Source organism: Bos indicus x Bos taurus, chromosome 14, assembly GCF_003369695.1.
Source record: "Bos indicus x Bos taurus breed Angus x Brahman F1 hybrid chromosome 14, Bos_hybrid_MaternalHap_v2.0, whole genome shotgun sequence".
Taxonomy (NCBI): domain Eukaryota; kingdom Metazoa; phylum Chordata; class Mammalia; order Artiodactyla; family Bovidae; genus Bos; species Bos indicus x Bos taurus.
The window spans coordinates 69,462,222-69,534,310 of NC_040089.1; the positions used below are offsets into that span (position 1 = coordinate 69,462,222).

At 42.0% G+C, this 72,089-nt stretch overlaps 1 protein-coding gene across 2 annotated transcripts; it reads right to left on the minus strand.

Annotated features, from left to right (window-relative positions):
* Nucleotides 1–3,880: 3,880 nt before the first annotated feature.
* Nucleotides 3,881–24,430, minus strand: PLEKHF2 (pleckstrin homology and FYVE domain containing 2). 2 transcript variants are annotated; one of them, XM_027561502.1, is made up of 3 exons: nucleotides 24,169–24,398; nucleotides 23,266–23,398; nucleotides 3,881–6,437 (listed from the first exon to the last, which is right to left on the minus strand). In XM_027561502.1, the coding sequence occupies exon 3, from the start codon at nucleotides 6,421–6,423 to the stop codon at nucleotides 5,674–5,676; it is 750 nt and encodes a 249-aa protein (XP_027417303.1). In that variant the 5' UTR covers nucleotides 6,424–6,437; nucleotides 23,266–23,398; nucleotides 24,169–24,398; the 3' UTR covers nucleotides 3,881–5,673. The 2 variants fall into 2 exon arrangements, with proteins under 2 accessions (XP_027417303.1, XP_027417302.1); XM_027561501.1 differs by lacking the exon at nucleotides 23,266–23,398 and having other exon boundaries at nucleotides 24,169–24,430.
* Between the last annotated feature and the right edge of the window lie 47,659 nt (nucleotides 24,431–72,089).

Consider the following 72,089-nt stretch of genomic DNA (forward strand, 5'->3'; position numbering starts at 1 on the left):
GGATGGCTAAGAATGGGATGGCTAGGCAGGGTGAGGAGGGCATCCTCACAGGTCCCCTGAAAAAAAGCAGGTCACCAAAGACCACATAATGTATGACCTGATTTGTGAAATGCCCACGCAAGGCAAATCTATACACAGAAAAGTAGGTTAGTGGTTGTCTCGGGCTGGGGAGATTGAGGAGTAAAAGGGGAGTGATCGCTAATGTGTGCAGGGCAACTTTTGAAGTGATGAAAATGTTCTGGAAATGGTGGTGATGGTTTTAAGATTATGACAAAAACCACTGAACAGTATAACTTCAGCTTAATTTTTTAATTGTATGCTTTAAATGGATGAACTCTATGGTAAGTGAATTATATCTCAATAAAGCTAAAATTAGAGTAAAGCACATTATTTCCTCAAAACATTAAGCTGACTGGAGTGAGGCTGATTAAAGCGATACTGACTACAGTACTCATTTTTCCTTGGTAAACTGTTAGCTAATACCATCAAAGCTTTACAGCAATCATTTCAACTAATGTGAATAATCAAATGTAACAATGGTTTGGATGGTGAAGACAACATAGCATTAGCAATGTCATCAACCAACTTCCACTACCTTTTCTATTACTACTCAATTAAAAGGATAACATTATCAAGCCAAGCAATTCTGTTGCCAACTTATTTTTGACAAACACTACATTTAGAGTGGATGCAAAGTGCAATACCGTTGGTTAAAAGGCTTAAAAATTCTACTTTCTAGGGTTGAAATTTGGTAGAAGGATATTGTTGCAAAAAAATTTTCTTACTTCAGATGCCAAAGTAATTTTTAAGAAATTTTATATTTTTAAGAGAATGCCATTAAAAATAACCATTATAGAAATGACCCTTAAGTTTAAAGTATAACAGATACTTAATAAATATTGTTGTTCAGTCACAAAGTCACATCAGACTCTACAGCTCCATGGACTGCAGCACACCAGGCTTCTCTGTCCTTCACCATTTTTAGGAGTTTGCTCAAACTCATGCCCCTTGAGTCGGTGATGCCATCCAACCATCTCATCCTCTGCCGTCCCCTTCTCCTCCTGCCTTCAATCTTTCCCAGCATCAGGGTCTTTTCCAATGAGTTGGTTCTTTGCATCAGGTGGCCAAAGTACTGGAGCTTCAGCTTCAACATCAGTCCTTCCAATGAATAGTCAGGGTTGATTTCCTTTAGGATTGACTGGTTTGATCTCCTTGCAGTCCAAGGGACTCTCAAGAGTCTTCTCCAGCATCACAGTTCAAAAGCATCAATTCTTGGGTGCTCAGCCTTCTTTATGATCCAACTCACATCCATACATGACTGCTGGAAAAACCACAGCTTTGACTATATACACCTTTGTTGGTAAAGTGATGTCTCTGCTTTTTAAATGCTGTTTAGGTTTGTCATAGCTTTTCTTCCAAGGAGCAAGTATCTTTTAATTTCATGACTGCAGTCACCACCTGCAGTCATTTTGGAGCCCCAGAAAATAAAATCTATCACTGTTTCCACTGTTTCCCCATCTACTTGCCACGAAGTGATGAGACCGGATGCTGTGATCTTAGTTTTTTGAATGCTGAGTTTCAAGTCAGAGTTTTCACTCTTTTTTCACCCTCATCAAGAAGCTCTTCACTTTCTATTAGAGTGGTGACATCTGCTTATCTGAGGTTGTTGATATTTCTCCCAACAATCTTGATTCAACCTTGAGCTTCATCCAGCCCAGCATTTCACATGATGTACTCTGTATATAAGTTAAATAAGCAGAGTGACAATATAGTCTTGACGTACTCTTTTCCCAATTTTGAACCAGTCCGTTGTTCCAGGTCCAGTTCTAACTGTTGCTTCTTGACCTGCACACAGATTTCTCAGGAGGCAAGTAAGGTGGTCTGGTATTCCCATCTCTTTAAGAATTTCCCACAATTTGGTTGTGACCCACAGAGTCAAAGGCTTCAGCGTAGTCAATGAAGCAGAAGTAGACATTTTTCTCGAATTCCCTTTTTCTATGATCCCACAGATGTTGGAAACTCGATCCCTGGTTCTACTGCCTTTTCTAAATCCAGCTTGTACATCTGGAAGTTCTAGGTTCACGTACTGCCTAGGCCTAGCTTGAAGGACTTTGAGCATTACCTTGCTAGCATGTGAAATGAGTACAACTGTTTGGCATTGCCCTTCCTTGGACTGGAATGAAAACTGAACTTTTACAGTCCAGTGGCCACTGTTGAGTTTTCCAAATTTGCCGGCATATCGAGTGCAGCACTCTAACAATGTCACCTGTTAGGATTTGAAATAGCTCAGTTGGAATTCCATTACCTCCACTAGTTTTGTTCATAGTAATGCTTCTTAAGGCCCACTTGATTTCAGACTCCAGGATGTTTGGCTCTAGGTGAGTGACCACACCTTCGTGGTCACCTGGGTCATTTAAGATCTTTTTTTGTGTAGTTCTGTGCATTTTAGGCACCTCTTCTTAATCTCTTCTGCTTCTATTAGGTCCTTGCTGGTTTTGTCTTTTATTGTACCCATCTTTGCATGAAATGTTCCCTTAGTATCTCCAGCTCTTTTGAAGAGATATCTAGTCTTTCCCATTCTATTATTTTTCCTCTATTTCTTTGCATTGTTCACTTAAGACTTTCTTATCTCTTCTTGCTATTTTCTGGAATTCTGCATTCAGTTGGGTATTTCCTTTCTCCTTTGCCTTTCGCATCTCTTCTTTCCTCAGTTTTTTTTTTGTTTTTTTTTTTTTGAGATGGTTTTGGCCACTGCCTCCTGTACAATGTTACAAACTTGTATCCATAGTTCTTCAGGTACCCTACCAGATCTAATCCCTTGAATCTATTCATCACCTCCACTGTATAACCATAAGGGATTTGATTTAGCTCGTATCTCAGTGGTATTTATTTAACATTTAATACATGTTGAATGATTCTAATTTAGCTTTTAAATAAAAACTTTGGTCACTACCAATAAACACAATTTCATGTACTTTCATCCTAGTCATTACTATTCATCTTCTACAATGTACAGCAATCTAGTGTATTTGTAGATAACTAATACTTTACTGTATAAGGCAAAAACATGTATTTAAGAACAAGTTAGAGAAAGAAGACTGCAGCTCAACTACTGGAATCGTTCAGGAATAATGGTATAGTTCAAAACTACCTGTTTATAAGAATTTCAGCATAAAAGACATATATAAACATTTGATTTTGTACAAAACTGGCCATTTTATGTACCTGACCCAAAGGCATGAACTCCTGTATTAAGGTGTATTGAATTTAACGTTTTTCTTTGGCATCTATGGGATTTTGTTTCCTTTATGCCAACAGTTATCAATTTCATTAATGTACTGGGGATCCAGTACAGTCCAAGTAAGTTTCATTAAAAAGAACAGGATGAGAAATTGGGACCAAAATGATTTCAGGTTTATAAGTAAAATTCTTAAGTTTTACAAAAAACACAGAAAAATGTCTGGAAGAAAACAGTCTGGATTCTACTTGCAGGTAAATTCCATGAAAAAGAGGCAATTTCTGTTCACTGCTTTACTCCTAGTGCCTAGAATAATGCCTGAACCACAGAACAGCGGGCCCCACCCTTTCTGGCACCAGGGACGGACCAGTGTCATGAAGACCATTTTTCCACAGATCAGGGTACAAGGTGGGGTGGGGACATGGTTTCTGTATGATTCAAAAGTATTACACTGACTGTGCACTTTATTTCTATTACATCAGTTGCACCTTAGATCATCAGGTATTAGATCCCGGAGGCTGGAGACCCCTGACATTGAAGACACTCACAGCTCTTGAAATGAGGTAAAATATGCATAACGTCTCCGTTAACCTTAGCAAGGGATAAAAAATCTTCAAGTTACAACATGCACAGAACAGAAGATAAAGTTGTAAAATACTTTTTATTGTAAAAACAGAGTCAATAGAGGTTGCCAACATAAATGTTATCTCAGAACATTTCCCCTTGGTTCTTGAATTTGCTAGGTTCCTATGTACCACCAACTCTCCATCAGCACATGTCAGGTTTTATGGTTCTTTTCAGATACGTTTATTGATTATGTGTAAATATTGCTTAGAAACAAAAGTCCAAATGACATTAAAACAAACAAAATGCCTGCTGTGCCTTTCTTTCACATTTCCTACAGGGAGACCTATCTCAGGCACTTTCACAATTTAAAAGTTAAGTTAGTGCCTTAACCAAACCAAAGAATCCCCTGTCACAAATTATTAAATCAAACCTCTCATGACATTTGCCATACATCCAGATTTAAAGATTTTAAAACAAAAGAATTTAGAATTTAAAACAAACTTCAGGCTGATTTTTCGTATTTGAAAGATTATTTGCAGCATACAAATGGAGAGAGTAGTGCAAAACGCATCAAGTTTTATATGATAAATATACTTTCAACCTAATGGCTGCCTCAAAAGCAAAGAGTGAAAAATTACCCCTTCTCAAAAGCAATCTAGACGGACTCAATAAAGTTCACAATTTAGAAAGATCAACTGCTGCTCTACTCCCATAGATTGCAAAATGATTTCAGAAACATATTAAAACATACAATTGTTTTACAAAAATAGAAATATTGTTTGGGACTTTACAAAATTTTATAAAATATAACACTATATTTGTAAATTCGAGATAGTTTCACACTGAAATAGAAAATACTTCCACAGATATGAAGTCTATCAAACTTAACTGGTCTGTACTGACCATCCTCCTACATTATTTCTTCCAAATCTTTATCTGTGCTCTAGCATGAGATTTTTTTAAAGAGATTGTTTATATTTTGAGAAATTGTATAAGATTTTTCATTCTAGAAACAATGTTAAAGCAGATGAATTTATACCTTAAAAATATGTCAGTGGATAAAATGCAATAACCATTTGTCCTTGGTAAATTTCAAACCAAACTCCTAAGAATGACAATTATAATTTGGTACCTATAAAAAGTAAAAATATAATCACAATAATGTTTTATGAAAAAATATTCATACAGAATGAAGGACCTCAAAATTTAGTTACCTGTAGCTGTCAAATGAGAAGTATTTCCTAATTACACCCATCTATAACATTCACTTTATTACCTCAGAAAGCACCAGTGTAGTTTTAAAACAAACTAGAAAGTGAGAAGGTAGGGGCTTATTTCATGCAACAGTGCTATTATGATAAGGCACCACCTGGTATATGAAAAAGTATTTCCAAAACATGTATTTCTGTTACTGATATCTTAACCTTTAGATAGGATGGTTAGAAAAAAGCTAATAACATAATTCACTAACCATATCTTACTCCTTTCTCCATCCTTTGCTTTTAGTTTTTCCATATAACAGAACATATAATAAACAACAATGCAGCACATGATATGTTAAATATCTCTTCCCAACCATCCAAGATAGTAGTCTAGGATTAAAACAAGAAACCAAACATTTGTCTGATATATTTGCAATAGTCTGTCCCTGTAGAAGAATAGGGAGCTGGGGGAGGTGAGGGGAGGTGGCGGGGGGAGGGCGATGATAACAGGACCTATTTTCTATAGAGTATACTGAGGCACATAGGTTGAAAGTTTCTCAGGCAAATTCATGGCAAGAGCAAAACTGAGAGAAAGCTCAGAATTTTACATTCCCCCAGAGCTGATTTCTCAGATAGTCACACCCAATTAAATATTTATATATGCCCTTAGTCACTGCTATCATCATCGTCGTCATCATCAGATACATCATTTAAAGGAGGCTTCAACGACTGACTGTAAGAGTCCGATCTAGCAGGCTGGCACGTGGCCATGTCCCCAGTAGAAAGCAGGTCATAGCAGAAGTCACAAATCCGCACAGGCTTAGAGGACTGGCTGGGAAGAAGAAATCTCTTTTCAGAGCAGGGCCCACAGACAACAAAACCACATTTGCGGCAATGGTGACGACGATTAACAGGTGTGAATTTTGCTTTCTGACAACGCATACATACAGTTGCCTCAGAGTCAGGAACCCAGACGGCAGCATGTTCATTACTGGGTGTCTTCCCACTTTTGGAGAGTAAATCAGTGACACACTTATTTATATGATTCATCCATTCTGACTTCTCAGTGGCAGTGGCAGCATAAACTGCAAATGATTTCGTTGGTGTCTTGATCAGCCATCCATTCCTCAAGTCTCCCTCATCTTTGATGGAATCAATTGTGACATTTTCCAGGGGAATAATATGTTGTTTGTTATATTTTTTCTTCTGGATGACAATATTGCCATATACAAGAATATCATTAAATAAGAAAAACTGCCTTGCTTTGGGCTTTTTTCTGCACAACTTAGTCAATACGCCTTCGCCAATAAGAACACGTCCAGGTATAGTTAAGGGTTGGCCAGCTGCTCCAAAACAGTTTTCTACTATATTTATACGTCTAGTATTTGCTTCACTGTTTGCCAAGCGATCCACCATCTTTTGCTAATAGCCTTAAAAAAGAGAGAGAGAGGAATCAGCACATACAAATTATAAATGCATATAAGTTTTTAAAAGTGACACCATCTAAATTTAATCTTACAAATCATTGCTTTTATCCCAAAGCAAAGTTCTCCAATTGTTTCTAAAATAATCACTAAGCACACCAAAAGAGGTAATCTCTCTCAATTTTCATAATCATCAAAAGCACTTATTAACCATCTCTATATAGTACCATACTAGTTAAGAGGATATTTATGAAAGAATAAACTTCTTACAGATGTAAAACAATAAATAATTAGAAAATTAATAAGTCATCAGTTCCATAAAATTTAATCTCAGAGGTATTCTGAACAAGAGGGTCAAATATTATATTAATATAAACTAAGAGAAATGACTAATTTTTCCAGTAAGCTCTTACCACTGAGCTGAAGCCTCAGTTCTCTCACCTGGATTACCAGAATGGTTTCCCAACACATCTCACTGCCTGAGGTCTTGCCCCTTAATCAATCTTCAGGCAATAATTTCACAAATGCAAATCTGATCATGCCATTACTCAAAATTACTTCCCTTACCCTATAAAATGCAGATCTTTAGTATGGCATTTAAAGCCCTTCATTATCTGGTTCTTGGTTATCTTCCCAGACTCATCCTAAGTCACTCTTTACCTCAAATCCTATGTTCTAAGAAAACCCTATCGGTGCAGTCCACTTCAACCACCCATATCTTCTCTCACGCTGCTGCATCCTTTACCATTCACTACCCCCAGCTAACTCTTATTGTCCTTCCAAACTCAGGTTAGGTTTCATACCTACTCCAGGAAGCCTTCCTTAAACTCAGTTAGACTGAACACCTGCCTCTGTGCTCTTCATATTCCCTGTACCTTCTGGACTCACTCTTGTGGAAGGACTGAAATCTGTCTTCTCCACAGGCTGCAATGGAAACTAAAGGGCAGAGATCATCCGATATCTACCTTTGAAACTCACATCACCTGTCACAGCAAAAGTGCTTAAAAATGCTGACAAGAACATCTTAGCAATATGCAAAACCCATATTAATTTAATTTTAAATGAGCATAGATTTAAGCTCTAGATCTAATTTTTCCCCCAATCTTGGGTCCTTATAAAGACTTCTTGCCTTCCACAAGAATGGACTCTGCCCCCGAAAGTTATTCCCAAGAATTAATGACAATGCATGGCTCCAAATTGTGATGGCCTCTCTTTCTAATTAGGGCAAATCTGCCAGCCAATTAACACAAGTGCATCACATAAATAAAAAACAGTAAACATACAAAGAGGCTTGATTCCATTTATAATTAAGTCAGCAAATAAAACATTAGGATATATTTTCATTCAGCAGATTAACACAATTATTTAAATTTCTTAGGAAGCAGTTCTATTACGGATATAGGGACAGTTACCCTCATATACTACAGAAAACATGTGCACCTGTAGGCCCAGGTGCTTAAAAGAAAACTGACTTGAGGGCATAAAGATATGTACAAGGGTATTCAATGCAGCACTGTAACAGAAAAAAGGAAAAGCTCCAATGTTTTAAAAAAGGAACTGGTTGAACAATTAATATGCTAAATATCTGTTAAGAATATGACAGATCTAAATACAGTGATATGGGAAAATGTTCAAGATATTTAGGTGGGGAAAGCTGAACATAATGATCTCATTTTTGTTTCAAATATATACCAAATTTCATCAAATCTAAGATCCTATTGATTTTTAAGATAACAGTCTCATTTTATGTGCTATTGAGAATGAAAAATGCTGCCAATTAAATCACAGTAAACTCCTGATTATAAGAATCCCAATATTAAAGACACAAAATATAGTAAAACCTGTTCATCTTTAGACTCAATGAAATATGATATAAGCGCATAATCATAGACACTAGTTAAGTATGTAAAATTAGAAAACTATATACTATAATATCCACAATGGTTATTTAGCTCTGGGAAGTATAATTATGGATAATTTTTCATAATTTACATTATAGTCAAACACTCAACAAGTGTTTGTTAGGCACGGCTTTAGGTACAGGAAAAAAAAAAATCTAAATAACACAGGCAAGGTCCCCACTTTTCAAGGCTTACCTCCTAGTTGGGGAGGAGGTAAACAGGAAAAAAAAAAAACAAAAATCAAGAAAATTTGTGCAGTGGTTTTCACATTTATTATTTTCCTATTTTAACTGTCTCAAACTCCTGTGAAATACCTAGAGAAGTTTTTCTCTCCCAAAGAAGCATCTAGTAATATTAGCTGAAATGTGAGCTGAAGGCATGAAGAGAGAGATTCAGGCAAACAGTCTGGAATAACTACTCACTGGGAGCCCAAGCAAGAGCTGAGCACTTCACATGCGTTGCTATACTTCCTACCCAGAACAACTTTATAATAGAATATGCACTATTAGCTCCATTTTACAGATGAGCAAATGGACACAAAGGAGTTAAGTACCATGCTCATGGCTGTCACAGAACCGGGGCTCAAAGCTGATTCCCCCGTGCTGTAACTAATATATTACGGCACACTAATTATTCCTTAAGGCTCCACTGACTCTACAAGAACTAAAAAAGTTACTGCTAGCCTCTGGATCCTCACAGTAAACCCTAAACCTACTGAGGATAAAAGAATACTAATTTGAGAAAATAACCTGAAAGGATAGGTCATCATTATTTATTTGGCCAGTCTTCTGATTTTGCAATGTATGAAGCCTGAATCTCTGTTCATAAACCTCTTCCCCTGTTTAAAAATTATGCAATGAAAGTGCAGTTTAGGGCATTAACTGTTACTTGGCTAGAACAAATAGCTTTCAAAGTTTGACAGTGACACTGATATGAAATGTATTTCATATTGCAGTGTTACAAACATATATAATTCAACTATGTATGATGCATTCTGCTGCTGCTGCTAAGTCGCTTCAGTCGTGTCCGACTCTGTGCGACCCCATAGACGGCAGCCCACCAGGCTCTGCCCTCCCTGGGATTCTCCAGGCAAGAACACTGGAGTGGGTCGCCATTTCTTTCTCCAATGCATGAAAGTGAAAAGTGAAAGTGAAGTCGCTCAGTCGTGTGCAACTCTTTGCGACCCCATGGACTGCAGCCTACCAGGCTCCTTTGTCCATGGGATTTTCCAGGCAAGAGTACTGGAGTGGGGTGCCAATGCTTTCTTCGGATGTATTCTAGCATCTTCATTTATTTCAATGACAGCTGTAGCCCATTTGATTGACTTCCGTAATGGACTGTAACCTATTAATATATTTGAAAAACAATGAGCACAAAGAACTTAAGACCTTTGGCCTCCCTTCCCTTATCCCTGTCAGTCCTGAAATATTTTCTGACAAGGGGAAGCACTGAGCTTGAAAACCCCGGAATATACAAATGCCACACACACACACACACACACACACACACACACACACACACACACAGAAAAGAAGGTTGGCCGGGCACAACAGGGAGGGACTGAGAGGATGAGAGACTATCAAACGGGAAATCAAAATACCACCTTTAACTGGACAATTGCTAGATACCCCAAAGCAGATTCTCAATAAACTGGATTTGTAAGGCATTACCCTTTGGCCTAGGCTGAAAGAGGACCTCTACCTTCTCCCAGAGTCCAAATTCAAGTCTACCACCTGAGGTGCCCCAAACAGTAAGAACTCTCAAAGAGCTTTGTGAGGGTATCAGAATACAAGAATACTGAGGCTAGCCAAAGAGCGAGCCCCTTGCATACCTGCAGGAAAAGAAGACAACTATTAATATAAAATGTGGCCCAACTGAATTTCTGTCTACTTTTCTTAGGCAGGAATACCAGTGAATACAGTAAGAGCTAGGAAGAATAAATCTTCTGGCAGAGAAGGCTTATTTAGGATAGATTCCAAGAAGAAAAATTACTGGGTCAAAAGGCACCAACGCTCAGAGCACAGGCTGCCTTTTACAGGGTTTCCATTCTGAAAGGCAATACCAACTTACCACGCAGCACAATGACTGTACCGACCCATCTTGTCTCACACTGAATATTTTCCTTTAAAAATTTCAGCAGCGTAGATTTTTTTAAATGCAGATTTTTTATTCATTTCTTTTACTTCTATTTATTATGTCTATCCATTCAAAAACTGTTTACTGAATACTTTCTAAATGCTGGATATTATCCTTTTCCTCTCAGAGCTCAGAGTCTAGTAGAGAATAAAGACAGTAAGTAAGTAAATGAACAGGTGATTCTAAAAGGTGAAGTGCAATGAAGGAAATCAGCAGTGTGCCAAGATATAGGGAAAAAACTCATTTATTCAATAATTCAAAGACTTCACTGAGGTGGTGCTACACAATGGGTCTTAAAGGATGAGGAGTCAGCTTTACAAAGGAACTAATACTATGAACAAAGGTCCTAAAACAGGAAAGAAGAGTACTTTCAATTTAACTGAATGTTTTATTTTATAGCTACCTAGTGAGGCCAGCCATTTTCTAATATGTTTACTAATCTGTATTCCTATGTTCATCTATTTAATTATTAATCTGTATATTATACAAAAAGGCTATTAACCCATTTACCTCAGTGATTTTCCTAGTACATTATTCTGCAATTTTGTTTACGGTGTTTGACACAGAGGGAGTTTTTCGTAAGTAGTTATACTTACATATATTTTCCTTTGTGATTTTTTTCCCATGACTGCTAAACTTTTCTTACCCAGATATCAGGTGTTCCTATTTAGTATTCTGTCTTATTAGATGAATTTTACATTTAATGCTTTTATACACCTGAAATTTATTCTGGCATAGGTGAAAAACCCTTTTTTCTTTTCAAATATTCACACTCTAAAGATGTTAACTGCTCTATAATCATCAAATACTGTGTGACCTCAGGTTTCCATACTTATAAATGGAAATAATAATAGCTACGTCAGGAGAGGATTAAAGGAGATAATGTATAAATAATGTTCAAAGCAAGTAGTCAACATGTGGTAGCTATTATTTATTGGTATTAATAATCTAATCTACTGATTTATGATGTTCTCTCATATTAAACTTTTATGCAGTATTGTAACACTACTTCTGGGCTGTCTGGTCTAATCCTTTACTCTGTTTTTAATTCTTTTGTCAGTAACATGCACCTGGTAAAACCAGCCTAGAGTAGTTCCCATTATTTAACATTTTACATGTTTTAGCTAATCTCCTCTGTTTATTCGTCCAGATGACATCTTCTCAGAACAGTGGTTCCCAACTTAGCTACCTGAAACCACAGGGGAGCTCTAACCTTTAGAACACCAGAAAGAACAGTCATCTCAATGTACCATCTGGATCCAAAATATTCTTTTCATTTACTTTTACTACATTAAGTCATTTTACAACCAACTTACAGCAATACGAATAAAGGGATAGTAAAAAGTAACTTCAAGAACAATCTTTATAACAATTTAAACATAGCAAATTTCTTATTCCATGTTTCTGTTATTGACTGCATACAGATGCAAAACAATCTGTATGTTTGCAAATGATAAAAGATGTATCCCTTATATCCAACTAACTGCTCGTAAGTTATTAAGCATGAATCTATAATATTTCCATTGGCTTTTAGGAACATTGTTTACTAATCAATTCTGAGTCTTGAGAAATCGTCGAGAAAATCATCAGTTGAAGACTTGCAGGCTGAGATTTCACTAATAATGCTTTACCATCATCATTAAGTCTAAGTGTAGCCTTTTCTTTCCACTTATCTTCTGACTTGTCTAATTGCTCTGAAATGTATAGTTTTGCCCTTTTATTGTCATTATATGGAAAAGATAAAATTAAAAAAAATCTATATTAGCAAATATGTTAAAAGAAAGCTTAAAATAAACAGAAAAGACTAAGAAGGGTATCTCCAAACTGCTCTTGTATCTTTTTGAAAAATGATGCAATCCTTTGGTTAATGCAATAATAAAACTGAAAAATGGTGCAATGGTGGTATTTTATCACTGTATCATCCTTCTAGGCAATTACTTCTATGTTTTTTTTTGGTGTGTGTGTGTGGGGGGGGGGGGGGAAGCTGTTAATAATTCCTAATAGTAAAATGCTTCAAGACATAGGAAAAATAAGATCACTAAAATCCTGTACTGTATCTTAGATTTATACATGTCTAATAAGCGCATATGGTAATCACAAGCTATGTTATTTAGTAAGTAAAATTTCCTTTTTGTTTTGAAAATCTCTAAGAAATAATAAAATATATAAATATCATTCATTACAAATATTTAGAACCGATTAAAACAGAAATTCAAAAACCAAAATTGAAACCAACAAACTGTGATGATGAATATAAAAGGTTAAGAAACATGGTTATCTAGATCTCTCCCCAATATGTTCTGATTTTATTAGTCTGAGGTATGTGGGGTATGGCCTACACTGCTGCTGCTGCTGCTAAGTCGCTTCAGTCGTGTCCGACTCTGTGCGACCCCATAGACGGCAGCCCACCAGGCTCCCCCGTCCCTGGGATTCTCCAGGCAAGAACACTGGAGTGGGTTGCCATTTCCTTCTCCAATGCATGAAAATGAAAATGAAAAGTGAAAGTGAAGTCGCTCAGTCGTGCGACTCTTAGCGACCCCATGGACTGGAGCCTACCAAGCTCCTCCGTCCATGGGACTCTCCAGGCAAGAATACTGGAGTGGGGTGCCATTGCCTTCTCTGTGGCCTACACTGATATCCTTTAAAATTCCCCAGGTAATTCTACTGTGCAGCTCAGGTTTAGAACCATGTTAAATTACAATAAATAAATGAAAAAAAATAAACAGACCAAATCCACTGAAATTTTGATGAATTCATATTATAGTCATAAATTAACTTGGATTAAATTAACATCTTTATAACTTCAGATGTTCCTAACAGGTTGATACTATCTCTTCTCAAGGTTTTAACCGTTGGGTTAATGGGCCCAGTAACTCTGTAGGTTTTGTATCACAGGATTATTACGTTACTTACATAGATTCCCAGGTACTTCATACTTTGGTTGCTATTTTGAATCTCTTTTCCACATTATATTTTCTAATTCATTATATGAAAAGTACTAATATTTCTGTTAGTTTCTTCCCATATCCAGCCACTTCAGGGACCTCTACATTCTAGCCCACTCCGGTATCCTGGCCTGGAGAATCCCATGGACAGAGGAGCCTGGCGGGCTGCAGTCCCCGGGCCGCAGAGGAGGACACGCCTGAGCGCGGCACAGCACACATTCTAACAGTTCTCCACATGACTTCCCTTGTCTTCTTTTTCAGCAAATGGTGTCTGGCAGCCTTAATTCATAGTTTAAAACAGCAAAAGCATACCGAAAATAAAACAAAGAAATCCTCTTAACCTTTAAGAAGTCAGCTTTATAAACCAATTGTAAAAAATTAAACCATCCAAAGTTTGAAAAAAAGTTTTCCTGTAGACAAGAACTGTATTTGAATTGTCCAAGTTCCACTCTAGTCTTTTGCTAGCCTTGTTTCTAAAGTTAATATGTTCTTCAATGGAGTGTCTACCATCTGTTAAAAATGTAATCCTAGATGAGGCGGCAAAACTCTCTTAAAAAGAAGAATACTAGTTACAATTGAGAAGCAGTCCAACTGTCACAGAATACTATGGCCCAGTTCTTCTTACTGAAAACCAATACTTCGTTATCTCATCCTTGCAGGTGACTTTAAAACAAAAAATCATCTAATTTCTTACTTGAATCCAAGACATCTGATATCAGTGAGAATGAGTATTCATTCAACTGTGCACTGTACCAGAAAAAACAATAAACTATGAACCAAAAGACCTGGATTCTCATCTCAGCTCAGGCACTAAGTAAGAGATTTCATACAAACTACCTAACCGCTCTACACCCACCCACAGCAGCCACCACCTTGGATAAAATAATCTGCAAAGCCCTTTCTGTCTTTAAAATAATGGACTCTGATAATAAATAAGTCATACTTCTGGTTTACTACAAGACTTTGTTGTTTTTGTTTTTTTGTTTTTAGTCACTAAGTCGTGCCCAACTCTTCTGCGACCCTATGAACTGTTGCCCACCAGGCTCTCTGTCCATGGGATTTCCCAGGCAAGAATACTGGAGTGGGTCGCCATTTCCTTCTCCAGGAGATCTTCCCAACCCAGGGACTGAACCCGCGACTCCTGCATTGGCAGGCAGATTCTTTACCACTGAGCCACCAGGGAAGCTCACTACAAGCCTTACTTGCCTACAAATTAATTTTCAATCAAATTTTTGACTGTGTCTTAACATCAATCAACATTTTAAAATCTGTGTTACTGCTGAATTCAGACTACAGCAAATGTAGAAGGAAAAGAAGACACAAACAGGAAAGCAGGAAGGAAAAAGATATTTTTAAAAAGCAGCAACTATCAGAGGTACATCCTCCTTGGGCAAATGTGTAAGTGTTACAGCAGACTATCCCTCTCCTAATACACCTAAGTCTAATGAAAAATAATTCTACACACCTAAACAGAGGACAAAAGGTTTTACTTTCGAAAGTTATATCAATTCTTACCTAGTTATATCAATTCTTACCTGTATCAATTTACCTATATATAAATTCTTACCTAGAATTTCCTGATTATTATTATCAGGAAATTCTAGGTAAGATGATCAATAAAAAACTAGGATAATAAAGCAAGAAACAGTTGAACATGTGGCAAATTAAATTTGGGATTTTAATAAAATGTATTTATTCTATCAATAAGAAAAGACAAAGTTTTTCCCTCCCCTTTCCATTAGGATGCCATTTTTTTTTAATGCATGGTTTTCCATTATACTTTGCTACCTTCAGAAATATTTATTCCATTCATTTGACTTTACTATGCACTTGGGAAAAGCCACTGAAGACACAATAAAGCTAAAATATATGGTAATAAGTATTAAATATGCTCAAAATAATTATTCAAACACTAACAGGAAGTGAAAAGTAAAGCTATGACTAATTCAGCATCTCAGTAAAGGCAGTTTCAAATAGGTTAGGCATGAGAGAAAAACTCACCATGGTATATAAAGAACAACTAAGCCACAGTTGAAGATTTTCTAAAATTAATTTAGAAAACCAGAAGGGTCACATTATGAATTTTAACAAACGGTCTTTAGAGAGGGGAAGAATATGACCTCAAGCTGAAACAAGTCTTCTAGTCTTTAACTTGCATTTAAACCACATCACACAAGACAACATTAATATTCTTTAACTACAGCTATGACCAGGTAACTCTCTATTCAACAACCAAAGGTTCCCTGGCCAACTAAATCAAATCCAAAATCCTTAATCTAGTATGTAAAGCCCTTCAGTTAAGCCCCAGCCTGCCTATCTATTCAGTTTTGCCTTTCTGTATGTTCTCTTACAATCAAATCAGACTACCAGTTATTCCCAGGATATGCTCTGGGCTTCCTCCCCTCCACCTGCTACTCTGAAATCTTATCAGTCAGTTCAGTACCTCACTGCCACGTGGTGTTTCACCTGTACCATTTTATGGCACTTACAATTCTACTAAATTTTATAAAAATGTCTATGTCTGCTTATTTTCAACAGACTTGGAGGTTCCTGAAAAAAAAGAACATCATTTCCTACAACTTTGTATGCCCAACAGTGCCTACAAAATTGCTTGCATATACATACCAGCAATGTGCACTGAGCAGTTAAAAGTGGCAGCAACTTCTCAATCTTGGGTTTTATAAAAATCAAAGACATCACTTTTGACATTCATAGTACTAATTTTCACACAAAACAGGAACCACACCCCACACATCAAATGCTTCACTAGGCCCACAGATTTTAAATTTACAGCAAATGTTCTGGTCTATTTAACTGTAGTATCTAATTATGAATTCTAAGTGTTGAGCATAGCAGATCCTGTTTTTAAAGTCTCAATCTTATGATAATATGTAAAAATGATTTCTTCTCTTGCCAAAAAGCACAGCTGTTTAGTTAGCAAATAAAAAATGATGATGTATGCGTATTTTCATCAACAAATTTCAGATTAAAAAACTGCATCATTTCAGAAAGTATTTGTACAGGGGCAGCTGTACAGTGCTGACAGCTGTTAAATCATTGTACAATATTTGAAAAATAAAGCCGGTACCCATCATAGCCCTAAGAGTAGTTACAATCTCATTACATTCAAGACTTTAAGTTTTGTGTTAAAGGGAAAAAAAGAATGAACCAGACACTGGGAATTAAGACGTGTTTCCAAAAAGTTTTAACGAAAAACACAATGAAATAAATACTATAATTAAAAAAAGTGGTAAGGAAGAATGTAGCAGGTGAACACTTGAAACAGGTTGTGAAAAAAAAAGTTGAACTTCAAAAGACAAAAAAATGATAAGGCATAAAGCCCTACAAGTAAAAATGTGTTGTAAAAAAGTTACATGTACTCCACTCCCTTGCTTTTAAAATCAGAACTGTAAGGACTCCTAATTTTTAAAATAAAGTGTTTCCACCTCTCCCCCAGAAAAAAAAAAGTTACATATACAGCTGCAGAAGAGGCAGTATAAGAATTATTTAGCAGAAGAAGCTATTTAGTGGAAAAATGGAGAAAAACAGGGGAGAGATCTTGTTGATTCCTGAGGGTTCTTTTCAAAGCCTTAGGAATGAGTGGCCTGATTTGATCTGGATTCTTTTAAGATAACTGTGGAAACAATGAAAGATTTCACAAGGGTGAGACTGAAAGCAGGACCCAGCTGAAAAATTACTACAAAAGGGGAAAGTTGAGGCAAGTCTGAAGTTTGCAACAGGAAAAGAAAAAACTGGTAAGGTTCAGGACTGCCATAACTAATTAGATGTGGAAGAGCAAAACTGAAATTAAATCCCTGGGTTCTTAGTGTAAGCAATATGGAAGCTAGAAAAATCAGCAATTTTCAGTTAATTTCAAGTAAAAAAAAAATTTACTGATCACTTTGTACAAAGGTTGAAGTACTCAAAACTCACACTTTTTGTGAAGCAAAGTAGTCACCAAGCTTATATACAGATATATGTAATTCATGTGTTATACATTAGGATATGTTTCCAAAGGAAAGAGGATGATGGGAGAAACTGATAAGGAAGGAAACAAAACAAGAAAGTGTTTGGTACGCATATAATGTGCTATGAACAGAGGAATATGATTACCTCAAATCTGTGCACTCAAAGTCTAAAGGAGCAGAGGAAAAACAAACCAAAGGATAAATTTTTTTTTATTAGAAATATAAAAAGAGTGATGAAACCTCAGGCCAAAGATTATGGTTGGGAGTAACTTTGATCAGAGGGAATATTTAGAAACAACTCTTAAATGACTAGAAATTCAAGCTAGGCCTTAGAGCAAAAGTCAAACTATTTATGGGAGAGAAAGAGATAAAGATGATGATGGTGTTCAAATACAATAAGGAAATAACTGAGCCGAGGCTGGAGGAAGCAGGGTCTGGGGAATGTATAGCGGTAAAGCAGAAATCTGACTTTACTATATAGGCAATGGGAAGACTAAGGTTTTTAACTAGGAAAATATTAATAAGTACACACAGGCAGAACACATGACGAGACTACCAAAGAAGCAATAATGAAGGCAAAAAAAAAAAAAAAGCAAGGGTATATTACAATATTCTCTAAACGAAAGGTACCAAGTCTAAGCCACAAATTTGACACCAGAAATAAAAGGGGAAGATGGAAGTGAGAGAGATTGCTTCCTCTATTACTAAGGTAAGGCAGAAAGGATTTAGCTACCAAGTGAATGTGTTTGAAACTGAATGTAAGATAACTTCAAAGGTTTAAGCATTGGGCAGATCAGATGCTAGCTCTGTTCCAGGAGGGAGAAGAAATCATTCTGGGACATACTTATCTTGAAGTACCTTCAGGGTATCCATCAGACAAACATCTATCAGACAACAGAAACACCAAGAAAAGCAGGAAGCTCCAGGACATAAAGGGATTTAGGAGTCATCTGTGAAGAGATGACTGTTGCTGCTGTGAATGAGAGGAGAGAACAGGGGACTAACCTTTGGGGAATGCCTAGTTTAAAAAGGAGGAGAAGAAGCAAGAGAAGAAAGAAGGAGACAAGAGAGCACAAAGCACCTTTTCAACACGCTCTCACATGTCCTCCAAGTCTCAGAGACTAAATAAACTCGTTGTGCCGGAAGGCCACAATAGGCACTGAAACGCGGTGGGAAGAAATCAAGAACTAAAGGTAAGATACAGTAATATTTCAGAAAGCAGAGTTCTTTGACCCTGCAATTTTTAACCACAGTTTATCCTGAAAAATAAAACTCTTGGGGGTGGTAGTAGGGGGTTGTAAAACACAAGTCTTCCCAGTGGCATCAACTCTAATAGCGATAAACAGAACCTAAATTTCTAGCCCTAGAAAGGAATGGCTAAATATAACATTTCAAAAGCCAAATATCAGGACTTCCCTGGCGGTCCAGTGGCTAAGAATCCAAACTAAGATACCGCATGGAGCAATAAAGCCTGGCCACTGTAACTATGGAGCCTGCGCCACCACAACGAAGTTCCCTGCATGCCGCAACTGAGACTTGATGCAGCCAATTTTTTTTAAAAAGCCAAATATCAGAAAACATTTTACTACATAAACATTTTAAACTTCAACACTGGGGGAGGCAAGAATTAAAGTTAAAGAAAAACTGTTGCACAATGTGGCAAAGGATCATTTTTAATATATAAAGGGCTCCCGTAAATCAATGAGATAAAAGGAAAATATTCCCCCCCAAAATGGGTAAGATACAAATGGCAATTTCCAAAGGAACAAATGAAGTGAAAAGTGAAAGTCACTCAGTCGTGTCCAACTCTTTGGGACCCCATGGACTATAGAGAGCAGGGAATTCCCCAGGCCAGAATGCTGGAGTGGGTAGTCTTTCCCTTCTCCAAGGGATCTTCCCAACTTAGGGACTGAACCCAGGTCTCCCGCATTGCAGGCAGATTCTTTACCAAATGAGCTATCAGGGAACAAATGAAAACAACCAGTAAATGGAAAAAACATTGGCTCTCAGTGCTAATCAATGAATTAAAAATTTAAATGATGTATTACTCACCTAAGATGTGGAGAAAATGAACATGCATAGTCTTGAGAGTGTACTGGAAAAGCTTTTCAAAATGCCATTTTTGGCAATGTAAGCACTTTAAAAAGTTTCACAATTCTACTTCCAAGAAAAATGCAAAAAATAATTAGACCAGTGTACAAAGCTGTTCACATGAAGATATTCACTGCAGCTTTGTCTATAATGCTGAAAAGTCAGAAACAACCTAAACATTCAACAAAAAAAATTATGGCAAATCCATACAACAGATTTTTAGATAGCTCTTCAGAGAATACAGATTAATATTTAACGTGGAAAATTGTTAAATATGGCAGTTTATGAAATAAAAGCTTCTAAACAGCACATACAATATAACTCTTTTTCTTTAAAGTCTGGAAAGACACCCACCAAAAATTCAGTACTACTGGTTATCTCTAAGTATTGATACTAGGGTGAAATATTTTGATACTGCCTAATTATTTTATATTGAACATATTCTCATAAACAAAGAAATGGGTTTTAAATTAACAAAATACAAAGAATATTTAGAAAAATGAACACAAAATTATGGGTATAATTAGGGGCTTCCCAGGTGGCTCAGTAGGTAAAGAATCCACCTGCCAATGCAGAAGAAGAATACAAGAAGTTTTTTTTCTTCAACTACTGTTTAAACAAAACAAAGTATAAAGAATTAAATGTAAATGTAAAGAAAAAAAGATGAAAGAGTTGATGCAAAGAAGAAAACAGAAAATTCACATCATAAAATCCATAGAAGGAAGCAAGGTCATCTGTTAAGAGTCAAGTGTTTCAAAACTGGGTTTAGCAACCTGAGTTAGGAGTGAAAAGGCAATAAAGAAAATGAATCAACTTTGGGATGAAAAAAGATTAGAAATGAACTAACACACAGTCAGCTGGAAAACAAATATTTAAGTCATGATAGATGTGCTTTTTTCAGGGGTGCTAGGCAGGGACAATGGAGAAGGAAATGGCAACCCACTCCAGTGTTCTCGCCTGGAGAATCCCAGGGACAGGGAAGCCTGGTGGGCTGCCGTCTCTGGGGTCGCACAGAGTCAGACACGACTGAAGCGACTTAGCAGCAGCAGCAGCAGCAGCAGGCAGGGACAAAAGAAAAAGTAAAAGGTGATATTTACAAGTTGAGAACTGACCAGTAATATAAGGTCAAGGAGAGGAGGACTGTGTGGGACTAGTGGGTTCATAGTATATGAACTACAGAATTCAAGATTGGGAAAAAGGAAGAAAACTAACAGCCTAGGAAGGATTGCAGGTGACCATGAGGACAAAAAGTTGGTTCACTGGTTAGGATGGAAAAATACAAAGACAGGCCCTGGAATGCCAATCTCTGGCCACAGTTTGAGACCTGAGGTCTAAATGATGACAAGGTTAAAGAACACAGTCACTCATGTAGGTCATTAATGTAAAATGGAGATGAAGGTCACTGGACTTTTCTAGTGAAGTGTAGCTCTGAATGTGGCGTTTCTGGCCTGAAATAAAGGTAACTATTACTTTAATCTCTGTGCACTTCACTTTCTTCCAAATTCATTCTTTCTAACCTGACAGGAATTTGGCTGGTACTTAACCTCTCTCTGCACTTTATTCAACCACAAAATGAACAGAATAAGGACATAAGAGACTGAATTAAATGAATGGTTCTTAACCCTGACTGCATATTAAAACAAAGAGACAAAAAAAAAAAAAAAAAAACTGGCAAAGCTACCTATACTTTGATTCCAAAGCCAGTAACTGTAATTAATTTGTTGAAGGGTGGGGTTCAGGCATCAAGTATTTTTAAGAAGCTACTCGGGGAATGCTAATGTGCAGCCAAAGTTGAGAACTGAACTAGGTATTTCTACAGGTTCCTTCCCTTTTAAAACTTTATAACTCACTGCCACTGTGCTCATTTGCTGATTAACCTACTGAACATCCTGCACCAAGCACTTCCACAAACATCTTAGTAAACACTGGAAGGCAAAGTTTCTGTGTCCATTTTACAAATAAGTTCAATGAAGGTTAAAGAAATGAAGTGACCTGTTCAAGATTCAAGAGTCACAAGCTAGAATGGAGCCTTGCTTTCTCTAGCACTCACAGCAACTACTTGAATGCCTTCTGTTCTCTTCCCAGGACCCCCCCTCCTCCCACCCCTAAGCGAAGCACAAACTTTGTGATTTACGGGTTGACTGGAGAGAAAAGTATGGAAACAAGGAATTAACCCCAAATTTTACAGTAATTTTATTACAGAATTACAGAACACCACCTAAGGAGGGTTTGCAATTTAAAACAGCACTGTGACAGTGTATCCACGGAGCATATTTTATTCACTTAAGCCAACATACACCTTGCTATTAAGCACACAGCTGGTATACAAAGCTGGTTCCAAAGATAAATTCATAAACAGAAAAGCAATGTTTATGTTTTCCAATAAGCAAGATGTTCTAAAACAAAATTCTAAGACAATTCTAAAAAAACAATAAGTGACAAGAGAAATGAGGGTGTTCTATCAAATAACTTAAATGTATAAACATGATCTTCAAAATTTTAAGGTATTAACTATTTCTACCCAGTGCAAACACTAAATACAGTTGCACTTTAAAAGTATGATTACTATCTTTTTGCTGATCCACTGTTGCTACTTCTTTGATTATACTTCAGTACATTATCTACTTGGAAATTTCATAAACATTCAAGTTCTGTACCCCCAGTCCAAAATTAGTTGAGTTACTAAGATAAAATCTCAAAAAAAAAAAAAGGGGGGGGGGGGGCAATTAGAAAAGATCTAACTACTTTCACTCTTGGAAAGTGCAACTTAACAAGAAATTCATGAAGTATATTTACAAAAAGTGTATGTGTATTCATCCATTCAAACCTTTTCTGAGCATCATGTTCTCAGTACCCTGAGGATGAAGAGGCAAGTCAAAGCTCATGTAACCCTTGCTGTTAAGGAAGTGCCATGGCAGAAAAAATGTAATATTTACTGGGATGCATCTGAATAGATAAGTGACTTATTCTTGAGGAGAAGAGGGGGTGGGATAAGGAGAACTGTGCAAAAAAGTTTTAAAGAGCATAGGCTGAGTATTTTTAAGAGGAAAAATTTCAATACATAAAACCTTGGAAATGAGGGAAATTCCTAGGAAATACACACACACTAAGGAACTAAATTAAAATCAGAAAGAGCAGCTAGGACAGAGAAAACAAAATGGACAGAAACTGCTCCAAGGCAATGAGTTAAGTATCCTGCAAAGTTACGCTGTAAGAAAACTGAGAAGGCTTCAGTTATAAGACCTCAGTTAAATACCAAGTTGTCCGCTAGATCTGTGACATTAGTTAAATCACCTCAATTCCAGGTACCTTTTCAGCCAGAAAAACACATATGTATAATGGCAATCACCTGACAATGAAAAAACAAAACAAAAACTAGGAATATTAACATCAAACCTGAGCAGAAGTTCTATTTAAACCTACAGATTAAGAAGAGAAATTCTCCAAGACATGTCGAAGGATTTATCTTATTTGTGATTAAGAATGCTCTCAACACAATCAACAAAAATCTGGAAGCCCAGATGCCTTTATTAAAACTAGTAATTGACATTCATTTACTGGGCTGATTCAAGCTGAATCTTTTCTGATGCCTTGGTCAGTGCACCAGTTTTATTTTTTGAGGCGATTACATGTGCTTTCCAAATAAGTAACTTAATACCATTCACCTCCAATGCTGTGAGGACCCGAAGAGATTAAAAACAGAAGCCTTCCTTAATACTGAATTAACCTGAAGACCCCACGAGCTACCGGAGTACAGAAAAATGTAAATACTCAAAACACGGTAGGCACGCACCTTTATAGAACCAAACGGAGGGGGAAATCTTCACAACGTCAAGATCACTTCACCTTACTCTTAAGGGAACAACACACGCCTTTCTCTCAGTGAACGGTCCTGGCTTTCTTTGCTGAATTTCTTCAGTAACGCACTAAAAAAACAACCAACCTTGAGTCTATGAGTTACAGAAAAGGGCTTGGTTAGCTATAACCTTCATACTACTCGTTCTTTTCACCGCACACGCAAGTTACTATTACAACGTAGTAAGAGCGCACGGGGTATTCAAGCCGCATGAACAGCAAGCTGTCGGCCTCCCAACAAAAATTTTAAAGAAAAACTTTGGCATACGACTTTAAAAGACTCCAAATAAGAAAGGCGTCGGAGCCAGCACTTCTATCAGGGCAAATTATGCGGTGCCTTTTTTTTTTTTTTTTTTGGCCTCAAATCACATAAAAAGACGCTGTTTAAGTTTTCAAATTCCGTAAAAAGACGCTGTTCAAGTTACAAGGTCCCTGATGCCCAGACCCTGCAAACTTTCTGGACAGAAAGACGCTGGCACCCCAAGACGCCAGTGGCCACGACGGACACCCGTCTTCACGCCCTCACAACTTCTCGCCGGACCTCGGGGTCCCCCTCCCCGCGGGCCGGACGAGCACCGGCGCGGCCCTCCCTGCGGCCCGCGAGCCCTCCGGCGGGCGGCCGCGGCCCCCTTAGGGCGCGGGGAGCCGCCCGGGAGCGCCCCGTTTCTCACAGACCCCAACATGGCGTCGGCCGCCGCCGCCGCCGCCGCCGCCCGAGACGACACCTCCCCGCGCCGCCGACGGTCCAGGGACCGCGGAGGGGAAGCGCCCGGAAAGTTTCGCTTCTCTTCTCCCGGCCCTCCGGGGGGCCGCCCGACGACCAAGCCCAGGCTTCACCTACCCAGCCGGGCGCGGACGGCCGCAGAGGCGAAGGTCCGACTTCTCCTCGTCCCGGGCGCCGCGCGCGGACTCTCCTTGCCTCCCGCCCCAGCTTCGCAGTGTGTGCAGCCAGCGGCCCTGCGCAGCCGGCGCGCTCCGGACGCGGCGGGCGGGCGGGCGTCGCAGACGCTCGCAGGTGACCCTCCCGCCCCTCCAGTCGAAGCCCACAACGGCCGGCGGGGCTGGCCTCTCCCCTGCGCGCGCGCGCACAAGCGCGCCGCCACCCACACGCCGGGCGCGGGCGCGGGCACGATCACACCCCCAGCGCTCGCTCCCCGCCCTTTCTGGCCTGCTCCGCCGCCCCGCCCGGGCAGTCCCGCGCGCCTGGGCCGAGGGGGCGGAGCCAGCGCGGAGGCCACACCCGCCTGGGCGGCTGGGGCTCGGGATTGGCTCCTCTGCTCGGAGTCGAGGGCGCGCGCCCTGACGCGGATTGGCTGCACGTGCGACGTCTTTTACCTGGCCTGCCGGGCGCAGGCGAGCCCTCGGAAAAGACGGTTCACCTCCTCGCGAAGTGCTTAACGACGCTATAAAAATGGAAGGAGGACTGGGCCCCTTTTCCGTCACCCTGAGCGGGCCTCTGCGGGGAATTCAGGAACTTTCCGCAACCAGGAAATGAAAGCTTTGGATTTAGCTGCCCAAGGCGTCCGGCTAGATATCTGTTTGCTACATCCCCCTAGCGCGCCCGTTCCTGCCCCCTCACGTGTTCCACTTGCTTGCCCTAAAAATCCTACCGCTGGAAACACAGGAAACGACGGCGGCAAAACATACCCCACATACTCCGCACAGCCTTTTAAATGATGCCTTTATTCCCTGACTTAGAATTCTGGTCTTTCCCAAAATTTTCTGTGATACCACAAACGTACTTCACACACCTGGAAACAGTGATGATGGTATATAAGGTTGAACGTGCCCTTCATTTATACCACAGCTAAGTGTGCTGGTGGGTCCGTGGAGACGTAAAATATGCCTAAGATAGACAAGGACTGCGGGCCTGGTGAGGGGGGGAAGACTGCATATTCACTTCAAACAAAAAGTGAATAGGCAGAAATTAGATTTGAGTAAAGTTTATCTCTCCTGTTGATCTATTATATGAAGATTTTGAAAAAATACCTCTCTTTTTCTTTTATATTTTTGTTTTCTTCATTTATGTTTTTTCTTTTCTTTGAAATAGTAACTTTTTTTTTTTTTTTAGCCTTTGTAGCCACCAGAACCCAGGCCACATAAAAGAGTACCCACCTAGGGAACATAAAGCAGGTCTTGGTTCCAACCAACTTTATTTTGGTCTGGGATTTGTCCTCTCCAGATCTTCCACCTCCCATCCTCTTCTGTTTGAATATATCAGAAACAAACAAAAAAAAAACTAAAGCAAATGGCAATGGTGAATTTTTTAAATAGGAAAACAAGAAATCACCATCACAGAAACCTTTACAAGTGTTAGATGTAGTTATCTGTAGACAAGTACAAATGTTCCTAGAACTTTCCTCTCAACCATCACCATACCCCAACTTCATTTTGCCTCATTCCCCCTCTGCATACAGAATAGCCTCTGTCAGTGGACAGAAGGATAGATTTACCTCCAAAATTCCTTTAAAGTTTGAGATTAGGAATTGCTATGTCAGATCAGTTGTCTAAGGTCTAGTCTAAAGTGATAGGAAACATTGTTAATCACTCACCTATTAGTAAAAATGTTTGCCCTCTCTCACCTCCCATTATATTTATTTATCTTACCATAAATGTCATGGGGACTTCCCTCCTGGCTAAGTGGTAGACTCTGTCTGTCAATATAGGAGACATGGGTTTAATCACTGGGTCAGAAATATTCCCTGGAGAAGGAAATGGCAATCCACTCCAGTATTCTTGCCTGGGAAATTCCATGGACAGGGGAGTCTGGTGGGCTACAGTCCATGGGGTTGCAAAAGTCACATGACTTTGTGAGTAAACAACAACAAAAGGCATGGACTTAGCAGCCAAAAGGACTACTCAAAGTTTGGCTTTGCCACCAGCTACACAATATGAAAAGGTAAAAAGATATGACATAGGAAGATGAGCACCCCCCCCCCCCCCGCCGCCCCACTGCCTCCCAGATTGGTAGGTGCTCAATATGCTACTGGGGAAGAGCGGAGAAATAGCTCCAGAAAGAATGAAGAGGCTGGGCCAAAGCAGAAATGACACTCAGATGTGGATGTGTCTGGTGGTTAAAGTAAGGTCCAATGTTGTAGAAAACACTATTGCATAGGAACCTGGAATGTTAAATCCATGAATCAAGGTAAGTTGGATGTGGTCAAGCAGGAGAGGGCAAGAGTGAACATCAATATTTTAGGAATCAGTGAATTAAAATAGATGGGAATGAGCAGATTTAATTCAGATGAGCATTATATCTACAACTGTGGGCAGGAATCCCTTAGAAGAAATGGAATAGCCCTTATAGTTAACAAAAAGAGTTCAAAATGCAGTACTTCAAGAAGCAACAGTTAGAACCGGACATGGAATGAACTGGTTCCAAATTGGGAAAGGAGTATGTCAAGGTTGTATATTGTCACCCTGCTTATTTAACTTATATGCAGAGAGTACATCATGTGAAATGCCAAGCTGGATGACTCACAGGTTGGAATCAAGATAGCCAGGAGAAATACCAACAACCTCAGATATGCAGATGTCACCATTCTAATGCCAGAAAGCAAAGAGGAACTAAAGAGCCTCTTGATGAGGGTGAAAGAGGAGAGTGGAAAAGCTGATTTAAAACTCAACATTCAAAAAACCAAGATCATGGCATCCAGTCCCATCACTTCACAGCAAATAGGGAAAAAAATGGAAACAGTGACAGATGCTATTCTCTTGGACTCCAAAATCACTGCAGATAGTGACTGAAGCTTAATGAAATTAAGACCCTTGCTCTTTGGAAGAAAAGCTATGACAAACCTAGACAGCATATTAAAAAGCAGAGACATCACTTTACCCACAAAGTTCCGTCTAGTCAAAGTGATGGTTTTTCCAGTAGTCATGTATGGATGTGAGAGTTGTACCATAAAGAAGGCTGAGCACCAAAGAATTGATGCTTTCAAACTGTGGTGCTGGAGAACTCTTGAGAGTCCCTCGGACTGCAAGGAGATCCAACCAGTCCATCTTAAAGGAAATCAGTCCTGAATATTCACTGGAAGGACTGATGCTAAAGCTGAAGCTCCAATACTTTGGCCACTTGATTTGAAGAGCCAACTCATTGGAGAAGATCCTGATGCTGGGAAAGATTGAGGGCAGAAGGAGAAGGGGATGGCAGAGGATGAGATGTTTGGATGATATCACCAACTCAATGGACATGAGTTTGAGCAAGCTCCGGGAGATGGTGAAGGACAGGGAATCCTGGCATGCTGCAGTCCATGGAGTCGCAGAGTCAGACACGAACAGTAACTGAACAACAACCCGTGTCTTTGGCCACACCCAAATTTTGCCTTAGTTTCTTCACTTGTAACATTAGGATATTTAAATTATCTACCTCACAGCGTCATATGAAGATATTGAGTTAACATTTGTAAAGCATAGTGCCTGGTACATGGGAAGGGCTATAAATGTAAATTTATATACATAATTAATTATGTATAAAATAATATATATAATACATGCACACATGGACAGGGGGCTTCTCTGGTGGCTCAGACAGTAAAGAATGTGCCTGCAATGCAGGAGATCTGAGTTCAATCCCTGGGTCAAGTAGATTCCCTGGAGAAGGGAATGGCTACCGACTCCAGTTTTCTTGCCTAGAGAATTCCATGGAGGAGCCTGGCGGGCTACAGTCTATGGGGTTGAAAAGAGTCTGACACGACTGAGTGACTCACGCTTTAGCCAAGTGTAGTTATTTAAATTAAAATGTTCGTTCCTGGGGGGATTTCCCTGGTGATACAGTGAATGAGAATCCACTTTCCAATGCAGGGGACACAGGTTGGATCCCTGATCTGGGAAGATACCCCTTGCCTCGAAGTAACTCAAGCCCATGCATGGCAACTACCAAGCCCACACTCTAGAGCCGTGTAACGTCAACTACTGAAGCCCATGCCCCTGGAGTCTGTGCTCTGCAAAAAGAGAAGCCACTGCAAGGAGAAGTCCTGGCACCACAACCAACAGTAGCCTCTGCTCACCATAGCTAAAGAAAGCCCGAGTGCAGCGACGGAAGAACCCAGTGAACGAAAAAGAAATAAAAAATTTAGTGCCTGGGACTTTCCTGGCAGTCCAGTGGTTGCGACCCCGTCTTCCAATGCAGGAAGCTTGGGTTCAGTCCCTAATTGGGGAACTAAGATCTGCATGCTGCACAACTTGGCCAAAAAATAAATAAATAAGTAAATAAAATCACTTCACTAAAAAATTAGTTCCTCCATCATATCAGCCTTTAAGTGCTTAAAGATCACATAACTACTGAACAGTGCAGATATATTTCCATCACTGCAGAGACTCCTATTGGATAACACTGAAAAAAGCAAGCGACTCAGGCAGTATGATCAACTCTTGATTTGAACTTGTAACTGGGGCACCCTGTTCAAATCGAGTGATAAGATCTCTCTCTGAGCCTCACATCTCTATAAAATGAAAATAAAAATAGGAACTACCTCATGGATTGCCACACAGAGAAAATGAGATAGGGTGTGTAAAGTCTGGCAGAGTACCTAAGAGGAACTTGGAAATGCTAGTAAAATTTGAGTTTAACCCAATTCTACAAGCCTGAAGGGCAAAGATATTATCCTTGACTCCTAAGTTTTTCAAGGATATGTATTTTGGAAAAGACAAGAGTTTGGTTAACTTTTAGTTGAAAACAGAACATTCAGAGGACGATGACAAATACCTGGATTTTAATTACTATTGGATTTCTTTTTTTTTTTGGTAAAGAATCCACCTGCAATGTGGGAGACCTGGGTTCGATCCCTGGGTTGGGAAGATCCCCTGGAGAAGGGAAAGGCTACCCACTCTAGTATTCTGGCCTGGAGAATTCCATGGACTGTATAGTTCATGGGGTCGCAGACAGTCGGACACGACTGAGCGACTTTCACTTCTTTCTTTTTTACTTTTTAAAAAACTTTTGGCTGCATTGGGTCTTCACTGCTGTGAGGGCTTTTCTCCAGCTGCGGCGCGCAGGGGCTACTCTTCGTTGCGGTGCACGGGCTTCTCATTGCAATGTCTTCTCTTGTTTTGGAGCGCGGGCTCCAGGCACATGGGCTTCAGTAGTTGCAGCATTTCAGCTCAGTAGTTGTGGCACACGGGCCTCGTTTCTCCGCAGCATGTGTGGGATCCTCGCAGACCGGGGATTAAACCCATGCCCCCTGCATTGGCAGGTGGGTTCTTTACCACTGAGCCACCCGGGAAGCCCACTCCTGGATTTCTTTGTTCCTGGTCTTTTCCCAGTGGTACCCATTTCACTAATGGCACCGCCACCCACAAACCTGATGAGTCGTCACTACACCATTCCCTTTCCCATCTTCTCTAGCCAATCCTTTTGCCTCCAAAATATTGTAGGATCTGCTTCCAAAACACTTTATCTGATCTCTTCCCCTCTCTTTGCGTCCCCTCCGCACAGAGACCATACAGGCTGTATCAAGCCTGGCCCGGGTGGCCATGTACTGGGTATAGGTTATAGTAGTAGAACAGCCTTGTGGAAGAGCACCTTTCCCTCTGAGGCAGTGTAAATTTTATATTCGTCACCGATGTCCTCTGGCAGCTGGCAGTAAAGTGTCTTCTTCTAATAAAAGTATTTTACCACAGTTTTTCAACAAGATGAAAATGTCTTGAGAAGTAGATGCCTCTTCTAATTTGCCCAAAGGTGCCATATGGGGTATAACATTTCTCTTTCACTTAGGACAAAATGCCAGCTCATCACCAGGTCCTACAAAGCCTAGCACAACCCAGCCTCTACTAGTCTGTCTCTCTTAAAACAATGCCCCTCTCCACCAAATTCCAATGATGTTGACCTTCTGTTGTTTTGAAAATAGATCTTGTTCTGTGGGGTCCACTGCCTGAGCCATTTCCATACCTCAGTTCAGTCTCAGTTCAGTTCAGTCACTCAATCATCTCCGACTCTTTGCAACCCCATGGACTCCAGCACTCCAGGCCTCCCTGTCCATCACCAACTCCCCAAGTTTACTCAAACTCATGTCCATTGAGTCGGTGATGCCATCCAGCCATCTCATCCTCTGTCGTCCCCTTCTCCTCCTGCCTCCAATCCCTCCCAGCATCAGGGTCTTTTCAAATGAGTCAACTCTTTGCATGAGATGGCCGAAGTATTGGAGTTTTAGCTTCAGCATCGGTCCTTCCAATGAACATTTCTCTACCTAGACAGTCCCAAGTCCACCCCACCCTACCCTTCACAGAGCTGCAGCCCTCTGTTTTCTGTCAGGCCTCTGAGCCCTGAGAGAGCGCCCTGTATGTGTTTCCCTCTCAGTACCCGGAGGTCTGTCTGGAAACTGTAAGCTCCTAAAGGCAGGGCACTCACTGTCTTGTTCTCCTTCTGTCCCCAGGTCCTAACAGGACAGGAGGTCAGCGGTTGTTCATTTTAGCATCGTTGCCACCCCTTTCTACACTCTGCTCTGCAGATGGGGAGAAAACCTAGAACTCTGTTTTCCCCGAGGACTTTTCCCTGAATGGTTCCAGGTTGAATTCTGCCATTGGAGACACGTATGTGAGATCTGAAAGGCAGAAGAAAAGGAGAAATCATTTCTCTCCAGTATAGCTTCGGGCAGCTCAGATAACAGGGGACTGTTTTCCTAGACTCATGGAAAAATATGAGACAAACCTGAAAAAAAAGGCCATTCTATTTTCTAAAGGCGGGGGAGGGGGCCAAATTCTGAAAAAGGGCAGTAGAAATGTTCCAGATTAAAAGAGGCAAAAGAGACATAACTAAATAACTAAATAACATAACTAAATAACTAAATGCAATACAGTCAGCCCTCTAGATCTGCAGATGCCAAGTCTGAGGATACAGGGGTCTGACTATTATGCCATTTTATACAAGGGACTTGAGCACCTGCGGATTTCAGTATCTGCACACGGCATGGTCGGGGAGGGAGGGCTTCCTGGAACCAATGCCCCCTGCGGATAAGGAGATATGACTGTATCTGACCATGTGCTGGGTCCTGAACTGATACTGAAAGGGGAGAATGCTACAGAGGATATCATTGGGTCAACTGACAAAATTGGAATGTGAACAGAAAACTAGGTAAAAAGTGTTATATCAGAGTTAAATTTATTGTTCTGGGCTAAGAATAATAACCAGAGAATATCCCTACTTTTAGGATATACATGCTGAAATATTTAGGGGTAAAGGACTATGATATGTATAACTTATCTGCAAATAATTCAGAAAAAAATTTAATATATATAACTTAGAGGTTAAATATAAGAGAAATCACCTATGTAAGTGATAAAGTAAATGGAGTAAAATATTAGCAGGTGAATTTGTGTAGAGTATATGCATATATAGGTATGATTTCTATTCTTGCAAAATGTAAATTTGAAGTTATTCCCCAAAAAAACAATAGTTAAAATATCTATATGATGAAGTATTAAGTAAACTAAACCAGTCCATTCTAAAGGAGATCAGTCCTGGGTATTCTTTGGAAGGAATGATGCTAAAGCTGAAACTCCAGTACTTTGGCCACCTCATGCGAAGAGTTGGGAAAAGACTCTGATGCTGGGAGGGATTGGGGGCAGGAGGAGAAGGGGACGCCAGAGGATGAGATGGCTGGATGGCATCACTGACTCGATGGACGTGAGTGTGAGTGAACTCCTGGAGTTGGTGATGGACAGGAAGGCCTGGCGTGCTGTGATTCATGGGGTCGCAAAGAGTCGGACACGCCTGAGCGACTGAACTGAACTGAACCGAATTGAAACTGATCAATGCAAGACAAAGTAGAATAATTGTCTTAAATATCAGATCTCAAAATAGGCCCAGACTGACAGCTACAATTAAAAAACAATGCATTTTATACTTTTTTTTCTATTAGTAATTCACCAGTGAACAAAAAGTAAATTTACTTTCCTTGAAGAAGACAAGGAAAGAAGAAGACATAGCTCCTTGGCCATGGGAAATGACCTATCATGCACAAGGTGGCTTACAATGTAAAACACTGAAACTTTTTAATTACAAAGCCATATAAAAAAAAAAGCCATATAAAATGCTTAACTGTCTTTGGCAGGATTATGCATGATTCTTTTCCTTCTCTGTAATTTACCAATCTTCTATAATAAGTACATATTGTTTTATTTTTGTAAAAAACACTCAAGGCATAGTCGTGGATAAGTATTTGAATGAAGTATGAATCATATTCAAATACTTGTACACAAAAAGACACAATGGCTGCTTTCTTTGATAGAAAAATTCCTAAATGATTTACATATTACCTTCTCTGCCAGTGGTAGGAAATTATATAACGAATGCCTTATTTCTCAACATTAACATCTGTAAATGGCAAATAAAACATTAACTTCAACACGCAGTTATCGAGTAAGCTTACCATTTATAGAACTAGCTCAAAATAAGTATAGAATGTGCGAAGTTGGGACAAAAAATTCATCTGAAACTTTAAATCCATATATTATCAAGGGAATCTACTTTAAAGAGCGATATATTTTTTCTAGAATACTTATATAAATAGATGGCTCATAGTTTACATGAACATAGTTTACAATAAGTTTATATAAAGAGAAAAAATTTAAGCATGATTCGTTAAAAATTCATTTTCAAATAAAAATTAAAACTTTTACAATTTGGAGCCAGATAGACCTGGGTTCAGATTCTGATACTGCAACATATTGACTAAATAACCTTGTGTAAATGGGTTAACTATTCTGCACCTCAATTTTCTTATTAGTAAAATTTGTAAAATATGAACAATAATCCCTGCTCCCTAGGACTATAAAGATTAGGGGTAATGTGAGTAAAGCACTTAGCAAATAACAGGTGCTCAGTACACAGTGGATGTGGTGTTAATAGTTGTAATAGTAAATGTTTTCCCTTTTTTTTTTGGACCTTACCACGTGGCTTGTTGGATTTTAGTTCCCCAACCAGGGATGGAACCCAGGCCCTTGGCAGCGAGAGCACCGAGGACAGCAAGGGAACTTCCAAGTTGTTGTTATTGAAATTATTAACAAAGTCAAAATTTTACCACTTACATGAAAAGGCAGGAATTAGTATACTAAACCTTGTTGTGCCTGATTCACAGATCCCTGGCCAATACATGCAAAGAGACCTCCTCCATATTTGTGCTTCTCTGTACACTTACAACTGAGAACAAACAAGGAAAGCTCACAAGCAGCATACATCTTAAGTGACAAGTGGTCCTTCAGCTGCAGTCACCAGACTGTGCTTCTCACCTGGTCTCCCTCGGACTCTGTGTGAAGTCGCCCCCAACACTCTTCTGCAGCCTCTACTGCCCACGCCACCCACAGGTTTCTTTACTTCTTACTTTTTATCTTTCTTTCTTTACTTCCAGCCACCAGGCCTGGTAGGCACCAGGACAGGCAGGACAGATAGAACAGGTTCTAGAAGAGAGGCAAGGTGGCTGGACCAAGAGAAAAGGTCCAAACTCCTTGCAGCACAGTTGCCTTGCTCCACCGCAACTGGGCCTCAGCACACAGTCAGTGCCCATTTCGTTATGACTCATGCATAAGGAGTCCAAATTTGGCAGTGAAACTGAGTGGCAAGGGAGCCAAGGCTTCCAAGGAGCAGGGAACAGAGCAAGAGATACAGGCTCACAGCAGGACTTGGTGCAGAGGTCAGAACTCCTAAGGCTTGGAAAGGATGTTTTGATCTGGAAAACACTGCAGAGCTTTTTGATGGTAATGCAAAGTTATGAATGGCCTCATCCCATCACGCAGTACCTTCCTCCAAGTGCTGAACTTTTTTCCGCTTACTTTTCCTCCATAGCATCTCCAGCATATCTTTTTATTTTCTCCCAGCCTCTACTTTTCTGTAGGAGGATCCTGATACACAGTCTCCTTTCCTAGAAATGGAGTACTGTCTATGTACACATGCGTGCTTAATCACTACAGTAGTGTCCGACTCTTTGTGACCCCATGGACTGTAGATCGCCAGGCTTCTCTGGCCATGGGATTCTCCAGGCAAGAATACTGGAGTGGGTTGCCATGCCCTCCTCCAAGGGATCTTCCCAACCGAGGGATAGAACCCACATCTCTTAGGTCTCCTGCCTGGGCAGGCAGATTCTGTACCACTAGCGCCACCTGTGTCTATGCATGTGTCGTCGCTCAGTCGTGTCTGACTCTTTGTGACCCCATGGACTGTAGCCTACGAGGCTCTTCCGTCCATGGGATTTTCCAGGCAAGAGTACTGGAGTGGGTTGCCATTTCCTTCTCCAGGGGATCTTCCCGACCCAGGGATTGAACCCCGGTCTCCTGCATTGCAGGCAGACGCTTTACCCTCTAAGCCACCAGGGAAGCCCTACGTCATGTCTGACTCTTGCGATCCCATGAACGGTCGCCTTCTCGGCTCCTCTGTCCATGGGATTCTCCAGAAAAGAATACTGAGATGGGTTGCCATTTCCTTCTCCAGGGGAACTTCTCTACCCAGGAAGTGAACTCAGGTCTCCTGCACTGCAGGCAGATGCTTTACCAACTGAGCTATGTGGGAAGTCATGTCTATGTATAGAAATACAAATATGTACATCATCATGGATTTGAAGACCAAAATAATCCACAGACATCTTCCACTTGAGGAAATGGTCCAGGTGGGAAGTGAATTAGCCTTATTTACTTAAACGGCAATTCACTCGTTTACTCAAAAACTACTCTTGACTGCTATAAGCGAGGAATTGTTCTTAGAGTGGAAGATGGCATAGGGTATATAGGGAAGAGAAACAAGGACCATGTACATTCCAGCAAGGGGAGAAAAGACAGGTAATAAACATGACAATTGCAGACAGGGATAGAACGCAGTAAAAGAAATACACATGGGAAGTACCATGACATCACCCAGGACTATTTACAGTGTTGTTCTTGTTGTTAAGTCACTAAGTTGTGTCTAACTCTTTTGCAACCCCATGAACTGTAGCCCGCCAGGTTCCTCTGTCCATGGGATTTCTAAGGCAGGAATACCAGATTGGGTTACCATTTCCTCCTCCAAGGGATCTTCCCAACCTAGGGATTGAACCCATGTCTCCTCCATTGGCAGACATTCTTTACCACTGAGCCACCAGGGAAACCCAGTGAGGGATACTTTAACGTCATAATATTCATCAACCCCACCACCATTACTCTTCCTTGCAAAGGACAGTTGGTAGCTTCTCAATATTATGTAAGTCACTGTGCAAACATCTTTAAAACGAGTTTCTTAGACGAAAGCCACCACCAACTCCTCCCACCATCACATACTCTCAACCAGATTACTGCCCCTAAACTAATCTTCTATAAAAATTTTGGAGCCATCTACAGAGTTTTCAATGGAAAATAATTGGCTATTTTAGAAAGGATGATTCATTCAGCCTTGCTAAGGAGATGACAATTGCACTGAAGGATGAGAAAGAGGTAGCTCTTGAAAGAGCTAGAAAAAAGATCAGTGTGGCAAATGCGTGTGTGTGCTCAGTCATGTCCAACTCTTTGCAACCCCAAGGACGGTAGCCTGCCAGGCTCCTCTGTCTATGGGATTTCCCAGGCAAGACTACTGGAGCGGGTTGCCATTTCCTCCTCCAGGGGATCTTCCCAACCCAGGGATAGAACCTGTCTCTCGAGTCTCCTGCATTGGCAGACAGGTTCTTTACCACTAGCGCCACCTGGGAAGCCCAGTATAGCTCAGGGAGAAGCAGACGTATCAAGCTTAGTGAGGTAGACAAAGGCCCTAAGAGTTCTTACCTGAACCAGAAGGGCTCGAACTGAAGGTGAAAAGCAGAAGAGTGTGTTGTTGTTGTTTAGTTGCTACATCACGTCTGACTCTTTTGGTACCCCATGGACTGTAGCTATCTATTACAATGTGAGGAAGACACTAAATTTGTTTATATGGCATGATAACTATATAAAATTAGGAACAGAAGACAATAAGGAAATTTATGAAAGGTTAATTGTTGTTCTACTTTAATCTTTCTAATACTTTCTGCAATTCCTATTCTTTTAATTAGCTTTATTGCTGTTGTTTAGTCACTAAGTCATGTACGACTCTTTGAAACCCCATGGACTGCAGCACACCAGGCTTCCCTGTCCTTCACTATGTCCCAGAGTTTGCTCAAACTCATGTCCATTGAGTCAGTGATGCCATCCAACCATCTCATTCTCTGCCATCCTCTTCTTCTCCTGCCCTCAATCTTTCCCAGCATCAGGCTCTTCTCCAAAGAGTTGGCTCTTCATATCAAGTGGACAGTTTTGGAACTTCAGCTTCAGCACCAGTCCTTGCAATGAATACTCAGGGTTGATTTCCTTTAGGATTGAACTGGTTTGATCTTCTTGCTATCAAAGGGACTCTCAAGAGTCTTTTTCAGCACCACAGTTGGAAAGCATCAATTGTTCGGCGCTCAGCCTTCTTTATGGTCAAACTCTCACATATGTACTTGAGTACTGTAAAAACCATAGCTTTGACGATATGCACCTTTGTCAGCAAAGTGGGGTCTCTGCTTTTTTCTTTTTATTTTTTTAATATTTATTTACTTGGCTGCTTTTAATTTATTAAATGGGCTTTCTTTGCAGCATGTGGGATCTAGTTCCCTGACCAGGGATCAAACCCAGGTCCCCTTCCTGGGAGTTTGGCATCTTATCCACCGGACCACCAGGGAAGTCCCATTATCTCTGCTTTTTAATACATTGTCTAGGTTCGTCATAGCTTTCCTCCTACGGAGCAAATGTCTTTTAATTTCATTGCTGCACTCAACATCCACAGTCATTTTGGAGCCCAGGAAAAGAAAATCTGCCAGTTTCCATTTTTTTCCCATCTATTTGCCAGGAAGTGATGGGACAGGGTGCCATGATCTTGGTTTTTTTAATGCTGAGTTTTAAACTAGCTTTTGCATTTTCCAGAAAAACATCTATTTCTGCTTTATTGACTATGCCAAAACCTTTGACTGTGTGGATCACAACAAACTGGAAAATTCTTAAAGAGATGGAAAAAACAGACCACCTGACCTGCCTCTTGAGAAATCTGTATGCAGGTCAAGAAGCAACAGTAGAACTGGACATGGAACCACAGACTGGTTCCAAAATGGGAAAGGAGCATGTCAAGGCTGTATATTGTCACTCTGCTTATTTAACTTATATGCAGAGTGTATTACAAGAAACGCTGGGGTGGATGAAGCACAAGCTGGAATCAAGATTGCCAGGAGAAATATCAATAACCTCAGATATACAGATGACACCCCTTATGGCAGAAAGTGAAGAAGAATTAAAGAACCTCTTGATGAAAGTGAAAGAGGAGAGTGAAAAAGTGGGCTTAAAGCTCAACATTCAGAAACGAAGATCATGGCATCTGGTCCCATCACTTCATGGCAAATAGATGAGGGAACAGTAGAAACAGTGAGAGACTTTATTTTGGGTGGCTCCATAGTCACTGCAGATGGTGACTGCAGTCATGAAATTAAAAGACACTTACTCCTTGGAAGAAAAGTTATGACCAACCTAGATAGCATATTAAAAGGCAGAGACATTACTTTGCCAACAAAGGTCTGTCTAGTCAAAGATATGGTTTTTCCAGTAGTCATGTATGGATGTGAGAGTTGGACTAGAAAGAAGGCTGAGCAACAAAGAATTGATGCTTTTCAACTGTGATGTTGGAGAAGACTCTTGAGAGTCCCTTGAACTGCAAGGAGATCCAACCAGTCCATCCTAAAGGAAATCAATCCTGAATATTCATTGGAAGGACTGATGCTGAAACTGAAGCTCCAATACTTTGGCCACCTGATGCGAAAAGCTGACTCATTTGAAAAGACCCTGAGGTTGGAAAAGATTGAAGGCAGGAGGAGAAGGGGACGACAGAGGATGAGATGTTGGATGGCATCACTGACTCAATGGACATGAGTGTGAGTAAACTCCAGGAGTTGGTGATGGATGGAGAGGCCTGGAGTGCTGCAGTCCATGGGGTCGCAAAGAGTCAGACATGACTGAGCAACTAAACTCAACTGAACTGAACTTGCACTCTCCTCTTTCACCTTCATCAGGAGGCTCTTTAGTTCCTCTTTGCTTTCTGCCATTAGAACAGTGACATCTGCATATCTAAGGTTATTGATATTTCTCCTGGCAATCTTGATTCCAGCTTGTGATTCATCCAATCCAGCATTTTGCATGATGTACTCTGCATGGAAGTTAAATAATTAGGGTGACAATATACAGCCTTAACACACTCCTTTCCCAATTTGGAACCAATCCATTGTTCTACATCCGGTTCTAACTGTTGCTTCTTGACCTGCATACAGATGGGGAAACAGTGGAAACAGTAAAAGATTTTATTTTCTTGGGCTCCAAAATCACTGCAGAGAGCAACTGCAGCCATGAAATTAAAAGAACTTGTTTCTTGGAAGGAAAACTATGATAAACCTAGACAGCAGTGTGTTAAAAAGCAGAGACATCACTTTGTCAACAAAGGTGCACATAGTCAAAGCTTCCCTGGTGGATCAGATGGTAAAGAATCTGCCCGCAATGCGGGAGACCCGGGTTCAATCCCTGGGTTGGGAAGATCCTCTGAAGAAGGAAATGGCAACCCACTCTAGTATCCTTGCCTAACCTACTCTAGTTTCCTTGCCTGGAGAATTCCATGGACAAAAGAGCCTGGCAGGCTACAGTCTAAGGGGTCACAAAGAGTCAGACAGGACTGAGCAACTAACATTTTCACTTTCATAGTTTTTCCAGTAGTCATGTGTGGATGTAAGAGTTGAACCCTAAAGAAAGTTGAGCACTGAAGAACTGATGCTTTCAAACTGTGGTGCTGGAGAAGATTCTTGAGTCCCTTGGACAACAAGGACATCAAACCAGTCAGTCTTAAAGGAAATGAACCCTGAATATTCATTGGAAGGACTGGTATTGAAGCTGTAGCTCCAGTACTTTGGCTAACTGATGCAGAGAGCCGACTCTTTGGAAAAGACCCTGATATTGGGAAAGACTGAGGGCAGAAGAAGGGGACAACAGAGGATGAGATGGTTGGATGGTATCACCAACTCAGTGGACATGAGTTTAAGCAAACTCTGGGAGATAGTGAAGGACAGGGAAGCCTGGCATGCTGCAGTCCATGGAGTTGCCAAGAGTCAGACAAGACTTAGCAACTGAACAACAACGAAAGAATGAAGCCCAGGAATTTTATTTGATAATTGAAAAAGTGATGTACTTTCTCCTGGGAACATGAACAAGGAATCACATAACCTCAGGACTTTTGGTATCTATCGAAGGACCATGAAGGATGTCTCCCTGGGACGCAGATCACATAGTGGAAGCCAGAGAGAGGAAAAGAAATGAGACCTTGATACTGACAAGCCTCATCTACAGCCTGAACCACCTCTGGCCTCTTTAGGTGAATTAATGAATTCCCTTCAGTGTTTAGGTCAGTGAAGCTGGGTTTTCTGTTGCATTCAACCAAAAGACTCCTAATTAATAATACGAACACAATGACCCAGCCACCCCGAGTGAAAAATACACACATTTTTTACTTCAAAATATAGTTAAACTGAATTCAAAATGTATAGAGCATAATCACCATAAAAAGAACAACCCAGCTGGCAGTTGAGCAAAATCACCATCTGCAGCATCTAGAAAACATTTTCACAATTGAGAACACTCCAGATTTCCAGCTGCTGAGGAGTGTCATTCCTCAAGTGTTGACTGGTTGGCATCTGCCAGGACAAATGACCATGGGCAGCTCTCTGCACTCCAAGCTTTTCTCAAAACCATCTGCCAAGCAATTGGGTTGGACGCCACTGAAAAGAAACCTTGGTGTCTTGTGAAAACCTCATCCGAGGCCTGACCACCCCTGAATGGAGAGCAGGCAGACAGAAAAACTCGTGTGGAGTCAGAGGCTTCTAACTTCTTGCCGTGTGGTTTGAATGGGGAAGTCCGAGTATGTGCTATGCAGCTCCAAACAGCGTGACTGAGTCAACCTAGAGGTTTCAAGGTAACATAAAAAGGGGAAATGGAGGAACATTTTTAAATCCAGGGAGTCATATTCTCCCTTTCATTCATATTTCTAATTCTCCTGTCCTCTTACCACATTTGAGCAACTGGAGAAGCCTCCAAGATAGGATGATGTAACAACATAAAATGTCAAGGGAGAACTTCCAGAGATTATGGAGTGAATGAAACACGTGGTTTGTGGTCTTCTCTATCATACAAACCCATCTTCTCTTGGGTCACCATATTTTCTTTTTTCCTCTCTACTTGATGTTAACAAATACTAAGACATTAAAAGAAGAACTTTCTAGGCTTCTGTGGTAATAATGGGTTAAGGAGATCCATTAAATGCAAAAAAGAATTTTTAAAGACTTAGCAGTTTGCAAGATGGGCACATGATTTGATAGGTCCTTCAAATGCAGGCCTATCTTGATATACACTTTTGCTTACTGCAAATCTCAGAAGGGCCTTTATGTTAACTTTTGGGTAATGTCAGAAGCTCTAGTCTCAAGGTTAGTTTTATAAATCTCCATGAACTATCAAAGAAAGCCGTATCTGCCTTTTTTGTTGTCGTTGCTATTTTGATCTCACAGCAAGAAAAGAATGTAGGTGAAGGTAAGAGCATAATCCTCACCTGTATACACAGAATGAAAGAAGGCGATTCTAGAACAGTGGAGGAAAATATACACAGAAAGTGGGCAAGATGACTCATAAGTACAGGCACTGAAATAGCTCAGCTTTTGTATGTGGTGTGACACGTCCGCCAACAACTAACTAATGTCACAGAATACTGAATCACTTGGGCCTAGATTTGTTTAGCAGCTCCTGTCCAGTGCACCCACATATGTAGTACCTGCCTCTGACTTTCAGCAAAAATGGCTATCAGTCTGAGGGGGCGGGAGGGTGGGGGAGTGGCAGGGCGGTCACCCACTGGTCAATGCCAGGGCACCAGCTGCCCTTGCTTTAATGAGGTCCCCCTCACTTTGCCTTCCACCTACCCGTCTGGCGAGCACCAGGCGTTCAGAGGCGGAGCCCCAGGGCCCCTGCTGAGGCTGAGGGTGGCCCCCTGGGCTCTCCTTCCCTCTCCTGCATGCCCGGCCCTTTCCTCTTTCCAGCCAGCCCCACGTGTTTCATCTCTGGCTCCATTTGGCTCCTTTGAGGCTGAGGATCCACATCCGCTTGTTTCACCCGGTCTCTGCTCCTCACTCACAGAAGCACATGCGTCCTTTCCAAGTCAAGGCTTCACGGAGGACTGGTTCAAGAGAGCAGACGGGGAAAGAACAGCAAGTGTGGGGACGCCTCAGGGCTCAGGAAAACTTCCCAGGGCCCCATCTCTGGAGTCCTGGCTCCCCCAGACATCCCTCGGCCTCTGCACACCCTGAGTCCTTGGCACTGACCAGTGCCAGGAGGACAGGGCTCACCTCTCTCTGGTGTGGGGCGGGGGACGGCTGAGAGCCCCACATTCCTGCCTCCTCTCCCCCAAGGCGGATGCATTCCTGGGCCTGCAGTTCCAGTCAGGACCAAATGACGGAATCAACTGGTATGCCCTCTGACATCATTTTCTGAAGTTGAAAATTCACTTTTCCGAGGTGTCCTCAGACCAAGGACACATCTTCCTATGTACTCCCTACTCCATAGAAAAACAACTCTCTGCAGGCCTTTCCTCACACAGCTCACAGTAGAGCACAGTCGGGCGGTCTGTCTTCAGACCTTCCTCTGTCACTGGTTTGCTCCCTGCGTGCTCTCGGGCACACCATGGAACCCCTTTAAGCCTCAGTTTCCTTGTCCATGGAACTGTGGTAAGGTCTCAAAGAGATAGTCCACATAGCACTGATTTTGGAACACAATTATAAAGAAAGCTGAGCACTGAAGAACTGATGCTTTTGAACTGTGGTGTTGGAGAAGACTCTTGAGAGTCCCTTGGACTGCAAGGAGATCCGACCAGTCCATCCTAAAGGAGATCAGTCCTGGGTGTTCATTGGAAGGATTGATGCTGAAGCTGAAACCAATACTGTGGCCACCTGATGTGAAGAGCTGACTCATTTGAAAAGACCCTGATGCTGGGAAGGATTGAGGCCAGGAGGAGAAAGGGGCAACAGAGGATGAGATGGCTGGATGGCATCACCAACTCAATAGACATGAATCTGGGTGGACTCCAGGAGTTGGTGATGGACATGCCAGGAGGCCTGGCATGCTGTGGTTCATGGGGTTGCAAAGAGTCAGACACGACTGAGCGACTGAACTGAACTGAAGAATTAACACCAGCAAAGAGCTCTACTCAGTGCTCTGTGATGACCTAAATGGGAAGGACATCTTTTAAAAGAGGGGTGGGGGGAGGTATATGTGTATGAACAACTGATTCACTTTGCTGCACAGCGGAAACTAACACAACATTGTAAAGAAACCATACTTCAGTAAAAATTAAAAAAAAAAAAAAAGAATTAACACCAGAACTCTTGCCAATATCTGGTAGCCACACTCCCACATGTTGAGGAATAATGCCTGGCATGGCAGGAGCCTCCTGAATTTTGCTCCATCATTGCAGCTGGTGACTGTTCTGACCAGTTGGCACCTTGGCAACCATCCACCAGTTGGCAACCATCCATGGTTGCCAAACATTTTCAGTCTTCATACTGGTTGTACTGTAAGTACTGAAAGCTTAGTCACCTAGAGAAGTATGTGCTAATGGGTCTTTAAAGTGTGGGCAAGGCGAGACAGGAATCGCAAGCAAAAGGGATGGGATGGGATGGGAGGGAGCAGATGGTAATGTGGCTTTTGTCTGTACCATGATAGGCAAACAGGATTTAATGGCTTGCAGCCTAATACAGAAGCTCAGGAAGACTGTTGTATTCTGCGGCTACCCATAATGAATGACCATGAACTGGGCTTAAAAACAAAAGAAATTTATTCTCTTACAGTTTGGGAAGCCAGAAGTCCAAACTGCCTCTGCAAGTCTTGGCAGGGCCATGCTCCCTCTGAAGATTCTAGAAGAGCATCCTTTCTTGCCTCTTCCAACCTCCAGTGGCTGCAAGTATTCATTGGCTTGTGGCAGCATCACACCAATCTCTGCCTTCCTCTTCACATGGCTTTGCTCGGTGAGTTTCTATGTCTCAAATCTCCCTTGGCCTTTCTCTTGGAAGGACATCTGTCACTGGAGTTAAACCAGGATGATCTCATTTTGAGAGCCTTAATTATATCTGCAAAGACCTTTTATCAAGATAAGTTCAATTCACAGGTTCTGGGGGTGAAAACTTGGACATATCTTTGGGGGGAGCACAATTCTCTACTATCACCCCACTGCAATTATACACAAAAGCAGAAGCCTTTGCACATAGATGGCACTTAATAAACACTGTAGCTGATACATACCTTCATTGTGGTTGATAATTTTCAGAAGACTGTAATTCTATGACATGGAAGAATGTGAGGTGGAAGCCTTGGTGCCTACCCAGAAATGCTCCCCAGAAGCATTCTGCTGCTCTGCTCTAGCAGGGAATCTGTCTCCTCATCTTTTCCAGCTTCTGGAAGCCACCCACATTCCTTGGCTCTTGGCCTCACATCACTCCCTCCTCCACTTACCATCACATCTTCTCTCTCTCACTTTGACCTTCCTGCCTCCCTTTGATAAGGATTCTCACCCAGATAGTCCAGGATAATCGTCCTACCACAAGATCCTTCATTTAATCTTATTTGCAAAGCTTCTTTTCTGTACAGTTGGGTTCCAGGGATTAGAATGTGAACATTTTGAGGGGTTATTTTTCTGTTGACCAGAGTTGGGAACTTGGGTTTCATTCTAAGAGCAACAGGACCCAATGGGTTTCAAGGAAGGGATTGAAACTAGCAGAACTAGTCTATGATACAAGCAGAAGAATCATACTAAATAGCAGAGACAAAAGGACTAGCCATGACCAGAGGGTTTTAAAGTTTAAAAGCAACTTATACAACACATTTAAACTTATAAGCTAGTTGGCCATGTGTAGAAAAACTGGTTTGGGTCCTTGGAAGTTTTTGTGAAGCCCCGAGTCCCAGGATGCCTTTGGTTATTATTACAGGTGGACCAGATGACTATTCGGGTCAAGATTCTACGCCCATGATGAGGAGGCCAGGTGTATGTGTGCATGGGGGTAATGCTGTTTTAGTAGACACAGTTCCTGTCCAAGTGTTGTCCCAGAGAGAAAGATACGGAAACCAATTCAGGAACAAGGAAATGGTCAAACAGCCATAGCAAGGAATGCTGTGAAACTTTCAGAAATCCAGAAGTGTGGATCACGTTGATTGCCAGAAATGCTTTATTAACACTAAGTACAAAGAGTACACAGAACTGTTTGTATGGATTACATGTGTGTTTAAAGAATATGTAAATCACTAAAAATTTTAATAAAGGTTTAACTTCTCTCTAAAGTTTGGGAAGTTCATTCCAACACACCTGGGCTTCTGGCAACAGCTTCCTGTCTCTGATCTTGCTCAGAATTGCTCAGAATGCCTTCCAGAGACTCCTTTAGGGTCGGCTTTCCCTGCTCCTCTCTTCACTGGTTTCTGATCCCATTCCTCCCTGCTTCCACTCTCTTTACAGCCTCCCTACTACCTCGTTTAGATGATCTGTTAGAATAAAGCTCCTGAGCCCACTGTCTGGTCCAGGAATCCTGGCTCGCCCTTCACAGATACAGGTGAGCAGGCTCCCTGCCTGTGTCACTCAAAGTCAGACCAGCCAGGCCAGCCAGCAGGTTTCAACTCCAAGTAGGGATCAGAGAGACGAGATAATAATTCCTTTCCAGAAACACATTGCCTGGAAAAGTTACAAGTTATTTACCAACTAGTATAAGAAAAATTGTGCTCAGTGAGAAATTTTTCATAGCAACACATATCTTAGAGCTGACACTGAATATTGGGATCCTGAAAGGATATTATCCGATGACACCTTGATGAGGAAAATGAAACAAACATCAAGAAGCCCAAAATGTCCTTCAGGAGACAGGACAACAATATGGTTGTGATGTACAGTTGTCCATTGCATCACACCATACAGCCTGGCACTGGGGAGCAGGGCAGAATAAGGTAAAGATTCAAAAACGCAAGCATCCTGAACTCAGATTTTCTGAGCTCCAGCTCCAGCTCTGCCACTGATGCTTTTGCACAAGTGATTTAACCACTCTTTATCTTAGTTTCTATACCTTCTCAGTCTGGATAATAATAGTACCTTACTTTATTGGGTTGTTTTGAAGATTAAATGAGTAAATATATAAAGGCACTCAGAACAGTACCTAGAATGTAGCAAGAACTCAATGTGTGTTAGCCATTATTATTTTTACTGAAATACATCCAACACTGTACATCACTGACATGGAAAACTGCTTAGATAACCTATCTGGTTTCTCAAATTAGTGGCGCCCATGAACCAAAGCTCACAGAGCACTGCAGTTTTATCTCCTGATATAAGCTCCACGAAGGCATCTTGATGGTAGCTGGACTGAAGCATGCTCTGTCTGGCGCATGGTTTGTTGGTGCAGCAAGATGCTAATGGAGATCACAGGGCAGAAGAGTGAAGTCTCCAACCATCTCTCAAGCATAAGCCACTGGCCCGAAGCACATCTGGTGACCATTACTGAGTATTATTGGACTATTGATCTCCTTATTGGGGAAATTACACAGCCATAGTCAACATGTTAGGTCTTTAGGATCCCATTCCTGAACACATAAGAATGCATTTTACCACCACCCAGGGGATTGGATAAGGATAATTCAAAGAAAATAGGAAAAGAATCCATATAAGAACATGTTGATACACAACTTTGAATTGCTTGGAACTGAGACAAAATATCACATAAAAAGAGGCAGAGACAGACAAACATGCATAATCTTGGATAAGTCACTTTTCATTTTACCAGTTTCGGTTTCCTTACTAACCAAGAGGTGGAGGTGTAGATGGTGACCTAGATCAGCCTACTGGAAGACCAAATGCTTTCTTATGTGAAACACCCAGAATCTCACATAGCACATTATTAGAAAGACTATCTTAGAAGATCTGTAATAAGAAGTATCCCATTTACTCTGCCCCCTGAAACTTCTAATCCAATTCTGAGAATATAAAGAAATACTATGCTGTAGAGAAAAAAAACAACCATAAGAAATTAACATGTGATACAGTATTATTAACTAAAGTACAGATTTTTTTCAAATTTCACAAAATTTTTTGCTAGTGTTCACAAGGCTATGGTTTTTCCAGTGGTCATGTATGGATGTGAGAGTTTGACTGTGAAGAAAGCTGAGCACTGAAGAATTGATGCTTTCGAACTGTATGCAGGTAAGAAGCAACAGTAAGAACCAGACACGGAACAACGAGCTGGTTCAAAATTGGGAAAGGAATTCGTCAAGGCTGTGTATTGTCACCCTGCTTATATAACTTGTATGCAGAATATATCATGCAAAATGCCTGGCTGGATGAAGCACAAGCTGGAATCAAGATTGCCAGGAGAAATATCAATAACCTCAGATATGCAGATGACACCACCCTTATGGCAGAAAGTGAAGAGGAACTCAAAAGCCTCTTGATGAAAGTGAAAGAGGAGAGTGAAAAAGTTGGCTTAAAGCTCAACATTCAGAAAACTAAGATCATGGCATCTGGTGCCATCACTTCATGGCAAACAGATGGGGAAACAGTGTCAGACTGTATTTTCTTGGTCTCCAAAATCACTGCAGATGGTGATTGCAGCCATGAAATTAAAAGACACTTACTCCATGGGGGCCGAGTGGTAAAGAATCTGCCTGCCAATGCAGGAGACACAGGTTCCATCCTTGGGTCAGGAAGATCCCCTGGAGTAGGAAATGGCAACCCACTCCAATATTCTTGCCTGGAAAATTCCATAGACAGAGGAGCTTGGCAAGCTATGGAGTCTCAAAAAGTCAGACACGACTGAGTGACTGAGCACACACACAAAACTTACTAGCAAATTCCACTTTCTAACCTTTTTGTATAAATACCCTGATGCTGGGAAAGATTGAAGGCGGGAGGAAAAGGGGACGACAGAGGGTGAGATGGTTGGATGGCATCCCCAGCTCAATGGACATGAGTTCAAGTAAACTCCGGGAGTTGGTGATGGACAGGGAGGCCTGGTAGGCTGCAATCCGTGGGGTTGCAAGGAGTTGGACACGACTGAGAGACTGAACTGAACTATAAGGACCATAGGGCTTTATTGTGTGTGCTATAATCTGATGTTCATAAACATAAAAGTGGACATTCTAAAATCTTTTTGCATGGTGATTATAATGGACCACTGCAGCAATGCTTAAATGCAAAGGTAAGGCATCTATTGTCATTTTATTCTTTTAAGAGTTTTAGAAATAGACCAGTCTTTGCCTGGGCCTTTCTAGGCTGTACTTGGTAAGTATTTACCAGCTCCACCTAAAAGAGTACAGATAAGTGTGGTTGAACCAGGCTACCTGGAATGACAGGGTAGGCATCAATCAGGTACACTTCCTCATGAACAGCTTTCCCCAGCACCATCGGAATAAATTTCCAGTAAGTTGCAGGGCAAGATTTCCAGCAAGTTCCATTGAAATAGCATGACAATGACTTGTTCCTCCATCAGAGAGACACAGCTGTGCCCTTTCCAACAAGGTCTGGATCCAGCTGTAGGTAAGGAGATGGAAATGCTTCGGTCTTTCTCAGATGCTCTGTCAGCCCTGGGGCAGGATTGCTCCATATACCCACTCTCCCTGCATTCTTTAGGACTCTACTTTTCCCTAGCCAATCTGATGTTTAACATACCCTGCTATAGTTAATAATTTTTTTTTCACTTTTTAAAAATTCTTATTGAGATGCAGTTGGTTTTAGATGGACAGCAAAGTGAAGAATTCTGTAGACTGAACTTTAACCTGTTCAAATGATCTTGTGACTTCTCTCTCCTGGTGGGACCCTGAATGACACGGTTTGGGCTGGGGGGTGCGGAGGGCAGGTTGGCGGGGATCAGGCCCTGACGACACTGGCTGGGCTAGAGCCTGCTCTTCCTCTGGACTTTTCAGTTTTGTAGGCCAATACATTTTTTTTCCTTAATGGATCCATGTTGAACTAGGTTTTCTGCCTCTGGCAAATTAAAGAATCTCGATTACATAAGCCACAAAAGGAGAAGGAACAATTAAAGGAACAAGAAATTTTTACCTGGGAAAAAAGTCACCTTCCTAGAAGGCAGTATGAGAACCATTTCCATTTCCATTGTGTGAAACAATTTGCATATTATGATCAGTTTGAATTATATGACCATAATATAATTTGTCACCTGATGACCACACGACGGAGTGACTAACACTAACTAACGTAATTTGTCATCCGATAGCCAAATTAGAACCAATGGGTAGTAGTTACAGAGAGACAAAATCTCAGTTCACCATGACAGCATAAGGGAAACTTTTCAGCAATTCAGTATTCAAAAGTGGAATGAACTGCCTTGTCCTTTGGGAGGGCTCTGTCCCTGGAGGGGTTGGGGTATAAGAGGTGGGTGAGTCACTCTCAAGTATGCTATGGAAAGGATGCTTGCATTGGGTAAGATATGCAACTAAATGACCTGTAAAGTCTTTCCCAAGTCTAAGATTCTACTGTGAGATTGTGGAAATTCCTTAGCCCAAATCCTATTAGTCAGTCCCAGTTAAGAGAAAAACCAGACAAGGGCAACATTGTGCGTTATGTGAACCACTTGGGATTGGAACTTCAGTACTGCCAGATGTTATCATCAGATGCAAAGAAAAGGGACTAAGTCACCAGATAGGGGTGTTTAAATAGATTTCTTTGCCCTGCTGAGAACACAATGTCTTGCATGAAAAACAGGAAAGCAATTACTGTAAATAAAATCATTCTAAAAATAAACATATTAAAACCTTGGTTTTAATTTGGTTCAAGCATATTTACCTAATTCAGATTGCTTGAACGAGAAGGTAAATGAAAAGTACTCCAAGATCCGGCTTCACCCAAGGTATGGAACATTAAGCTGGGAGGCAGCCAACATTGACTCTATTCCTGCTTTTTATAGTGAGCTTGGGGCAAGGGGGAAGGGAAGAGAAAGAAGGAAAAGAACTTGATTTTGCTGAGGTTTGGCTTGTCTAAGTACAAGAATCAACAAAACAGTAGTCACACCTACATCGCAGAGTATGTGAAAGTTAAACAGGAAATGCCTGCAAAAATAGAAAACAATGTATTTGTCTATGAACATAATAGATATTTGGAGTCAGAATCTTTCAATGCAGAGGTTTCTGGGAATAAATTACACTGAAAGCTGCATTATTCAGCCAATATTTCCCAACACCTTCTGAATTAATATAACTTCTAAAGTTATCTCAATCAAAACTAGCCAGTTCTAGCATGTAGGACAAGTTGGTTTAACATATACCTAAAAAAAGAAAGAAAGAAAGTGAAACTAAAGCATATTAAAAAAAAATCAGAAACACAGTGTACTCAAAGACATAATATATTCAGGAAGTCAGAGGCAATGTTGCATCTGACTATATACGGAATAGTCCCCTAGACCAAACATTTCAGCAAATCAAATCATTTCCTTTTCACTATCGACCTTTTTTTTTTTTCCCCTTTTCTTTAAGAGGAAAAAAAGAATTCCAACCACAGCTCCATCACAGGTTTTATGGAGCAAAACTTGCTTTCAAGTTTAATTACTTAATTTGTCCTTCGATTTACTATTGTTTCTTCTATTTATTCTTTGCATGCAGACCGCATCCTGAGCAGGAAATCATTTTAAAACCTAATTCTTACAGATATCCCCATTTCAAGGACATTTTATTTATTTACACAGACTGAGGGAAGGCAGGAATTAATTAGGAGCCAGGAAAGGTAGGGACTGCCCCTGGATTGAACCTTTACAATTGACTTCCCTGATCAATTAAAATCAATTTCTAGGTCAGGTGGACCCACCCATATTTAGTTCACTCCAAAGCCCTGTGTATGACTTAGGGATTGTTATCTGCAGCCCAGACCAACACAGCAGAGCCTCAACACCCTCTGTCCTAGAGGAAAAGGGTCTGGGACAGCACAGTTGCAGAGATTCTCCTGAAGCCTGGAGCAATGAAAGAGGTACCAGAGGAAGCATTAGAGGCCAAACTTCCACTAATAGTTTATTTAATAGGCACTTGCAGACGCTCTAGTATAGGTAATGCTTTAGAGGCAAGGAGACAGAGCAAGTGGCTAGGAATGAAGAGAACAGGTGGGGTGTGCCTCTAGCAAATCCCAGTGAGAAGGCTTGGGCTCTGTAACCTGAGGTGAAGAGACAGGAGGGGCAGAACACCTAAGAGGAGCTCTCCTCTCTGGTTAGCGCAGGGAAAGTACTAGGAAGCCTTCCTAGGCCACACCTTGCATAAACCATGGAAGTTTTGGCCAGGCAGTGGAAGGGAAGGCGTGCAGAGAATGTAACGGCAATCACCGCGAGCACGGCCATCTTTGTCGGCCAACACAGAAACCCAGGAGAACTGGTCGGGCTGGCGGGGTCCCATAGGAACACGCCTTGAGAGGGAAGCCACTTTCAGGGGAAATGGGTCTCTCTGGATTAGAGAGTTGCCCTCACAACGTTGGCAGTATTGTGGCATAGACATGAAGAGAGGCCTCAAGGTTTGAGGTCACCGCGTTGGGGATGGCTCACGCTGCAGTTTAACATCAGCACTGGCCTCTTGTCACATGCTCAGAACAAGACATTAAACATGAGCATGTATCTTCAAAGGTTTCAAGGACAGAGACACGTTGCTCCTTTCTTAGCACACAGTCCTAAGGAAGGGCTTGCTGGAAAATGAGGCCCTGGGAGGAAATAGGATTTTAGGATTCAGGGATTCTACCCCACCTTCTCAGTGGTAAAGAATCCACCCGCCAATGCAGGAGCTGCAGGTTCCATCCCTGGGTGGGGAAGATGCCCTGGAGAAGGAAATGGCAACCCACTCCAGTATTCTTGCCTGGAGAATTCCATGGACAGAGGAGCCTGGAGGGCTATGGTCCATGGGGTTGCAAAAACACTGGATGTGACTGAGTGACTGAACAACAACAACAACCCCTCCCCGCCCCCCTTCACCACAACTAGAAGTCTGGCTCTTTCCTTCTAGTGGGCGAGGATGGCGGTGCACTCCAGTCCCAAAGAAGAGCATGACCAGGTCCAGGTACCACGTAGTTCAGTGCCTGCTGCAGAGATCACAGCACACAGAAGTCATGTTAACCCCTGAACAGATGAGCCAAGAGTTGAAGGGGATGGGAGGAGACAAAACCAGGTCTCTGCCTTGTTACCAGAGCCTCTGAAGGAAGATCGGCCTGCTTCTGTTCTCAAGTCACAAAGTGAAAAGTATTCCTCTCAGTGGGTGCTTTCAGGTTAAAAGCAACCCACACCCAGGTTTCCTTGCATTTAGTCTAAATTGGCTCAGCTGGTAAAGAATGAGCCTGCAATGCGGGAGACCTGGGTTTGATCCCTGGGTTGGGACGATCCCCTGAAGAAGGAAAAGGCTACCCACTTCAGCATTGTGGCCTGGAGAATTCCAGGGACTGTGTAGTCCACAGGGTCGCACACAGTTGGATATGACTGAACGACTTTCACTCTGCTCACTCACTCAGTCTAAATTGGCCCAAACAAGAAATGGTGACAGTGAAGCCAGAAATCTTATAACTCTCTTAGGAAAGATAGTATTTTTCATACCTGTGGGTTCTTTTGGTTTCCCTGGTAGCTCAGATGGTAAAGCATCTGCCTGCAATGCGGGAAACCCGGGTTCAATCCCTGGGTTGGGAAGATCCCCTGGAGAAGGGAAAGGCTACCCGCTCCAGTATTCTTGTCTGGAGAATTCCATGAAAGGGAAGCCTCTAGGCTACAGTCCATGTGGTTGCAAAGAGTCTGAGCAACAAACATGCATTAACGGTGGTAGGTTCTTTTGTGTTTTATCACACTTGGAAAAAATGTAGACTGATGGTGCACACGTTTATCATTATTAGGTGCTCTCAGAAAATTGGCTAAACAATAGAGTAGTCAACCATTTTTCTTTTGTTTCTATTCTAACAAGTGTAGCTTCTCTACCAAAATAGAAAAGTGAGAAACCATATGATCGTATTCACCTTATTTTGTCAAACAAGTTTCAACAATTGTTAATTTTATGGGGTTATTTAAAATATTCTACAGAATGTTGCTTACTCATAAGACTTTATATGTAAGTATGTTTATGGACAATTTTAAAATTAAAAAAAAAAGAAAAAACATCCATACAGAATATATTGCAAAATGATGCTGGTGAGACTATGTATTGATATGAGAGATCTAATATTAATTAAAGAGAGCGGCACACAAACCTCTATAATATGCAGTGTGATTTTAATTTTAAATAAATATTATGTGCTTAATTAAAAATCATAAGGGTGGAAAATAGAATGGTAGTTGTCAGCGGCCGGGGGGAGGGGAGAATGAGGTGTTAGTGATGAACAGGTATAGTTTGTTTCAGTTGCACAAAATGAAAGAGTTTTAGAGATGATTGGTGGCGAGGTCTGCACAAGGATGTGAAACTACCTAATGCCCTGAACTGGACACTTAACAGTGGGTAAAATTATAATTATATATATATATATATATATATATATATATATATATATATTTTTGGCTGTGCTAGGTCTTAGGTGGGGCACACAGGATCTTTAATCTTCATGGTGAAATGTGGACCTTTAGTCGTGGCATGCAAACTTTTAGTGGGATCTAATTTTCTGACCAGGGATTGAACCCAGGCCCCTTGTACTGGGAACACAGAGTCTTAGCCACTGGACCACCAGCAAAGTCCCTAAATTTTATGTTATGTATATTTTACTATAATTTTTAAAATTATATATCCAAGTTAAAAGTCTAGACAAAAATACAATAAAACTCCAGAAGTCATTATTTCAGAGTGGTGGAATTATAGATGGTTCATTTTCTTTATGATTTTCCACAGCAAATATGTTTTAATAAAAACATAATTTAAAACACCTCTCTTCAAACTCCAGCTTTCTTAGATTTCTCAAATCATCAGTCTACTTAGCAACTTCTTCAAGATTTCCCCAAGCACAGCTACTAGGCCTTCTTCTTCTTGGGACACAATCTGTAGAATTTCCCATTCAGATTTCATAGAATTAGAAAAACCGATCTCCCAAATAGTCCAAGAGATTTCAGTTCCATCCTTATAGTCGTCATGTCAATTTTTAATTCAGAGGGTGTGGTCACTATACCCATAAAGTTTTCCAGCTTCTCCATGGCCTTTGCCCACCTAATTTTCTCTGCATTTTCTCCCATCTCCTCCCTCTGTGGTTTAAGAATCACGGCGACAGATGAGGTTTCACACCTTTCGCCATGACTGCCGTCAGTTCACTGAGTCATTATACTGTGCTCTACACATCTCTCCTCAATTCTGAGCACTCAAGCTGTAATAATAGACATTCTTTTTTTCCTTTTTTAATCTGTTAAGAAAATTTACTTTGGGAAAGCAGAACAGTCCTGATCAGCATATCACTGCTAAGGCATAAACTGCTCTCACCTGAAACTCTTTGCAAGCAAGGAGTTGTCGGAAATAAAGGATTACCATTTCAATAAATGAATCTTGGAAGGAAGTTCTTTTGTGAGCACATCAACTTCCAAAAGTTTAATTTTCATCTCAGCATCAATAATATAAACATTATTGTCGTAAAACTATTAAAAGATAAAAATATGAAACATTATTTTAACAACTGCATAGCATTCTACATCTATTGTTGAACATTTCCATTGTTCCTAACTTTTTCCTTTTATGGTAATGGTTATTATGCCATTACTAATAAGGGAAGTACTTTCAAATTCTCAAATCGAGATGTCGTGATTTAATCTTTGTTATGCGTTCTTAACTTCATTTCATGTGCAGTCAAGGACTGTGGCAGAGGCAATTCTCCATTTGGAAATTTGGGAAATAGTGCATCATATATTTTGGTCATTTCCCATGAATCCTTGTAAAGAAGATTCTCTCTGGGTCTATAAGGTGCTTTGAAAAGGGAAAACATATCCAGCCACATGTAAAAAATGGGAAAATGAGTTTGTTCCTGGACCCAAGGGCTCTACGATCTGCAAAGTTTAGGTGACTCCTTACCTCCCTGTCTGGAGAAGGAAATGGTAACCCACTCCAGTACTGTTGCCTGGAGAATCCCATGGACGGAGAAGCCTGGTAGGCTACAGTCCACGGGGTCGCAAAGAGTCGGACACGACTGAGCGACTCCACTCACTCACTCACTCTACCTCCGTCAGGCCTTTTTAGATGGGATCCCACCAGCATGGCTACTGATGAACAATGCCGCCAGAGACTACTCCATCTCCAAGTGTGCAATATCTCGGCTTCCACTTTGGCAACTGCAGTAACAGTAATAGCAGAACCAGCTCCGTCCTGCAGCTTTCCTCACGTGAAATCCTCAGAATTAGACTTGCCTGCTTTTGGTCTGTGGAGTCTCAGATACTGACTGAGATGGAAGCTTTGGGGGAAAAAAAAAAAAATCAATGTGGACCAGGGGCTCAGAGAAGATGATAAAGGTGAAAAGGTCACAACATGATCCAGTTTGGGTTAGATAGTTCCAATACTTTGGCAAGATGTTTATACTTATAGTTATTATTAAGACATATGTATCTTAAAATTTACTGGATGACTATAGTCTCCACTACTTACTAGCTCTGCAGTTTCCACATCCAGAAAATGGGAAGAATAATGCTGGCCTCTTAAGGTTATAGAGAAGCCTAATGAGTAATGTCTGCTTAATAATATTAATTCTTTCTTTTATCAGCTGTTGTTCTTAGTCTATTAACCAAGGACCCCTTTTCATCCCTATTCATTTTGATTACTTAAATTGTTCATAAATTTGCAGAGAAACACACCTTGTCAGCCTGACCTCCTGCAAGGCCCAGTCATTTCTTCTAAGTCCCGGCTGTGATGTCCCTCCCCTTCGCATTCTTCACCTTCTGACCCTCTCCCACCCCAAGTTTCTGTCCCCACTGCCCACAGCTCCCAAATGTGCACACACTTCTAAATAAGGAGCACTTGCCTCTTGGTTTGACCCAAATTGGCGATTAAACTATCGGTACATTGGGTGAAGTATCAAACACCTACAGTCAGCAAAAACAAGACCAGGAGCTGACTGTGGCTCAAATCATGAAGTCCTTATTGCCAAATTCAGACTTAAATTGAAGAAAGTAGGGAAAACCACTAGGTCATTCAGGTATGACCTAAATCAAATCCCTTACGATTATACAGTGGAATGCCGGGAGCCGGCATATTGCATATTGAGTGCATATTGCATATTGAGTGCAGCACTTTCCACAGCATCATCTTTCAGGATCTGGAATAGCTCAACTGGAATTCTATCACTGCCGGGAGCCAGCATGAGGAACTCCGCCCATGACAAAGGTCATGAGGAAGGAGGCTCGGCACACGCAAAGGCGGGATCAAGCCTCAGGGGTCTCCCTGGAAATTCTCGAGCATCTACCCCCAAAACCAGAGTCTGCTTACTTTCTGCTTTGTGCTTTCACCTACACCTCTGACTTTACGGGGGGCTGTCCCCCACTACCTCTCTCTGAAAAAAAGAGTTAACTTACAGCTCCAGTTAATAATTCCTGGGTGTGACAGTGTTTCAACCTACAAACTCCTTTGGAAGTCCTGCCTGAATAGGTTTTTCTGGCCACATGTGATTGTTCAGAGCCTCCCAACTGTGAGAGGCAGGATGTGTTCTAAACTGTCTAAACACAGATTCTTTTGAGTAGTTAAAAGATTGATTAGAAATTGTATTGGTGAAGGGATTTTCACTTCTTGGGCCAATGTTTGCTGCTAAGTTTCCATATCCCTTACCTGCTGTGTCCCTGGCAGTGTATTGATTAATATAATTGGTGTAAGTAGTAGCTTTAATGTTTGTAACCTGGGACCCTTGAGTTAATTCTTTTTCTTGTTATAGCCCACCACACCTTTGCTCTGTAGGAATGCAACTTTAACTAATGCTTTTGGAGGGTGGCTCCTGACCAATCACCTTTAGAGAAAAATAAGTTTTCTGAAGAAAGGATCTTAAAATGTTAACAGGCCTCCAGGCCAGAAGATGATGCAAATCACCTAAGCTTTTGCATATGATAAGTTTGCAGGAAGAAAGCCTGGCTTGCTGCATGACTCTACCCCTTCCCCCATTATCCTCTATGCATAACTTAAGGTATAAAAACTACTTTGGAAAATAAAGTGTGGGCCTTGTTCACCGAAACTTGGTCTCCCCATGTCGCTCTCTCTCCCAAATTCTGGCTGAGTCTCCATCTGGAGCGCGGAACCCGCCATGCTTGCTAATTATGCCTGGGCTTCTAAGATCTGACCGCGGAGGCCTCAGTGTCTCCTCTCCTTCGGGAGAACGGAAGGATGCCTGCAGCCTACGTAAGTGGTGCAAACTTCTTGTCTTGAAGTTTTATTGGTCTCCCGTGTAAACCAAGCTACTCAGCCTCTTTTCTCCACTGAATTTTCCTACTGAGCTATCCTCATCCTATTACTCTTTATATCTTTGATAAAATATTTAAATAAATAGGTCACCGACGCCGTCCCCGCTTCGAATACCCTGGATCAGCCGGGGCTGGTCCCTGGCAGTGGAAGTTACAAATAGATTCAGGAGATTAGATCTGATAGACAGAGTCCCTGAAGAACTATGGACGGAGGCAGAGATCAAGACCATCCCAAGAAAAAGAAATGCAAAAAAGGCAAAATGGTTGTCTGAGGAGGCCTTATAAATAGCTGAGAATAGAAGAGAAGCTAAAAGCAAAAGAGAAAAGGAAAGATATACCCATTTGAAAGCAGAACTCCAAAGAATAGCAAGGAGACGTAAGAAAGTCTTCCTCGGCGATCAATGCAAAGAAATAGAGGGAAACAATAGAATGGGAAAGACTAGATATCTCTTCAAGAATATTAGAGATACCAAGGGAACATTTCATACAAAAATGAGCACAATACATGACAGAAACTGTGTGGACCTAACGGAAGCAGAAGATATTAAGAAGTGGCAACAATACACAGAAGAACTATACAAAAAAGATCTTCATGACCCAGATAACCACCATGGTGTGATCACTCACCTAGAGCCAGACATGTGAAGTCAAGTGGGCCTTAGGAAACATCACTACGAACAAAGCTAGTGGAGGTAATGGAATTCCAGTTGAGCTATTTCAAATCCTAAAAGATGATGCTGTGAAAGTGCTGCACTCAACATGCCACAAATTTGGAAAACTCAGCAGTGGCCAAAGGACTGAAAAAGGTCAGTTTTCATTCTGATCCTAAAGAAAGGCAATGTCAAAGAATGTTCAAACTACCACACAATTGCACTCATCTCACACACTAGCAAAGTAATGCTCAAAATTCTCCAAGCCACAGTTTATGACCCATGAAATTCCAGATGTTCCAGCTGAATTTAGAAAAGGCAGAGGAACCAGAGATCAAATTGCCACCATCCGTTGGATCATCAAAAAAGCAAGAGAGTTCCAGAAAAATATCTACTTCTGCTTCATTGACTATGCTAAAGCCTTTGACTGTATGGGTCACAGCAAACTGGAAAATTCTTCAGGAGATGGGAATACTAGACCACTTGACCTGCCTCCTGAGAAATCTGTATGCAGGTCAAGAAGCAACAGTTAGAACTGGACATGGAAAAACAGACTGGTTCCAAATCGGGAAAGGAGTATGTCAAGGCTGTATATTGTCACCCTGCTTATTTAACTTATATGCAGAGTATATCTTGAGAAATGCTGGGCTGGATGAAGAACAAGTTGGAATCAAGATTGCCGGGAGAAATGTCAATAACCTCAGATATACAGATGACACCACCCTTATGGCAGAAAGTGAAGAAGAACTAAAGAGCCTCTTGATGAAAGTGAAAGAGGAGAGTGAAAAAGCTGGCTTAAAACTCAACATTCAGAAAACTAAGATCATGGCATATGGTCACTGTAGCTGGTGACTGCAGCCATGAAAATAAAAGATGCTTGCTCCTTGGAAGAAAAGTTATGACCAACCTAGACAGCATATTAAAAGGCAGAGACATTACTTTGCCAACAAAGGTCTGTCTAGTCAAAGCTATGGTTTTTCCAGTGGTTGTGTATGGATGTGAGAGTTGGACTATAAAGAAAGCTGAGTGCTGAAGAATTGATGCTTTTGAACTGTGGTGTTGGAAAGGACTCCTGAGAGTCCCTTGGACTGCAAGGAGATCCAACCAGTCCATCCTAAAGGAGATCAGTCCTGGGTGTTCATTGGAAGGACTGATGTTGAAGCTGAAACTCCAATACTTTGGCTACCTGATGCAAAGAGCCGACTCATTGGAAAAGACCCTGATGCTGGGAAAGATCGAAGGCAGGAGGAGAAGGGGATGACAGAGGATGAGATGGCTGGATGGCATCACCAACACGATGGACATGAGTTTGTGTAGGCTCCAGGAGTTGATGGACAGGGAGGCCTGGCGTGCTGCAGTCCATGGGGTCGCAAAGAGTCAGACACGACTGAGTGACTGAACTGACTGGCTGATCAAACACCTCTTAAAAATAATTGTTCAAACCTGCTACATTTACAAAGATTCGTAAGCTGAACTTAAGAAACTTAAGTTGAAGCTAGGATCTAGAAGGATGGTACTGATCAAATTATTTGCAGGGCAGCAATGGAGAAACAGACATAGAGAACAAACTTATGGACACAGGGAGGCGGGAGGAGAGGGTGAGATGTATGGAGAGAGTAACACAGAAACTTACATTACCATATGTAAAATAGATAGCCGATGGGAATTTGTTGTATGACTCAGGAAACTCAAACAGGGCCTCCGTATCAACCTAGAGAGGTGGGATGGGGAGGGAGATGGAAGGGAGGTTCAGGAGGGAGGGGACATGTGTATACCTGTGACTGATTCATGTTGATGTTTGACAGAAAACATCAAAATTCTGTAAAGCAATTATCCTTCAACTAAAAAATTAATACATTTAAAAAAATTTTTTAAGAAGTTGTTTTTTATAATACAAAAATACAAAAAGTTACAAAAATACAAAAATATAATACAAAAAGTTGTTATTTATAATAAAAGTTATAAACAGAATATCCATTTTAAATTTAAAGACTAAATGGGCTTTTTACAGACACTCAAGAAGCCCTGACGTTGACTGAGCTGGGCGGAGGAGGGCACGGATCACACAGGACTTGTAAGAAAAGTGAGAGGCACTGAGGAGCAGCCAGCCACCAGGGATTACCTGCCTTGGGCTGGAGCCTAGGACAGTCTTGATGGATTGGCCTTTCCATGCCCTGCCTGCCTTGGCACCCCACCCTGGAGCTCAAAGGTCAATTGCCTTTAGATTGTCACTTTGTTAAGAGAATGGGGCCACAGGGAGTGGCTGGGGGTGACTGACCCTATGCCCCTTCTCCATTAAGATGTCCCATGTCCCAATCCCAATATCCTTCTTCCTCTGACAGCACAAAGGTAACAGTCTTCCCATGGGTCGCTGGGTTTGCCCAGATCACCTGATTCTCCTCTTTCACCCACTGAGGCATAGTTTGCAAATTAAGCCTAGACGCCTGCATGCAAGACAGACAGTATCTTCTACAATCATGGGTCAAACTTAGACATGTAAAGTCACTTTTTTTTTTTTTTTTTTGCCGCACTGGGAGGCTTGTCGGAGAAAGCAATGGTACCCCACTCCAGTACTCTTGCCTGGAAAATCCCATGGACGGAGGAGCCTGGTGGGCTGCAGTCCATGGGGTCGCTAAGAGTCAGACACGACTGAGCGATTTCACTTTCACTTTTCACTTTCATGACTGGAGAAGAAAATGGCAACCCACTCCAGTATTCTTGCCTGGAGAATCCCAGGGACGGGGGAGCCTGTTGGGCTGCCATCTATGGGGTCACACAGAGTTGGACACGACTGAAGCGACCTGGTGGTGGCGGGAGGCTTGTGGGATTTGTGGGTTCTTAGTTATGAGATGAGGGATCGAACCCTGACCCCCTGCAATGGAAGTGCCATCTTAACCACTGGAGCCCCAGGGAAGTCCCACATATTTTTTTGTTTATTCCCCACCCTCAACTCTAACTGGATGGTAGTTGTCACCTGTCCGGTACAAACAAACTTAGGAGTCATAGAAAGTTGTGGAAAAAGTAGGGACAGGGTGCTCAGAAGGAAGTGGAGCGGGAAAGGGAGAAAAGGGATATTTCTTTAAGGTCTAAAGAAGACCCTGGCTGGGGGGGCTTCCCTTGTGGCTCAGAGGTAAAAAATCCGCCTGCCAATGCAGGAGACATGGGTTCAATCCCTGGTCCAGGAAGATTCTACACGCCGAGAAGCAACTAAGCCCGTCTGCCACAGCCGTGGAACCTGGCAGCCACAACCCCTGGAGCCCACAGAAACCAGCTCGGTGAGAAGTCCGCTCACGGCAACAAAGAATGGCCCCGACTCACTGCAACTAGGGAGAGCCTGCTCAGCGAAGACCCAGCAAAAATCAATCAACCAATCATTTCTTTTTTTTTTTAAAGAAAGATTTGAGAAAGGGAAAACAAAAGAGAATAGCTAATTTAGTGAGGGAAGAACCATGAGTGGACTCTGAGGGGAAGATGCTTGGCACTAAAAATTCTAGCTAACATTTACTGAACACTTCCTCTGTGTTAAGAACTCGTTTTAAGGACATTGCATCTTATCTTGTTTAAGCCTTCTGACAACCCCCAAAGGTAGGTTCTTTGGTGGGCGGTGGGGGTGGGGGGTGCAGAGTGTTGCTGATGGGGGCATAGATGAACTGAGTTGTTCACGGTCCCTGCTGGGGCGGGGCCAGGACACAAGCCTACCGTAGCTACCTAGAACCTAAGCATCAGCTGCCCTCCCTATTTCCCCCTTGCCTAGGCTTCCTACTTGATGGTTCCAGAGAAAAGGAAAGCTACCCACTGAGCAGCACAAGGTGGGAACTGTGGCCATGGATTTGGTTAGAACAAACTCAGTAAACTCAACATATGTTTTCTATAATTCAGATGCTTTAGGAGCAAATGTTCTCACGAAATTGCAGATCAGCAGAGAAAATGGATTTAATTCTGGATACTGTTTCTACATGTAAGGATGGATACAGGAGATTTTGTTATTTACTTAAAAGACTTCCTGAGGTATTAAATAACCCTAGTAAAAGATGCTGACCAGTTTGGGGTCTGGCCTGCAGATGATTAGCATGGAATCAAATTATGTCAAAGGGGAACTTGGGGTTAACCACATGCCAGACAACTCCATTTAGAGACAGTGGAACACGTACCAGTGTGATTCAACACTCTTGAGTGCAGTGTGAAGGTGGGAACAGTGGCCCAGGTACAAACAAGAAAAGTGTAACTGTGAAAGGTCAGCACTGCCACCTGTTTGCAGGTAACAACACGCAGTTAGGCAAGCTGCCCAAGAGCATGACGTAGGAAGAAGGAGGTGGGTAGAGCTGGGCTTGTTTTAAGGGCACCCAGAAGAAAAGGGAAGAGGAACAAATGAGTTATTTTCATTTGTCTGAAGAATGCCAGGAAGAGATTTTTTTTTTTTTTAGGGGAGTTGGGGCAGACATAAGTTAAGGGGAGGTTTTCTGGAAGAGCGTTCAGGGCAAAATAAAGAAGATAGATTTAAGCTTGTGGTGGGTGTTTGGAGAATGGAACAGATGACTTTCAATAATATTGAGCAATGAACCAGAGTGATAGCAAGAAATAGAAAGTGGCAGAAAATAGCACTTGAGAGGAAATGAAAGGACCATGACTCAACTTTGTGTCAAGCCTGCACAGGAGGAGAAGGGTGGAGGGGAGGAATCAACAGGGAAAGGTGAGGGAAGACAAGAGTCAGAGCTTCACCGCAGGAACCCCGGTCTCCATGGGAAGAAGTGTCAGAGCCCAGAGCGGGAGCCGCTAGCAGAAGCTGAGATACAAGAGGAACGTGCTTGTGCATGCTCAGTCGCTTCAGTCGTGTCCAACTCTGTGCGACCCTGTGGACTGTAGCTCGCCGAGTTCCTCTGTCCCTGGGATTCTCCAGGCAGGAATACTGGAGTGGGTTGCCATGCCTTTCTCCAGGGGACCTTCTGGACCCAGGGATGAAACCCGAGTCTCTTATGTCCCCTGCATTGGCTGGCGGGTTATTTACCACTAGCACCGCCTGGGAAGACCAGAATAGGGTAAGTCAAATGCAGGAGAAGAGAAATCCAGAGCATGAGCTAAAGAACGGAGTAAATAGAATCAGATATTAACGTTATAATGCTTCAGTAGCTAGTGGGGCCATGCCACGAAAGTATCAGGTGTAGGAAAGGAAAATTCTAGAGAGGGAGCTTCAAGTAGGTAGAACTCCAATGCCATACAAAGAGAGACAGCTGAGAGGTTCTCCCACAGTGGGTTATTTGGAAGGGGTGCACCCTGGGTAGAACCAGGTACGACCATTTAACAAGGAGCACCTCCCACACCAGTCACACAGGAGGGCCTGGGGTCCTGTCCTCAGGCAGCGCCAGGACCAGGACCAGGAGGTGGAGGAAGGTGTTCAGGGGAAGGGCTTGGAAGGGCCCAAGCCAGAGGGACCCTCAGGGTGGCAGGTGTTTACCTAAAAGGACAGTAAAACTCACTGCAGAATAGCGCAGCCAATGGGGCCCCATATTTAAACACAAAACACAGGCCCCACCATTAGGAAGTCAATTTGAGAGCAGTCTTTTTCAGGACTTGCCTGGTGGTCCAGGGGTGAAGAACCCACCTTCAGTACAGAGGAAGGAGGGTTCCATCCCTGATCAGAGAACTAAAGACACCACATGCCTCGGGACGACCAAGGCCCAGCCCCGCAGCTGCTGAGCCCACGCAGCGCAGCCGAGCATCCCACACGCCGCGTGCCTCAAGGAAGCCCCCACACAGTCAAAATACAAATAAATAGCAAAGCCAAATAGGGGTGGAGTAAAGGCCCGTACTCGTTTGAATTTAAAAAAAAAAAAAGAATAATACTTTTCCAAATATTTGTGCAAAAAAAATACACACAAGAGATGCTCATTCTCAGCCCAGCTGACCCCACACTGCATTGAGCATGCGCAAATGATCCCTAGGCATTGAGCTACTGCCCTCGCCCCACTCCGAGTTAGGAGATTTGGCTGGTTCCAGAGAGATACTCAGTGCCAACTGTTGTTCATTCCAGTTCATTTTATGGGAGTTTGAGGGAGTGAGCAGCTGGTGCAACCATGCAGTAGCTTCCTGCCTCCATCCACTCTAAATACACTTAAGTGCTGAGGTTTAAGAGAATAGTTGGAGATAAAAACTCTGGAGGGAAAAAAGTAAGAATATTGATAACTCCCCCCTTCCTTTTTCTCCTAAACAATTTATACTGTAATTACATTTCTTCTATATAAGGAGATACTGTTGCAGGGAAGGGCCGACTCTGACTCCATGATGGATATATTTCTTTGGCTTTACCCTTTGTTTTTCATTGTTTTTGTTTTCATAATCATATATAATAACCTGCCTTGGGGAGCCTTACTCCTCTGCCTGAAGAGATTAACACATTCCTTCCCTGAAGTAGGCCATTCCAAGAGACATTTTCAAGACTGTTTTTGTTCAGTGGCTCAGCATGTCCAACTCTTTGTGATACCATGGACTACAGCACGCCAGTCTTCCCTGTTCTTCACTAGCTCAGAGAATTTGCTCAAGCTCATGTCTATTGAGCCGGTGATGCCATCCAACCATCTCATCCTCTGTTGTCCCCTTCTCCTCCTGCCTTCAATCTTTCCCAGCATCAGTATCTTTTCCAATGAGTCAGCTCTTCGCATCAGGTGGTCAAAGTACTGGAGTTTCAGCTTCAACATCAGTCCTTCCAATGAATATTCAGGACTGATTTCCTTTAGGATGGACTGGTTTGATCTCCTTCCTGTCCAAGGAACTCTCTAGAGTCTTCTTCAAAACCACAGTTCAAAGGCATCAATTCTTCAGCTCTCAGCCTTCTTTATGGTCCAACTCTCACATTTCCACACGACTGCTGGAAAAATCATACCTCTGACTAGACAGACCTTTTTTGGCAAACTGATATCTCTGCTTTTTAATACAATGTCTAGGTTTGTCACAGCTTTTCTTCCAAGAAGCATGTGTCTTTTAATTTCATGGCTGCAATCACCATCTGCAGTGATTTTGGAGCCCAGAAAAATAAAGTCTGACACTGTTTCCACTGTTTCCCTATCTATTTGCCATGAAGTGATGGGACCAGATGCCATGATCTTGGTTTTCTGAATGTTGAGCTTTAAGCCAACTTTTTCACTCTCCTCTTTCACTTTCATCAAGAGGCTTTTGAGTTCCTCTTCACTTTCTGCCATAAGGGTGGTGTCATCTGCATACCTGAGGTTATTGATATTTCTCCTGGCGATCTTGATTCTAGCTTGTGCTTCATCCAGCCAGGCATTTTGCATGATATAGTCTGCATATAAGTTATATAAGCAGGGTGACAATATACAGCCTTGACGAATTCCTTTCCCAATTTTGAACCAGCTTGTTGTTCCATGTCTGGTTTTTACTGTTGCTTCTTACCTGCATACAGTTTTCTCAACAGATACATAAGGTGGTCTGGTATTCCCATCTGTCTAAGATTTTCCACAGTTTGTTGTGATCCACACAGTCAAAGGCTTTAGTCAATGAAGCAGAAGTAGATGTTTTTCTGGAATTCCATTGCTTTTCCGATGATCGAATGGATGTTGGCAATTTGGTCTCCAGTTCTTCTGCCTTTTCTAAATCCAGCGTGTACATCTGGAAGTTGTTGGTGCACATACTGTTGAGGCCTAGCTTGAAGGATTTTGAGCATTACCTTGTTAGCATGTGGAATGAGCACGACTGTGCAGTAGTTTGAACATTCTTTGGCATTGCCCTTCTTTGGGATTGGAATGAGAATTGACCTTTTCCAGTCCTGTGGCCACTGCTGAGTTTTCCAAATTTGCCGGCATATTGAGTGCAGTACTTTAACAGCATCATCTTTTACGGTCTTTACTTCCTCAACTCCTCCCCTTCTCTGTCTTATAAAAGAACTGGCATCCAGCTTCTGATAAGATGGTTGTTTTGGGACATTAGTCTGCCACCTTCTCTAGTCAGCCGGCATTCCAAACAAAGTCATATTCCTTGCCTCAACACTTTGTGTCTTGGTTACTTGGCATGTCCTGCAGCTAGCAGATGGAGCTTGGACTCGTGGTAACATTACTGGAAAGGTATTTCAAAGGGATCCTTAGGAAAGTGATTCAGCTGAAAATAAGCTAAAGTTGACTTCTGAAGCCAAGCCTTAGGTCATCATGTAAAAATACAGGGCCCATAGGGCACATATGGATAAGGGAAATTGACAGAAAGGAGCTGCCTCTGCAGGCCCCTCTTGGTGGGGTTACAGTATGTGGGAGACTGCCTATGGAGCAGGCAAGTTTCGGGGATGGGAATAAATTGGGGTAGAAAGGATGAGTCCAGCCAAACAAAGCACAGTGGAAGAATATTCACCATTGCCCAGTTTGGGAGTGGTAATGATGTTGATCCTGCCAGTTCCAGTTTCCAGAGGGAAGCTGAAAAGAACCTGGAGCCTTGTGTTGGGACCTTATATGATGGGTATAGCTGTCCCTCTCCAGTCCTGCCAGGGCACTCGGGGTCAGAGATGCGTGAGTGTGGGACAGAGGTGGGAGGAAAAGCAGTCACCTTTTCAATGCTGCCAACTCTGGTGGGCGTACTGGACTCGAGCATCCTTGCAGCAATTAGGGCTGCTGATGGCACTGCAGACAGCAGGGCCCCAAGTGCAAGCACCTGAGTGGAGACCCCTCGCTGGTGGATGGCCGCTTGCCCGAGGCACCTGCCAGGCTGGCTCCTGGGCACTGCCAGGCAGAGTTGATGAGCGCTGATTGTTGGCTTCCCTCCACTCCCAAAGCTGCTCTGAACACAGCAGATGCAGGCTGGGGTTTTCAGTTAATTAGCGGGAGGGGCATCTTAAGAAACTAAGTTTTGTTGTCATCATCCATGTGCCACACCCCAAGCCTGAATCAAACGTGCAAGAAAGACTGGAAGTTGTGAAACGCAACTCGGAAGTCCCTGCTGACTGCAGTTCCGTGTTGAGTTCTAATGCAACTATGGTCTCAGAAGCCGGGTGACGGGCCGCTTAGCAACCGTGTGCCGTAGAGAAATGCAAAGCAAAACCAAATAAAGGGACAAGGGAAGGAACTGGGGGTCACCTTTTCAAGGAGGCACAGAATGGTGAGAAATTTTCTTCAAATGTTTAAAATAAAAACGCTAAGAAAAAGAGAAAGTCAAAGCTTTTTCAAACAGCCAATAGACTCCTGGCTGCACAGACGTTTAAATGGAAGCACGTGCCCAGGAAACCAAGGTAGAGAAAGCAAAAGGCTGCTAGAAAATGCAGAGAACACTGACAGAGGCACGTGATGAGCCAAGACAAAGGTCCAGGGAACTTTAGGAGAGATGGGAAGGGAAACAAACTGTCTTACTTCAAGAAAGAAAAAATTGTACAAAGAATCACAGAGATGGGGATGCAGAATCTTCGCATGCTAAATTGCTTCAGTCGTCTCCGACTGTTTGCGACCCATGGACTGTAGCCCGCCAGGCTCCTCCGTCCATGGATTCTCCAGGCAAGAATACTGGAGTGGGTTACCATTTCCTTCTCCAGGGGATCTTCCCAATCCAGGGATTGAACCCACATTTTTTCTGTCTCCTGCATTAGCAGGCAGGTTCTTTACCACTAGCACCACCTGGGAAGCTCTTTGGAAGAATCTTTGGGTAGCAGAAATGTGGACTCCTATAAAGGTATAAGCAGCTGCCAGAAGTAGGAATACGTATATGGAGGAGAAAGGTGAACATTTAAGAACGAAGTTTCATTTGGATCCTGGTAACTCCCATAACCTGCTGCTGGCACACCCAGTGGATGGCACACCCCTGCCTCAGGAGATGACAGTCACCACCCCACAGCCACAGACTTCCTCTGGGGACTTTAGAACGCATTCCCCGATTGCAGGCTGGGAGAGCACTCCACAGGAGCCAAGAATGGAGGGAAGCATTTATGTCAGGCTTGGATTCCCAACAAAGGATTCTGAGGGGGCACCTAAAGGAAGGGGCCATTCCTGGGTTGCTTGCTATTTCTCAGGCCAGATTAGGAGAAGCAGGGATTAACTAAGGATTGGTGCTATTTGTGGCTAAGCCATGGGCCATCCACGGTAATAAGTGAAAATAGGTAAGTGGGTCTGTGACTGGTTATTATGGCATTTTCCAACTTTGAGAACAAAAGATGATTTCTGTTCATTGCAGCTGGTCTTTTCTGTCTCTGTCCTCCCAGCCTAGTGGTTAAACGCAGGGCTGCTTTTTCCTTTCTCAGTTTCCTTTCTCACTTTATTCTTTCAGTATTGGTTAGGTTTTTTTCTTTCAGTCCCATCTTGACCAAGGGTAAACAATGTCAGCCTTTAGGACATTATTCTGTGAAATCCAGTTGTTGTTATTCAGTCGCTCAGTCGTCTCCGACTCTTTGCGACCCCATGGACTGCAGCACTCCAGGCTTCCCTGTCCTTCACCATCTCCCAGAGCTTGCTCAAACTCATGTCCATTGAGTCGGTGATGCCATCCAACCATCTCTTTCTCTGTTGTCCCCTTCTCTTTCTGCCTTCAATCTTTCCCAGCATCAGGGTCTTTTCCAATGAGTCAGCTCTTCACATCAGGTGGCCAAAATATTGGAGCTTCAGCATCAGTGCTTCCAATGAATACTCAGGATTGGTTTCCTTTAGGATTGACTGGTTGGATCTCCTTGCAGTCCAAGGGATTCTCAGGAGTCTGCTCCAACACCACCGTTCAGAAGCATCAATTCTTCAGCATTCATCCTTCTTTATGGTCCAACTCTCACATCCATACATGGCTACTGGAAAAACCATAGCTTTGACTAGACAGGCCTTTGTTGGCAAAGTAATGTCTCTGCTTTTTAATATACTGTCTAGGTTTATCATAGCTTTTCTTCCAAAGAGCAAGCATCTTTTAATTTCATGGCTGCAATCACCATCTGCAGTGAAACCCAGATCTTCTTCATAATCCAGAATTGACCCCTAAAGGCAGTTCAGAGACAGATTTTATTTTCCCGGGGTCCTAAATCACTGTGGATGGTGATTGCAGCCAGCAAATTAAGAGACCCTTACTCTTTGGAAGAAAAGCTATGACAAACCTAGACTGCAGCATATTAGAAAGCACAGATATCAGTTTGCCAACAAAGGTGCATATAGCCAAAGCTATTCTTGCCTGGAGAATCCCAGGGACAGGAGCCTGGTGGGCTGCCATCTATGCAGTCGCACAGAGTAGGACACGACTGACGTGACTTAGCAGCAGCAGCATGGTTTCTCCAGTAGTCATGTATGGATGTGAGAGTTGGACCATATAGAAAGCTGAGCGCTGAAGAATTGATGCTTTCAAACTATGGTGCTGACAAAAACTCTTGAGAGTCCCTTGGACAACAAGAAGATCAAACCAGTCAATCCTAAAGGAAACCAATCCTGAATATTCATTGGAAGGACTGATGCTGAAGCTGAAGCTCCAATATTGGCCACTTAATGCAAAGAGCCTACTCATTGGAAAAGACCCTGATGCTGGGAAAGATTTAAGGCAGGAGAAGATGAGGATGACAGAGGATGAGATGGTTGGATGGCATCACTGACTCAGTGGACATGAGTTTGAGCAAGCTCCAGGAGATAGTGAAAAGGAAGGCTGGTGTACTGCAGTCCATGGGGTCACAAAGAGTTGGACATGACTTAGCAACTGAGCAACAACAGCAGTTCAGAGGACCTCATGTACAGGCAGATAAAAGAAAGTTTCTCATTCCTTCTGCTGTCTGAGAAACTACGGATATCTGATCGGACAATAGCTGTGCGTTAGCATTTGGGTTCTGGGGGTCACACGATTGAATTCTGCAACACAGACAAATAGTAATGGAATAGATTATGACCAGGGTGCATAGTCTATTTCTCAACCAAGGGACAAATTTACTCAGATTAGTATCAAGAACAGGTTCCATCCCCATTCTGCACGCCTGTAGAAACAGACACAGGAATATAGCTACATTGAGTTGAGTATGAACTCACGATTAGATTAATATAGATACAAAGGTTTCATGTAGAAATATAAATATATATAATACATGCATGGCTAACTATACACACATTTTTCTTTGTTCTGTCAGCTGAGGGGACCTAGCGTCAACCTTCCACTAGCCATGATTGCACCTACTGCCCAGATTTGGGTTTCTAATACCATTCTCTAATCAAAGAAATCAGGGCTCTTTGGAGAAATAGCTGATTCTAGGACTGGGGCAAAAAATACAAGATAAACCTAGAGCAGCCTGCAGTCCCAGAAAGTAAATAAGTGTTCCTGAAAGATACAAGGGAGAGAGGAAGAGAGAGTGAAAGAAAACACCCATGCACACCCAATGAAGGGACACAGGTCAACTGAGAGCGTTCCCATAGCCAAAGCTGGAATAATTTGAGCAAGAAAATAAGGTACCATTGGATTATAACGCAAAGTACAAAGGAAGTACCCATGAGTCTGCTGCTGCTGCTGCTGCTAAGTCGCTTCAGTCGTGTCCGACTCCGTGAGACCCCATAAACGGCAGCCCACCAGGCTCCCCCATCCCTGGGATTCTCCAGGCAAGAACACTGGAGTGGGTTGCCATTTCCTTCTCCAATGCATGAAAGTGAAAAGTGAAAGTGAAGTCACTCAGTCATGTCTGACTCTTAGCGACCCCATGGACTGCAGCCCACCAGGCTCCTCCATCCATGGGATTTTCCAGGCAAGAGTACTGGAGTGGGGTGCCATTGCCTTCTCCATGAGTCTAGGCTGATTTAAATAAAAGATTGAATAAATTTTAAAATGGGAGAGAAGGGACAAATCTCCCAATCAGAAGGATTTCAAAACATTTATGTAGATACTTTGCCCCTAAGGAGTGGAACATAATGCCCACTCCTGGAACGTGAGCTGCACGTGGTGACTCCCTTCCAAAGAGCACGATATGAAAAGATGGGGGTGGCGGGGGCGGGGAGGAACTTAGGAGTGGTGGTGGTGACTTCAGAGTGGAGAAACTTGACAAAACGACCTCAGCCAGGTAATCGAGACCCAATCAGCGGTGCTAAGTCTTACTGATGTACCCTTGATAAGATGTGATGAGACTGTACTTCTTTGATCTTCCTCCAGAAAACCCATAAACCTCATCCAATCATGAGAAAAACATCAGACAAGTATCAGTTGAGGGATATTCTACAAAATACTGATATCGTCAACAAAAGAAAGCACTCCTTCAAACTGTGAAGGTTGACAAAAACAAGGAAAGTCAGAAATTGTCACAGCCAAGAGGAGCCTAAGCAGACTGATAACTGCATGTAATATGGTCCCTGGATGGGATCCTGGAACAGAAAAAAGACATTAAGTAAAAACATGAGTCAACTATGACCTTTTTAGTTAATAATGTAATTAGAAGTTTATTTTTAAAACAGGGTGTATGTTTCTGCCCCTCCACTCCAAAAAAAAAAAGGCTGAAAACCCCTATATATTTCATTTCCATGGGGACTTTTTGAGGACAGCTTTCTCTTGATTAATTTCAACTTTCATTTTCTTGTAGGGCGTATATTTAAGCAGTCAAAATTTTACACTGTCATTACTGCTGCCGCTGCTGCTAAGTCGCTTCAGTCTTGTCTGACTCTGTGCGACCCCATAGACAGAAAGAAGCCCACCAGGCTCCCCTGTCCCTGGGTTTCTCCAGGCAAGAACACTGGAGTGGGTTGCCATTTCCTTCTCCAATGCATGAAAGTGAAAAGTGAAAGGGAAGTTGCTCAGTCGTGTCCGACTCTTAGCGACCCCATGGACTGCAGCCCACCAGGCTCCTCCATCCATGGGATTTTCCAGGCAAGAGCACTGGAGTGGGGTGCCATCGCCTTCTCCACACTGTCATTAGTTAAAACTTAAGTACTGCTTTTGCAACAAGTGGGCCCCTCCACCTCTGTCTGTCAGCTAGTGACTTTAATCATAATATATTCCATTCTCTTGAGAAAAGGCCCATAGTGGGGTCTGGGGGAGTTTGGGGGGAGTTTGGGGGCTGTGTGGCTGTGTGTGACGCCAAAAGTTCAGCTTCTGTGTACACCATTGGCAAATCAAATCTCAGAGCTTTGGGTAAAGAAGAAAAGGACAGCTTTATCGCTTTTCCAGGCAAATGGGGCCACAGTCGACTAATGCCTTCAAAATCAAGTGTCCTCGCTTAGGGAAGATCGTGACAAGTTTTACAGCAATTGTTCAACGAGGGCTAGATCAGCTTACCGACATTCTTCTGATGGGTTGGTGATGAGGCAAGTAGGAGTCCAGCATCCACCTTCTGGTCCAGCTGGTCTGGGGTCTCCACGCTTGTGGGCAGCCTATCATCACTGATGGTTAACTTCTCCTACCTGGAAGCGGTTTTGGTCTCTGCAAAACAGCTCAAAGACATTGTTCCACTGATGGGGAAACAGGACCTTGCCCCAAGGCTGCTCTTGACTGCTTGTTTCTCCTCGGTCTCCCATCCCCCTCCCTTCCCTAATTAGTAACTGCTTGAATCTGCCCCTTGGAACTTAGGGAAGGTCATGGATGAGGGCTGTTTCTTGTAATGAAAGAAGCGGAGGACACAGATAGGCCTTGTGCCCAGGAACCCCCAAAGGGGCTCGGTATCATGTGTTAGCCCGAATGCTGGTTAAGTAGCATTCATCTGACTTTCCCCTCGGGTCACTTGTTAGACATGTGACTTTGAGCAAACCTAACTCACTTTCCCTTATATGTATCACTGGAATCCAGTCCTTCACCAACAATCTATTGTGGAC

Excerpts from the sequence above, each read along its gene's own strand:
- PLEKHF2 (XM_027561501.1), bottom strand. The coding sequence starts at position 6,423 with ATGGTGGATCGCTTGGCAAACAGTGAAGCAAATACTAGACGTATAAAT.